This window comes from Myotis daubentonii, chromosome 2 (assembly GCF_963259705.1).
Source record: "Myotis daubentonii chromosome 2, mMyoDau2.1, whole genome shotgun sequence".
Lineage (NCBI taxonomy): Eukaryota > Metazoa > Chordata > Mammalia > Chiroptera > Vespertilionidae > Myotis > Myotis daubentonii.
Window position 1 is genome coordinate 173,545,307 of NC_081841.1, and position 72,089 is coordinate 173,617,395.

At 39.2% G+C, this 72,089-nt stretch overlaps 1 pseudogene; it reads right to left on the reverse strand.

The window, feature by feature from the left end:
- Nucleotides 1-5,866: 5,866 nt before the first annotated feature.
- On the reverse strand, nt 5,867-51,804 carry LOC132226765 (solute carrier family 25 member 16-like; annotated as a pseudogene).
- Between the last annotated feature and the right edge of the window lie 20,285 nt (nt 51,805-72,089).

Below are 72,089 nucleotides of genomic sequence, written 5' to 3' on the forward strand. Positions count from 1 at the left end.
CTATTCATAACAGTAGCAACATTACAGTTATGAAGTAGCAACGAAAATAATTTTATTGTTGGGTCACAACATGAGGAACTGTATTTAAAGGGCCAGAAGGTTGAGAACCACTGCCACTATATCACTGTAAATAGCTCATTCTATGTGATCAAAGTTCCACTGTGAGAATAATTACTACCATAATTTAGAGTATATATTTTTTTCTCTCTTCTTCTATTAGAAGTTGTTTAGACTTTGAAGAAATCATTGTTTGTATTTGATGAAAAATTCTCTAGTTCTTATATTTCTTGGCTTACTGATGCATTGCTTTACTGCTAAGGAAATTAGTTAATAGGTATTGTTATCATATGAAAGTAGTAATGCTAGACATTGTGAAACTAAATAATTAAAGTGATAAATGAAGCAGAATCCCTGCTTAAGGAGCTCATAACTTAATAAGGCTGTATTCCCCTGAGGCTTCTAAATATATCGTGTAAGAAGTGATCTTTAAAATGGCTGTCCTATGTAATGACTAGCATCAAACAAGTGTATACTGATGATTTTCAAAGGCTAAACTGAATCCTATTAATTTGTCCTACCTTCTACTGCCTTTCCTAATTCCTTTCTGATATCTTTAACATCCAATTTCTTTCTATAGTCACCTCTGAAAAAATAACACACATTTGACCCATGCTTAGTGCAGCTCCCCTTCCTTTTATTTTTACTGAGCAGCCAGATGGTGTCAGGTCCCCAATTGTTCATAATGTCCACGTAAGCATCACCCCTGGTCCTAAGCCTAATCCTACCTTTTGATTGACATTCTAAAAAAGGATCATAGTGATGGAGCAAAAGAGAATAGGACACTTACAATTCATATTATTAATAAACACTCTTCCCTAATGATTTACATTAGTTTTCAGAAACCCTATGAAAACTATAAAATATTTGTACTTGAAAGAATGTTTTAATTAAAATTTTGTTTTCCCCAAATTCATCAATTCAATGTATTGTATTTCTTTTATATTTCAATCTATTTTATTTAATGCATATACAAAAAATCTTGACTGAATTACACAATTTGTGTCCACGTATTTGATAGGAGTCCATTTTCAAGGTGAACCTGGAAGACTAGAGTCAGGATATCATCAATGAAGGTCAGGCTATTCTTGTGAGTATTTAAAAATAAGTAATAGCTGAGCAACCAGAGTTTATTGTTAATTTATTGTCTAAAGTAATTAAATCTTTTTTGAAGAAATGTGGGATATCATCGTCATGATGTAGCCTCTGCGTATTTTTTCAGCTTCTTATTTTGCTGCCTTTTACTGCCTTTTACTTATCCTTACACATACATTTGCTTTCTTGGGTTATCAGCTTATTAATACCTCCCCAAAGGCATAATGAAATTTCATAACTCACTATATGTATTTTTATTTTGCCACATAACCAGGAGCTCTTCTTATTCTTTTCAGCTTAAGGTCATTCTCTTTAGACTATAAACATAGCTCATTAAGTCATCTTTATGCATCTTTGTTGTTATAGTTCCCACCTTAGTGCACACCTATTATAGTGATTACATATAAATTTAATTAATTTGTCTGGCTCTTATGCTATGTTGGAGCTCCTTGAAGGCTGAAATTCATTCAATTCTCAATTAACAGAAGTTGCCATTTCTATTCAACATAGTACTAAAAATTCTAAACAGAGCAATTAGGAGACAAAAAAAAATAAAGGCATCTAAATCAGAAAGTGAGATGTAAAACTCTCTATCATAGATGACATGATATTATATGTACTAATTCTTAAAGACTTGGGGAAAAATTGTTAGAACTTATATTCAGTGCAGTTCATTTAACAAATTAAAATTAGTTGCATTTGCATACACTAACAATGAACTACCCCCTCAAAAAATTAGAAAATAATGCTATTTACAATGGCATCAAACATAATAAAATATGTAAAAATAAGGTTTACCAAATAAATGAAAAGTGTGTATACTGAAAACTACAATATATTGATGGAAGAAATAAAAGAAGACAATTGAAAAGACACCCCATGTTCATATATCAAAAAACACCTTACTATTTTTTAAATGTTCATACCACCCAAAACTATCTTTAGAGTCAATGTTATCCCTATTAAAATCCCAATGACATTTTGTAAAGAAAGAAAGAAAAATCTTAAAATTTATATTAGGCCACAAAAGACCCAGAATGGCCAAACTGATCTTGAGAAAGCACAACAAAGCTGAACGCATCATACTCTCATAATTCAAGATGCTACAAAGCTATGGTAATCACAACACTTTGACCCTGGCATAAAGACAGACATAGAGACTAATGAAACAGAATACAAAAATATGTCCAAGCTTGGATGGTTAACTGATCTTTGACAATGATATCAAGAATACACAATGAAGAAAGGAAAGTCTATTCAACAAATGATGTCAGAAAAACTGGATTTCCAGGTGCAAAAATATGAAATTGTACCCCTGTCTTACACCTTATATAAAAATCAATTCAAGATGGATTAAAAACTCAAACTACAAAAATACTAGAAAAAACATAGAATAAAATATTGATATTGTTCTTATCAATTATACCTTGGCTATGACACCAAAACACAGAAAATGAAAGCAAAAATAGACAAGTGGGATTATCTACATACTAGAGGCCTGATGCACAAAATTTGTGCAAGAGTAGCCCTTCCTTCCCCCAGCTGCCGGCACCAGCTTACCTCCGGCGCCTGGGACCGGGGCTTCCTTCGCAGCCCCAGCTTCGTCCGGAAGGTCGTCTGGAAGGACATCCATTCTAATTAGCATATTATGCTTTTTATTATTATAGATATAAAATGCTAATATGCTAAGTGTCCATCCGATCAGTTGCTATGAAGTGCACTGACCACCAGTGGCAGATGCTCAACACAGGAGCTGCCATAATGCGTGCTGGCCATTTACAAACGCACCACGGAACGGATGTCCACAAAGCAACACTCAGCTTCCTTCAAGTGGGACACAGGCCCCACCACCACCCCAGAGTGACAGCCCACCAAATCACAGCTGACACTGCCGAGAACCCATGGAGCAAAAAGTAGACCACAGCCCAGACCAGCCCAGAAATGGTGGCTGTGGGCACTGGGTAACGACGACCCGTAGCAATGCCTGGCTTCCTCTCCCAAGCGACTACCCTCCTTGGACTTTCTTCAGCCAAGGAACACGACTTGCTTTATAGCCAGGTGCAAACATTTTACACTTTAATCAAATGTCTGTGTAGCGTTTTCCCATGCCTCATCTCATTTGATCCTCACAGAAATCCTGGAGTAGGTAGATAGGAGACTTGTTGGAATCCTATTTTCTTTTCATTAGTCAGAAAATGGAGATTTAGAAAGTTTAGAAACTTGAACTGACTGAAAAGAAGTAAGAAACGGTGAACCTTGAAAAAGATTTCAGGTTTTCTCACTGCTGCAGTTAAATGTTTTACCCTTTGTTCTCCCTGCGTAATCTACAATAATCATCTGCTTCGTGTTGATATTCACTTCTGTGTTGCTGACAATTACCTGAAAGAGAAGTTGGGGTGCTTCACTGGGCTGGAAAAAGTTTAGCTAAATCAGAAAGCAGGTCTAATTAAGCAAGTTTATTTTATATCTGTAAAAGGCTAAGCTGACTCGCACAATCACAGTACATATAGAGCTCTTGCTGGCACCAGTCACACACATGTGTTTTGATCTGTCATTGTTGATCTTGAATTTGGTTGACACTTCTATCATAGAGAAAGGGTGAATAGTGATATTAAAATATTTCTTTTAATTAATTTCCTTTAAATGTTCATGAATTTGTGCACTGGGCCACTAGTAAAAAACTGAAAAGCTTCTTTCTGCAGAGGAAAAGAAACAATAATTTCTCTCAATTTAAATACTTCATTTTGAATTGTTATCCTTTTGACCTCAATATTCCAGTATAACTCAGCTTGCAAGTTTCACTTTATCTTTATAAGTGTGAAAACTAATTCCTGTTAGCCCTATGCCATCAAAAGACTCCATCAGTGCTGAACCAGTATCTCCACAGTTATCACAAAAGAGATGGAGAGAACACCGACACATTTAGGTCCATGCAAAAATTTGGAGTTACAAGAACAATTTTATTTTTAAAATTCAGGAGATTTTCTTACTATCATTTTAGGTAACATCAAATTTCAGAATAATTCCTTTATGAAGAGTTACACAAAATATTCTCTATGTTGGGTAACATTGTAAATTAATTTTTATGTACTTCTACCTAATTTGCTCCATATCTGATAAACTTCTGATGTTTTTGCTCGTAAGTTAGTAAAATGTCAACTGTTAACTAGTTGACATGATATATCATTTGGACAAAGATACCATAATATTGCTTTAAATGAAATACAGTCATAATGATATTTAGCCTTGAAAACTATTTTTGAGCACTTTCCTACTGGGTTCATTGAATATCAGAATTGATATTGGCAATGTTACTCTAAGCTAAAAAGTAAAGTGGACTTCATAAAGTTATTTCTTGTAGCAAGTTACATCAAGGAACTAAGAAAATGGCCTCAAATTACATCTTTAAAAAACATTTGCAGTCCTTTTATTGATAAAATATAACTGAGATACTTATTTTATACATTTAAATTATCTTGAGATTTGACAATAATATTTAGCTATTGTGTAATCCAGAAATGAAACTATACAAAATAGTTTTAGAAACACATGTATTTCTATCTGCACATACACTTACAAATCATGCAAAGATACATATTTATTTTAAAATAAAGGCTTTGAAAAATGAAACCATTTCACCTAATTACCAAGGTGGGACAAGAAACCTTTCATACAAAAATAAAAATTAAAGTAGAAATACCACTTTCAACTTAGTTTTCTAATGTCTTCAAAATCACATCAATTTTAAAAATGACTACTTTTGAGAACAAAACTATAACTATTCCCCTCCCATTTCTGTTATGCTTATACTAAAACATAAAAAGTACTCTAAAAACAATAAATGCAATTCTTACATTTTAAGCCATTTTAATATAAAGGATAGCAATTCATCATTTTTACATTTCTACTTAAGTTTATATTGTACTGGAATTATTTTACTTGGAAGGATTAGTATCATGACAATACTTTAGGAGCAGTCTTAGACAGACATCCACATCTACATTAATGGACATTTCACAGTTTACTTAAATAAATTTTCTAGTATGCACCAAATTACCTAACACAACAAATCTATAATGCTAATCTGTTTTGAGAGCAGATAGTATTTACTATACTGCCTTTTGAAAATATATTGACTTTTTTAAATACTTAAATTAGTCATATTACTTGGTAATAACATTTGAGGAATACATGAAAATTCTTCATTGACTATTGAGTCTCTACATGACTACTTTTTAAACACTTTTTTTTTTTAATAAAGAAAAAAAGTGTTTGTATTTTTAGCCAGTGGAGCAGAATTTTAAGATGAGAAGTAACAAGGATAATATGTCAATGCTGGTTTCTAAGCTACAAATCTTGTTTGTTATAATAATAATAACCAATGTTAGAGTCTTTGAAAATCATGATTACAATTAAAAGCTTGGAACAGCATGATCAAGCTAATGGCAACCTCTTGAATCCCATTTTAAGTTAGTTCTGCTTCCAAATAACACTTTTAAATGGTTTCAAATAACATAGCTGATTAGCCAGCATCGGTTTAGGAATTTTTTTCAATGTTCCGCTGTGTAACTTTTGGCATCAAAAAGGATAGTGAGCACTTTTGCTTTGTGATGAATAAAAAAAAAAAAAATCAAGCACTAAAATACGAGTGGTTTCTATAACAGGGTAAATATCCTTATTTAAGTAATGTTCTCCCCAAAATTAAAGTAACATTTTACTTCTCCCTCTGAGAGTTTATTATGGAAAGGAAATCAGAATTTTTTTTCAGTTGAGGTGAAAAAAACTGCTTCATAAGTTTATATGTTGTAAGCCACTGCTTGAGAGGGAATGCAGTAAACGTAGTTCAGAGATAAACCACTATATTATACTTTTCCAATCCCATGGTGTCCATAGACATACTTCATAATCTCCCTCATGGTAAGGCACTTTTCAAATTCTGGAAGAACAGTTCCTAATTGCATTAGCCTAGGAGCTACATCAAATGGGTAGGATATTGTCTGTGTTATTACTCCAGCAACACCACCACAAAGTAAGCTTATGTGAATTTTCAAAACTAAGACATTAGGATTGTCTGGTGAAGGTCTGCCAAGAAGGATGGGCACATGGGAAAGCCCAACACTCTTTAAGGTACCAAAAGTGAAAAATGAAACACCTATCTTAGCGTAGCAGGCTTCAGGCCTCTGTAAAATCCAAGGAACCACCTTTCTTTACATAAATTGTTTTTAAATGCTTGAATAATTTCTGTGTGTTCCCTTTTCACCCAGAACGTTAGGTGTGCTCTGACCATGTCAAGAGGGTAAATACAGTCAACTGCTATTATACCTGCCATGATCCAGCTATTAATCTGTGCATATGACCAGAAATTCCCAGCTTTGTAGTTATTAACGTTTTATAATGCTCAAACACCATAAACTGGATTGCACCATCAACAAATGAATCATGAGATCACAGTTAGATTCCCTCTCAGGGCATATGCCCAGCTTGCAGTCTCAGTCCCCATTATGGGGTGTGCAGGAGGCAGCCAATCAATGATTCTCTCTTATCATTGATGTCTCTCTCTCTCTCTTTCTCTCTCACTCCTGCTCTGAAATCAATAAAAATGTATTTGAAAAAATTTGAATCATCATTGCACCCTTACCTTTATACAATCCAAGGTATCCCTCCTTTTGGGGAACATCATGCAATACAGAAAATACTCCTAAATGTTTATAATGATGATTGTGAGCTTATAATAAAACTTCTACTCAATCCAAAGAAGCAACTGTTGTTTTAGCACAGCATCTCACAATACCTCTGGCCAGAAGGAGCCAAGCCAGTGTAAGTCTCTTCCTGCGGTGGGCCCTCTGGCTTCTGCCTCCTGCAGCATCACTGGAGGGCATCCCAAGAAGGGGTCAGCAGCTGCCAGGGCCACCACCATCAGGGCCAGGTCAGAGTCTGGCATTTTAGTCACCAATTTACAATCAAGGGCTGGGACCATGCCATTGCTGGCACTGACACGCACGGACAGCCCCGTGGGTGGGGCAGAGTCTCAAATCATGTCTCAATTAAAACAATTATTTACATCAAAATCATTTGATCAAAGTAAAAAGTTTCTAATTTCATTATTGAATAATGAATCCCAGCTAATCAAGAATGAATATATTCTCTATTCTTTAAATAATTCATAAAGTCCATAATTTTTTTAAAAAATATATATTTTATTGATTTTTTACAAAGAGGAAGGGAGAGCTATAGAGAGTTAGGAACATTGATGAGAGAGAAACATTGATCAGCCGCCTCCTGCACACTCCCTACTGGGTATGTGCCCCAACCAAGGTACATGCCCTTGACCCGAATCGAACCCGGGACCCTTGAGTCCGCAGGCCGACGCTTCATCCACTGAGTCAAACCAGCTAGAGCAAAGTCCATATTCTTATGTGAAAAATCAAAAAGTTCACCTCTTTAACTTAGATAATGATTATTCTATTTTGGTAGCAGAGTTGGGTTCAAATTAACAGTTAATCTTGTAGAAATAAACATTGATATTATTTTTCTATGATTCTGGAAGGCAACAAAATACTCCTATTCTTTCCTATTTCTAGTGATCTAATTTATTTCCTTAAATTAAAAATAAATTAAAAATAAAGTATAAAACTGAACCCTATATTAGGCAGATACATAAATTTAAATAAAAATTGAGTGCTTGCCCTAGCCAGTTTGGCTCAGTGGATAAAGCGTCGGCCTGAGGACTAAAAGGTCCCAGGTTCGATTCCGGTCAAGGGCATGTACTTTGGTTGCAGGCACATCCCCAGTAGGAAGTGTGCAGGAGGCAGCTGATTGATGTTTCTAACTCTCTATCTCTCTCCCTTCCTCTCTGTAAAAAAATCAATAAAACATATTAAAAAATATAATTTAAAAAATTGAGTGCTTAATGTATTTTCTATTGTTCTATTATAAATGCAATTCATTCACTCTTTAGTAGATGCTTTTGGATATTTTAGCTTTGCAGAGTGAAATTATCAATATTTATGTATTTTTCCAAATATTATTCAGCATCATAATGAAAGTAAATGCCTACACCTTTATCTTCATGCATTTTGGGGAAAAGCCACTCATGTTATGAGATGGTATGACATATCTACATAAAAATGTGTGTTTCTTAAAGGTAAAAATGAGTGTCCTTAGCAATTAGTCAGAAGTCTTTGTTAACTTATCCGTACTCTGAAAGAATAAATTGAATATAAAAATCTATTGCTTAAAGCCACTAGCCCTCTTTTTTTTTTTTTTTTCAGCAATCCTGCTAGCTGCTTTTTTCCTCTCAAAAAAAAAAAATAGATTTACTTCTATTGTAGAGCCCACATATCAGGACAAAGCACTGCACACACAGCTACAAATCATTTTAGGGGAAAAAACCTTAAAAAATAAAACTGCAGTTGCTTTCGTTATGCAGTGGCCCCTGAGAAGAACTTCCCCAGGCGGCTGCCCAGCCTCCAGCCTGGGCCTCTGACCAGGCCTCCGTGGTGGAGGCCACCTGGGGACTGTGAGGGTCTCTGCTTTCAGCAGGCCTGGGTGTTGATCCCAACGGGCAAATAGACATTTCTAATGAATCTAGATCAGCAAAACCTTGCAGCCTTCAGGGATCTGAGAAGGACTTCACTTTTTTCCCCTTTTATTATTATTATTATTTTTATATATATATATATTTTATTGATTTTTTACAGAGAGGAAGGGAGAGAGATAGAGAGTTAGAAACATCGATGAGAGAGAAACATCGATCAGCTGCCTCCTGCACATCTCCCACTGGGGATATGCCCGCAACCCAGGTACATGCCCTTGACCGGAATCGAACCTGGGACCTTTCAGTCCGCAGGCCGACGCTCTATCCACTGAGCCAAACCGGTTTCGGCTATTATTATTTTTTTAAAGCCTCTTCCTCAGCTCCCACATCCCTGAGGTGGAGGAGGCACCAACCCAGTCTGCAGACCTGAACTCTGGCGTTGAATATGTGCTCCCGTCAGACAAAGGTTGGCAGGTGCCTTCCTAAGGGGATGACATGGGAAGAAGACCCAAAAAGGTCCAATATAGCAGAAAAGAAAGGAAGAGAAAAAGCCAGGAGAACAAAGGAAAAAACCTCAAGACTATTTCCAGCCCTGGCCTTTGTTACTCAGTGGTTAGAGCATTGGCCCACACACCAAAAGGGTCACAGATTTGATTCTTGGTCAAGGGCACATACCTGGGTCACAGATTTGATCCCAGGCCCCAGTCGGGGCTCGTGTGGGAGGCAACCTAGGGATGTGTCTCTCTCCCATCCATGTCTCTCTCCCAGTCCCTTCCTTCCTTTCACTTTCTCTAAAAAACCCAAAACTATTGCCATAGTTATGGGAAAAAACCCAAAACTGTTGCCATAGTTTAGGAAGAAACATGTCCCTATTTTAGCAAATAAGGCAAAGGAAATTTGTGACTATTTTACCATGTTAGTATAAATTACCAAGGAAAAGCTATAAAATTATTTGTAGATCTCCTGTCCTTCCTAAAATTCTTGTCCTGCATTCCCTGAATTAGCTATTAGATGCATCTGTCCCTGCCCCCAGCCACTCAAAGAGCAACATCAGCACTATGGCCAGGACTGCCTAAGTGGGTGAAGATTTCCACCCTCAGGCAGAGCTCTTTCTGTTCCACATGTGGTTGAGCATTTGGTACATTACAAAGAACACATGAAAATATATTATTGATTTCTATTTCTGGGTATTCTAAAATTTCTAGTTTTTCCTCTGCTGCAGTAAATGAAATACAATCTGCTGTAGAGAAATTGAGGTAGCAGTAATTTTAGGAATCATTAAGATTATTCCAGAAGCATAAAATAAAATGTTTTCCTTATTTTGCTGCTTGACTATCCACACCCCTTCCCCTTAAAGTTCTCCCAAATTTTCTGGAGGTACAGGATGATAAGAAGCTTCCCCCCGCCCCCCCCAAAAAACATTCCTGAACGAAAAGGTAATCTTGTGCAGGATTTTCCTATTTTTGTTCTCATGTATTTTTCATGAGAGATCACAAAATCTGATGTGTCATATTATCTTTTACTCAATTTTTATTTTTAAGTAAGAAAATGTTCTTCTACTGTGAATATCCACAGTAACATGGTCAAACCTATATTATGGTGAATACCATTTAAAAACAGTTTAACGGACCTTATTTTTCAGAGCAGTTTTAGGTTTATAGAAACAATGAGCAAAAAGAATAGGGAGCTCCCATATAACTCCTCTCTCACTCCACACAGTTTCCTCTATCATTAACATCTTGTATTAGTGTGACATACTTGTTAAAATCAATGATATATAATTGATACATTGTTATGAACTAAAGTCCAAAATTGGGGTTTACACTTTGTGTTGTATTCGTTGTATTTTGAAAGAAGCATAGTGTCATGCCTTCACCTTTAAAATATTACTAGAGGCCTGGTGCATGAAATTTGTGAACTGGGGGGGGGGGGGGGATGTCCCTCAGCCCAGCCTGAACCCTCTCTAATCTGGGATCCCTCAGGGGATGTCCGACTGCTAGTTTAGGCCGATCCCTAAGCTGGCAGTCAGACATCCCTCTCACAATCAGGGACTGCTGGCCCCCAATCACTCGCCTGCCTGCTTGCTCTTAACTGATTCTGCCTGCCAGCATGATCACCCCCTAACCACTCCCCTGGCAGCCTGATCAATGCCTAAATGCCCTCCCCTGCTGGCCCATTTGCCCCTAAATGCCCTCCCCTGCAGGCCTGGTCCCCCCAAACTGCTCTCCCCTGCTGGCTTGGTCACCCCTAACTGCCCTCCCCTGCTGGCCTGATCGCCCACAACTCCCTTCCCCTGCTGGCCATCTGTGGCTTTGGGTGCCGCCTTCTTTGAGGGTGTGGCAGTCAATTAGCATATTCCTTCCTTATTGGCTGTGGGTGCCACCATCTTTGTGATGGTGTGAGGGCCAATTAGCATATTCCCTCTTTATTGGATAGGATACAGAACAGTTTCATTACCCTAAATGTGTCCTGTCCTCCAACTGTACATCTCTTCTACTTCCCCTCAAAATTCTGGCAACAAATAATTTTTAAAATTGTCTCTATACATTTCCCTTATCCAGAATGTCATGTAGTTGGAATCAGACAGTAAACAACCTTTTCATATTAGCATTTTTCACTTAGCAATATGCATATAAAGTTCTTCTATGTATTTTTATGTCTTGGTAGCTTAATGCTTTCTATTGCTGAATAAATTACATTATCTGGACCGTATCACAGTTTGTTTATCCACTTACTTATTGGTTGCTTCCAATTGGGGGCAGGTAAGAATAAAGCTGACATAAACATCAATGTGCAAGTTATGTGTGCATATAAGATTTTAATGCATTTGTTAGTGATTCCTAGAAACATCTGAAGTGTGCTTGTTGCATCATTTAGTAAGGCAGTTATTTTGTAAGAAACTACCAGCCTATCTCATAAAGCAACTGTTGCATTCCAGGAGCAATGAATGAGAGTTCCTGTTCCACATCCTTGCTAGCATTTGGTATTATCAGTGGTTTTAGATTGTAGTCATTCTAATAGATGCATAGTGGTATCTCTTTGTTTTAAATTATAAATCACTCAGGACATATAATGTCAAACTTTTTTTACTTACTTATTTGCCATTAATCCATGTTTTTTGGTGAGATGTTTACTCACATGTTATGCCCATTTTTAAGTTGGATTGTTTATTTCCTTATTATGTCTTAAGAATTCTTTTTATACTTTGGATACAAGTCCTCTGTCAGATAGGTGTTTTGAAAATATAGTCTCCCAGTTCGTAACTTACCTTTTAATTATCTTAACAATTTCTTTTTATTTTTCCCAGAGCAGAAGTTTTTTATTTTAATGAAGTGCAGCTTATCAATTTCATCTTTCATTGATCATGCTTTTGGTGTTGTACCGGAAAACAAATCATTGCCAAACCCAAAGTCACCAAGATTATCTTTTATTTTAGCTTCTACAAGTTTTATAGTTTGTATTGTACATTTAGATCTATGATCCATTTTGAGTTAGTTTTATTTTTAGTATAATTTATTCCTGGTTTTCCTGCTATAATATAAACTATAAGAGAACAGCAACTATTCTCTACTTTAAATTATATCCAATACCAACATCAGTAAGTATTTTTAAGGAATAAATGGGAGAAATGATAGCACGAATATGAGTTAATTCTGTAACTATGCTATTTATTCCTAATTATTTAGTTATGTCATTTAATTTTCTTTCTTTGAAGTAACTTGAGTAATAAATCACACTATAAGAAATACATCATAAAGGGAAATATATAAAATGCTATAACTTATTTAGTTCCAAGTATTACAGTGTTTTGTTTTGTTTTCTATGTAATGCTTCTCATTTGAAAATAGGAGGGGAAAAAGAAGTATGCAACTTCTTTTGCAAACAATAATAATTTATAAAGAACAGATATTTACTAGTATAATAATATTTATAATATGAAAATCTCCATAAGCTTTTATCTAAAATATTTATAACCTTTTATTTTTAAATAAAAGTGAAATAAAATACAAGCAAAATGCATGTTTGAATAGAAGATAACACAATTATCTGGATATTTTAGATATATGTTGCTTACATTGAACAATTAATGATTTGTGCCAAATGTTGTACATAAATTATACTCAAACAAGTTCAACCACAATTCTTACAAATTATCCAGGTATACCTATCTTTGGACATGACAAATTAAGTTACACATTTAAGGGAATGGCATTTTTCTATATAAAATTTTTGTATATCAACATGCTTGCTCAGTATTTTAATACACCAATATAGAATTTAAACTGATCTAGTGGAAATGCCTTACACTTTAACAATATCATAAAATTGGGTCCAGAAAGCACTTTAGAATGTTCTGAGTAATTGAAACAGGGCTTATATAATTTAAAATGCCCCTGAATGAGACAATAGAGACCACTTAGAGAACAATTCAGCAGTATATGGCAGCTAGGGGATTGTAGAGTAAACCTGTTTGGAATTGACTTGTAGTAAAATCTGTATGGAATATAACATAAGAGAACACTTTATTTTGATATCTAAAAGCAACTAATAATGTAATAAAAATAAATAAGAACTATAGAATGAAAGATACTCTAAAAAGATAATATTTAAACATTGATTCAAAATCCTACTATTAATTTGTATATTAAATATATACTAAGGAGAAAAATATTTATTCAGTGCTATGTTTTATTTTAAATTGAAACACCCAATGTGTTCATGGTCAATCTAATCCTATATAATAAACAGGTAATATGCAAATTGACCATCACTCTAACACACAAGATGGCCGCTCCCATGTGGTCAAAGATGGCCACCACAAGATGGCCGGCAGGGGAGGGCAGTTGGGGGTGACCAGGCCTAAATGGATCAGGCCTAAATGGACAGTGGAAAATCCCTCTCACAATCCAGGACTGCTGGCTCCCAACCGCTTGCCTGCCTGCCTTCTTGTTTGCCCCTAACCACTCCCCTGCCAGCCTGATCGACGCCTAACTGCTCCCCTGCCAGCCTGATCGATGCCTAACTGCTCCCCTGCCAGCCTGATTGCCCCCAACTGCCCTCCCTCTGCTGGCCTGCCCCCCCCACAACTGCTCTCCTCTGCTGGCCATCTTGTGTCCACATGGGGGTGGCCACGTTGTGTGTTGGAGTGATAGTCAATTTGCAGATTGCCTCTTTATTATATCTACACTAATAAAAGAGAAAAATGGTAATTGGCGTACGATGATACCCTTTTCATTGGCTAATCAGGGCTATATGCAAATTAACTGCTAACTATGATTGGCAGTTAACTGCCAACTATGATTGGCAGTTAACTGCCAACTAAGATTGGCAGTTAACTGCCAACAAGATGGCGGTTAATTTGCATATGTAGGCACAATGCAGGGAGGCAAAAGGGAAAGCAGGAAGAAGCCCCCTGCCACTGACAGTGATCAGAAACCCAGGGGGGAGCTAAGAGCTGGGGGGCAGGGCAAAGGCGGCTCTGGGGCCACCTTTGCCCTGCCCCCCAGCCATGATCAGAGAATCAGGTGCCTTTGCTGCCCTGGCCAGTGATAACAGGAAGTAGGGGTGGAGCCAGTGATGGGAGCTGGGCACGGTGGAAGCTGGCAGTCCCGGGAGCTAGGGGTCCCTTGCCTGGGCCTAAAGCGGAGCCCACGATCGCGGGGCTGCTGCAGCTGCAGGTCCCCGCTGCCCGGGCCGGACGCCTAGGCCAGAGGCGTTAGGCCTGGGCAGGGGCGGAGCCTGCAACCACGGGGAGCTGGGGGTCCCCTGCCCAGGCCTGACACCTCTGCCAGAGGCCTCAGGCCTGGTCAAGGGGCCGATCTGGTGATTGGTGATCGGAGGGTGATGAGGGTCAAATCCTCTGGCCGAGGCATCAGGCCTGGGTGGGGGGTGGAGCCGGGGATTAGGGGGATATGATGGTCCCCTTGCCCAGGCCTGAAGCCTGGGTCAGAGGCGTCAGGCTTGCGCGGGGGGTGGAGCAAGCGATCAGAGGGAGATGGGGGTCCCCTGCCCAGGCATGATTCCTGGGCCAGAGGCCTCAGGCCTGGGTGGTGGCCAGAGCCAGTGATCAGGGGGAGATGGGGGTCCCCTGTCCAAGCCTGACACCTCTGGCGGAGGCATCAGGCCTGGGCAAGGGGCCGATCCTGCGATTGGAGGGTGATGGGGGTCAACGCCTGAGGGCTCCCAGTATGTGAGAGGGGGCAGGCTGGGCTGAGGGACACTCCCCCCCCACCCAGTGCACGAATTTCGTGCACCGGGCCCCTAGTAGGATTATGTTTCTCTTTTATAATAGAAGATTGCATACAAACACATGCACATTTCTATCTATCTATATAAAGAGGAAATATGCAAATTAGGCCTGGGCACCTTAATGGGTCACGACCACAGGAGGAGGGTGCACGTGCAGGTGAGGCCCTGAGTGGAGATGGACAGGGACAGGGAAGGGGGGCTGACCTGCAGCCTCCGCAGCCGAGCACAGGCCTGGAGAGGAGATGGCGGGCCTGCCTTCCGTGGAAGCAGTGCGGCTCCCTACAGCATGCTGCAGTTCCCACTAGCTCCCATGGAAGCAGCAGGCAGCCTACTGCACACAATATCACAGGATGGACTACTAGTCCTATCTAATAAAACAGAAATATGCAAATTGACCAGCACTCCAACACACAAGATGGCCAGCAGGTGAGGGCAGTTATGAGTGATCAGTCCTGAAAGGGAGGGCAATAGGGGACGATCAGGTCTGCAGGGGAGGGCAGGGGGCGACTGGGCCTTCAGAGAAGGACAGTTGGGGGGGGGACCCAGGCCTGCAGGGGAGGGCAGTTGGGGTTGATCTGCCCTGTGGGGGAGGGCGGTTGGGATTGATCAGCCCTGCAGGGGAGGGCAGTTGGGGGGGACCCAGACCTGTGGGGGAGGGCAGTTGGTGTTGACCTGCCCTGTGGGGGAGGGCAGTTGGGGTTGAGCAGCCCTGCAGGGGAGGGCAGCTGGGGGGGACCCAGACCTGTGGGGGAGGGCAGTTGGTGTTGACCTGCCCTGTGGGGGAGGGCAGTTGGGGTTGATCAGCCCTGCAGGGGAGGGCAGTTGGGGGGGACCCAGACCTGTGGGGGAGGGCAGTTGGTGTTGACCTGCCCTGTGGGGGAGGGCAGTTGGGGTTGAGCAGCCCTGCAGGGGAGGGCAGCGGGGGGGGACCCAGCCCTGCAGGGGAGGGCAGTTGGGGGAACCAGGCCTGTGGGGGAGTGGCTAGGGGGTGATCAGGCTGGCAGGCAAAAGCAGTTAGGGGCAATCAGGCAGGCAGGCAGGCAGGTGAGAGGTTGGGAGCCAGTAGACCTGGATTGTTAGAGGGATGTCCAACTGCCCAGTGGGATCGGGCCTAAACGGGCAGTCGGACATCCCTCGAGGGGTCCCAGATTGGAGAGGGTGCAGGCTGGGGTGAGGGACACACACCCCTGTGCCCGAATTTCATGCACCTGGCCTCTAGTATATAAATAAATGTATAAAATACTAAAAATGAATATTTAGGCATCAAATAATGTCAAATTTTCCTTTTTAGTTTTTGCTGATAATTGCCACCTGAGGGTATTTTCCCATTGATTTTTGGAAAGGGGGCCAGGGGTCCTGCAACCCAGATATATGCCCCTGACTGGGAATTGAATCAGCGATGCTTCTGTGTGCAGCCAATGCTTTATCCACTGAGCCACACCAGCCAGGGATGAAGTTTTACTTTTGAGAATCAATTGTGTACTTTGCAAATATTGAAATTTTTTGTTTAAATTTCTCCTCTTATTGTTAATTATCAGAAGGAAAAATTTATTAAAGAAGAACAAACTTTGCCCAGCTGATATTGCTCAGTGGTTGAGGGTCAACCCATGAACCAGGAGGTCTCAGTTTGATTCCCCATCAGGGAACATGCTGGAGTTGAGGGCTCCGTCCCCAGCAGGAGGTGTGCAGGAGGCAGCTGATCAATGATACCCTTTCAGCATGGATGTTTCTATCTCTCTCTCCCTCCCCCTTCCTCTCTCTGAAATCAATAAAAAATATTTTTTAAAAATAAAAAAAAAACAAGTAACAGATTTTTAGAAGTAAAATGTATCATATATAACTCTAGCCCAAGAATCATCTATATTTTGTCATATCAATGACACCAATCATATAATCACTGCTTTGCAAGAACAAATTCCATATGAGAATAGTTCTAAGATAAACATGGCTCAAGTCTTCCAGATATTTGTACCAATTGGTCTCAGTTAGCTCTTCTGTATTGTAAGACATTTACTCCTTCTTTTAAATAGAAATCATTCAAATATCTGAAGAGAGCAGAAATTCTCAATCTCTTTCCAGCTCATTCATTTACTGCTAACCCCCTTTCTGACCCCACCCAATGCACAAACACATTGCCTACTCTTCAGGTAGAACAGAGGTTCTGCATTCATTTCTCTTCAAATGTGTTTTGAGTCCCTAGTTTATAATGACTGCTCCACTTTCCAGTACTCAATTGTTTCTTAATGTGTCTCTGCGAAAAACAACAAACCTCTGTCCAGGTAGCATCTGTCTAAATTAGTCTGAGGTGGCATCCTGATCTCTCTCTAGCTGACCTTACTATCACCAAGGGAAATAAAACCGCAAACTGCTGGATTATTGTGATTTTACATCAACTAACAACTCTATGTATAACTGATGCTCTTAGCCATGACCTTCCTATCCTAGCTTCAACATTTGGTTTTAATTTTGGACTTTACAGTGTTCCTACCTAATATGGACTTGATTGATGTGGTTTCATTGAGCCCTTAGGAACTGTGATTCTGAACAATCCTCATATCTTCATTTCCAGAAATTTTATTATCAAGTTATTGTATTTCATCTTTATTCACATAATTTACAAAAAATATTGAAAAATACAGATCCTTAAATATTACACAGGGGCATTGCAATCCTTTTCCACATTATTGTTTTATAATAACCTGTATTTGCCCTGGTTGGTTTGGCTCAGGGGATAGAGCATCAGCCTGCAGACTGAAGAATCCTGGGTTCGATTATGTCAAGGACATGTGCTCGGGTTATAGGCTCAATCCCCAGTGGGGGGTATGCAGAAGGCAGCCAATCAATGATCCTCTCTCATTGATGTTTCTATATCTCTTTCTACCTTCCTCTCTGAAATCAATAAAAATATATTTAAATATAATAGTCTGTATTAATTCAATCTGTTATAATTAATTTATATTTTCGGTAGGCTCTTTTGTTTGCAAAAAACAAATTGCAGTCATAATAATGTTTTTGTGATTAGAGAAATGGTATAGGGCCTGAGCTGTGCTAGCCACAAGCCACATTAAATACTGAGCACTTCAATTACAGCTAGTTTGGATTGAGCTGTGCTGTAAGTTAATACACACTTGATTTTTCAAAAAACAAAGAAATGTAAAATATTTCTATACATTTTATGTTAATTGCATATTGAAGTGATAATATTTTGGATAAATAGGTTAAGTAAAATATATTATTAGAGTAAATTGTATTTGTTTTCATTTATTTTATTTAACATGACTAGAAAAGTTGAAATTATATATGTAACATTTTTTACATTTCTATTTCAAAGTTTTGTTGGAGGATAACATTTTCAAAGTCCATAGTCAGTATATGCAAGTCATGGGCCCTGGAAGATTTAAGGCAGTTCTAGACCAATAAATAACTGCAACACTTAACAAATCTTTCTACTAATGTCGCATGATAGCTTTCTGTCTATTTATTTTTGTTGTGCTGCTATAGAATCTCCTACATCTTCAAAGTTTTTCTTTCCCTCCTGGCTTTATACATTCACATAGTATTTATTCCTGCTGTTATAGTTTATGCATAATAATGGAAAAATCATAATCTCTCTGCTTTAACATCTGACCTCATTGACATTTTGAAACACTTGATTTTTTTTTTTATTTCAAGTTTTCAAGAAAAGAAACTTGAAACAGATTGCTATAACAATGTCTTTTAATAAGGGGGACATTAAAAGTTCTTGTATACTCTAAACATTAAGATATCATGAGAAATGTGCTAACCCTGTTTGTCTCAATTACAGTTAGTGGCATTGCACTTTTCATATTTTTACATAAAACTTAAGAAATTTAGGTGCATAACATTTGTATATACTATATTATTTCAATACAGTATATTAAATCTAAAATCTTACACATACACACTAATGCTGTGTAACAAATTAATTAAGGGCAATAACAAAAAGAAACAGTAAAATATATAGAGATAGATACAGAGATAGAGAAAGAGGGTGTGTGAAAATATACCTGTTTATTTTTCAAATATGAAACATCTAACTGGACAGTACATAATAAAAAATACAGAAATACTATGGATTTTTTTTTTATTTACAAAGAAGGAAAATGTGTAAATGTGATATTCAAAGCTGATAGAAATGAAGTATTCTAGTTTCTTTTATATGCTATCTAGCTGATGTATTACCTATGAAAAAGTCTAACTATTCATGTGTTTCACTAAGGAACATAGTCAAATCAGTTAAATATGTGTAAATCTGAACCACTGTCAATAGACCCAAAGCAGAATTTAACTATAAAACAATTTTTCATGCACCATACCACCATAGCATGTAGACTTTCTAATTTAACCAGAGATTTATTTTAAAGATAATAAGAAGTGAAATGATTGGTCTTATACTTACGATATATATTAATAAAAATATATTAAATTTTAATTATAATTATTGGACATCTTCAGTTGACTGGATATTTGTTGATTTTTATTTCAAATTGCTAATTTCTTCAAATTCCTTTAATCCAGTAATTTTTTCAATTTCACTGTATTAAGTTTAGTGTTTGAAGGTTATATTATTAGCCTTTTTTTCAGAAGTATTCTGATTCTTATTTTATTTTAAACCAGGATGATTAAAGAAAACAAAAAAATATACTTTTATTGACCTTTTAAAACTTTATTTAACCTACTATAAATCATTTATTCATTTACCTTTTAAAATTCAAGAATATAGTATGTTTTAGCAGTGTCAGATGTTATATTCTAAGCAAAGATTGTGTTTTTAAAGTGTTGTTTTAATTAATTTCCTGAAAAAGTAAATAAATAAAAGAATCTATATATCCCCTAGTAGATTTTAAAGAAAAATAATAAAAGCTCATCACTGGTTAAGTTCAGAAATTTCTTGTATGTAATATGGAGCCCTAGTAATATGAATCTCAATGGTTCATCAGAATCTTTCATAGCTATACCAAATTCACATTCAAGCACTATATTTCTCCAAATATGTAAAAAGGCATTTGATTTTTATTTTGATAGAAGTTAAGGTTCATTCTTGAACCTAAAATACATTTTATAAAACTGTTTTCAGAGAAATTTAAAATTATTCCTTAAGATAAATTTTAGTCCATGGTTGTTGATATCCAAGTTTCAGTCTCAAATATAATTTTTACACAAAACATAATTGTCATTAATATCGATTAGGTTATACCAATATATCATTACAGAATTATTTTTTGCATATCTTATTCTCTCTTGGCTTTCATTAAATAGTAATATATTCAAAACTTCTGAACTAATAAATCATCATTTTATAATGGAGGGTGAGTATAACTCTTCTAGGAATTACTAGTATCTATTCTACTTATATTAAATATTTCTATCCTCTTCAATGACATTATACCCTGCCTCTTACCTCAACACTGGACAACAAATGGGTTATACAGTTATATAACAACTAGAGACCTGGTGCACAAAATTTGTGCACTCAGGGGAGGTCCCTCAGCCCACAGGGAGCGGGGATAAGCCAGCAGGTAGACATCCTTAGAGCTGCCACAGAGGTGGGAGAGGCTCCCGCCGACACCACTGTGCTTACCAGCTGTAAGCTTGGCTTATGGCTGAGCGGCGTTCCCCCTGTGAGAGTGCATTGACCACCAGGGGGCAGCTCCTGCGTTGAGTATCTGCCCCCGGTGGTCAGTGTGCATCATAGCAGCCCGTTGTTCCACCATTCAGTCCATTTGCATATTAGGCTTTTATTATATAGTACTAGAGGCTCGGTGCACAAAAATTTGTGCACTCGGGGTGGAGGGGGTCCCTCAGCCCGGCCTGTGCCCTCTCACAGTCTGGGACCCCTCGGGAGATAACGACCTGCTGGCTTAGGCCTGCTCCCGTATGGCAGAGGGCAGGCCCAATCCCTAGGTGCAGCCCCTGGTCGGGCTCAGAGCAGGGCTGATTGGGGAGTTGGGGCGCTGCCCCCTGTCATTCACAGAGCAGGGCAGATCGGGAGGTTGCAATGCCATCCTCAGTCACAATCAGGGTAGGGCCGATTTGGGGGTTGGGGCAACGCCCCCTGTCACACTCAACGCAGGGTCGATGGGGAGGTTGCGGCGCCACCCCCTGTCAAACACAGAGTAGGGCCAATCAGGGGGTTGGGGCACTGCCCCCTGTCACGCACAGAGCAGGGTCGATCAAGGAGTTGGGAAGCTCCCCCTGTCACGCACAGAGCAGGGCCGATAGGGGAGTTGGGGTGCCACCACTCTCACACTCAGGGCAGGGCCGATGGGGAGGTTATGGCTCTACCCTGTCACACACAGAACAGGGGCGATCAGGGGGTTGGGGCACCGCACCCTGTCACACACAGAGCCGCAGGGTGATCAGGGGGTTGGGGTGCCTTCCCCTGTCATGAACAGAGCAGGGCGGGTAGGGAGGTTGTGGCCCCATCCCCTGTCACACACAGAGCCGCAGGCCGATCAGGGGGTTTGGGCGCTGCCCCCTGTCACACTGATCCCAGTGCCAGGAGGCCTCTCGGCTGCGCTGATCCCGGTGCTGGGAGGCATATCAGCCTTTTACTATATAGGATAGAGGCCTGGTGCATGTGTGGGGCTGGCTGGTTTGCCCTGAAGGGTGTCCTGGACCAGGGTGGGGGTCCCCACTGGGATGCCTGTCCATCCTGGGTGAGGGGATGATGGCTGTTTGCAGCTGGTCACACACCCTTCAGGGTGGGGGTCCCCACTGGGGTGCCTGGCCAGTCTGGGTGAGGGGCTAAGGGCTGTTTTCAGGCTCACGGGTGACTTAAGCTCCCAACTGCTCCTTTTTTTCTTTTTCTTTTTTATTCTGGGCCAGCTTTAGCTCTGGCTCCAGCTCTGAGGCCTCTGCTGCTGAAAGAAGGTATCTGGTTTGTTTGGGTTCTATAATCGAAACAATGTATCACTCCAGCTCTGAGATCCCCGCTCACTGAAAGCAGGTTTCTGGGGTTTTGTTTAGCTTCTATATTTGTATCTTGCCAGGGTCCAACCCCAGCGGGTCCAGGGGTTCCCAAAGGCGTAGACGGAGTCGGCGAAGAAGGAATGACACGGAGACAGCGTTCAGTTGATCAGCAGCCTTGCCAGGATCTCCAGCCAAGTTCTGGTCTGGATCTCCAAAGAGGTTCTGCTTAGGATCTCCAGCCAGGTTCTGTCCAGGTTCTCCAGCCAGGTCCAGTCACCAGGTTCTAGTCAGGTTCTCTTGCCATGTTCTATAGTCAGGTTCAGTCCAGGATCTATTGCCATGTTCTCTCCAGCGAAGTTCTTCTGTCTCCAGGCTCCGTGTAGGTTCTGTCTTCTGAATTCTGTTCTAAGCTCTGTCTCTTTCTGTCTTGTTACATCTGTATTTACACCAGTTGATTCAATCCCATCAATCTCTATTCCAAAGGTTAGGGCGTTTCTTATCTCCATTCCAGGGAGTAAAGATTATGTAGCTTAAGCATGATTGTTCGTAGTTAAAGTGATTAATTACCCGCCTGGCACTTAGTTAAGGGGTTTTATTCCCTCCCTAACTTCAGAAGAAAATCCCTACCTGGGGAAACAACCTTTCTCAGAGGTGACCTTGGTTAAAACACATAGTGCCAAGAAGATGAGCAAACATATTAAGAAAAGTATGCCATATATGCCAGGTCCCTTGAAACAGCAAGCATGGACCGGCTCCCGGCAGTATCTATGTTTCAAACTGCCGGCTCAGAGGCTAGCAAGGCAGGCGGGGAATGTTGGTTTCCTCCGTCACTGAAGCAAGCAAGCCTCATGTTAGTTTCAAGCTGCCTGGCTGCCAGCCGCCATCTTGGCTGGCAGTTAATTTGCATATCTCCCTGATTAGCCAATGGGAAGGGTAGCGGTCGTACGCTAATTACCATGTTTTTCTTTTATTAGATTAGATGCCAGATACTGAATCAAAGACACTCCAAAAAATTTTGGGCTTAAGTTTTCATAGTACTCCCCAAACTTAATTATGAGTTACAAAATGATGCTTTATGTTTTATGAGGAGAATAGACAATGTTGGTACTATTTGACCATGGCACTCTAGATTTCAATGAATCAAGTGGTTTATTACCCATATAGTAATTTTTAATTTCTATACTAAGTGGCCTAAAAAAACACCATTTCATTTTCTAATAGTTCTTTAGATCAGATTTCTGTTGGGTTTAGCTGAGTACTTTTCTTAGGAGATCACAGGCTTAAAGCCAAAGGGTTGCTGTCAATTATACTTCAATAATGCTGGAAAAATTAAAGAATAGATTTTGTCCAGCTGAATTTCAAAATTGCTCAGGAGTGGTGACTCATTTGTCTTTACATTTTCTCATTTTTTTTTAGCCCTTACCTGAGCATATGTTTTAATTGATTTTTAGAGAGAGAGGAAGGGAAAGAAAGAGAAAAAAACATTGATGTGAAGGAAAAAGATCAATCAGTTGCCTCTGGTACATACCCAGGCCAGAGATCAAATGCTCCAACCAACTGGGCCACCTGGCCAGGCCATTTTCTCTATTTTTAATGGGTCTTTCCATAATTATCACACTATGTTCCACTGTATTGAAGCACCCATCCTATGTAAAAACTGCTGTTTGATATTTTAACCCTGCTATTTGGTTTCTGTAAATGCTTGTTTGCTTAAGTAATAAGGAAATAAGACTACTCCCATCCCAAAGAAGGCCAGAAACCCGGGACGAAGTTACCAGTGCCGGCATCAGGCCAAGCTTTTGGTTGAGGTCTCAAAGCCCTAGCACACAGGGCTCTTGAAGAATTTGCAAAGGGGACTGGAAAAATCCCATATTTGGAAGACCAAGAAGGTAAAAAGATATAAAGAGGAAAAGTTCCTCCATTCTTGGGGCCCAGAATTTGAAATACAGTTTTCTCTCAGCCCGTACGTAATAATAATAAAGTATAACTCCATGTCTCTAAGCGTTGCTTGATTTAATTCGGTTCTCTGTAACATTAAATTCAGTTAATGACTTGTTTTCTAGGTTAACAGGTCAACAGATCAACTGACCACCAGGTCAACTGACCAACAGGGGGCAGCTCCTGCATTGAGTATCTGCCCCCTGGAGGTCAGTGTGCGTCATAGCGACCAGTCGTTCCACCATTCAGTCCTTTTGCATATTAGCCTTTCATTATATAGTATGCCAGATACTGAATCAAAGACACTGAAAATTTAGCCTCCAGATGGATTATATAAAGGACTTTCTCCAAACACAAATTATGTGTTTAGGTGATAAAATTTGGAACTTTTGAACTGATAAAAAATTTAAATGAGATTCGGGACATTGATAGCATAATGGGGCTGAGACTTGAGGGATTTGGGCATAGGGTGAATGTACTTTGTATGTGGGATAGATGTGAATCTTTAGGGACGGGAAAGTAGATTGTTTGTAGGCTGCATAACACCCCCAGACACAAAATATATCCATGTTTTAATCTCTGGAAATGAATATGTTACACAAGGGAAAATGGACAATGCAGATTCAATTAAGTTAAGTGCTTTTGAATGGGTGATTATTCTGGATAAACCTTATGGACCCAATGTAATCACCAGAGTCCATACCAAAGGGCACAGGAGGGTCAGAGTTCAGAGAGAGAGCAATGTGACATCAGAAGCAGAGGTCAGAGAGAGTGTGTCATTAAACGTGTTACACCGCTGGCTCTGAAGATAGAAGTTGAACTCTGGTTCATGGAATGCTGGTGGCTTCTAGACTGAAAAAGCAAGGAATCATATAAACCTCTGGAACAGACACACTCCTTTCTACACCTTGATTGTAGGGCTTTGATATCCAAATAGCAAGGTAAAATTTTTCTGTTGTTTTAAAGCCATGAAATTTGAGGTAATTTGTTTGTAGTAGGAATAACAATGTATACTGTTTGCATCCTGCCAATAGAGTCTAGGGGTGGGAGTTTGAATGTTTCTTTTATTTTATACTCACTCTGACCTTTTCGGACCAAGTTAGCTTATAGTGAGACAATGTTCACAAGGATCTTGTCAGGTGTGCATAGATTTCATGTGGGTTTGAACCAATCAGAAAAAAAAAAATCTTACCTAAAGATATTTCTAAAATAATACCTTCTCTATGTTTGGCTTCTGCTATATGCAAAAAACAAACAAACAAAAAAACAGACAAACAAACAAAAAAAAAACCACCTTTCAGCTTCTTAGAAGTCCTCTAGTTTGAGTGAGAAGATCTGAGGAACATCCTTCATCTCTTGTGAATGGACTGTGATTTTTTTTTTTTTTTTTTTTTTACCTTTCAGTAGTTTCAGTTTGTACAGGAACACACTTGATTTTTTCTATACCTCACTTTTGGAAAAAATGTCTTAATTTTATCACATTTTGCCATCTGGGTAGGTTTGGAATTTCTCTGTTTAATTTGTTTTGTTTGTTTTTTAGCTCAACAGTTATTCTCTCAATTTATCTCCCTCCTCCCATATCCTATATAATAAAAGCCTAATATGCAAATTGCAACTGGGAGTTCTACCGGGAGTTCAACCACTTGCTATGATGTGCACTGAACACCAGGGGGGCAGAGCAGAATATGGTGGGAGTTGGTGATGCAGCGCTGGCAGTGGGCGGCAGTGGAGGCGCTGCAGGCCCTGATGGGCCCTGACCAGAGCATGACTGGGGCAGGATGGTGGAGCAGGTGAGTGGGTGGTGCCAGGCCAAGGCAGGTGTGAGCCACTGGTTGCCGGGTGGGGGACCATGGCCCCGCCAATCCGATTGCAGGGCAAAAAGCAGAGGCAGTGGGGGGCGGGGCTGCTGCTCAGCTCCCTCAGCTCCTGGGAGCCTGGCAGTGGCAGCAGTGGCGGTGGAGCGATTGGCGGGGTGATAAGGCCCCACAGGCAGTGACCAGCCGTAGTGGCAGAGGCGGGGGCAGGCAGCCGAGGGAGGGAGGGAATACCTGGTGGACAGCTGGCAGCCGGCAGCCGCTAGGGATCCTACCAGTGCACGATTCTTGTGCTGTAGGCTTCTAGTTTTACTATAAGCAGCAAGAAGAAACCAGGCCACATCTATAACACTTTGCTTGGAAATCTCCCCAGTTAAATATAAGTTAATTGTTATAAATTGTGATTTCTATGTAAATGGATGAGACAGATGTTCTAAGCTTTCTTCCACTACTTAACAAGGACTGTTCTTCCTCCAATTTCCAGTAAATTACTATTTATTTCCTTCTGAGTCTTCAACAATGACTCTAATGATTATATTTCTCCTAACAGTTTGTTCAAGGAAATCTAAGTTATTTATCATGCAGCTTAAATTATCCCGGTCTCCACCCATTGACCACTTACAAAGAAACTACCATATATTGAAGATATTCTTTAAGACAATACTTATTTCAGGCATCAACATTTGAGTTAATTTTCCAGAGTGTGCAGCAAGTTCCCACAAACTTAGTAGCTTGCAGCTATACTGATTTATTATCTTACCGTTCTGTCGCTCATAAGTCTGATGGAGTTGGTGGGGTTCTCTGCTTACCAGTCACAGAAAGCTAAAGTCAAATTATCATCTGGGCTAGGCTCTTATCTGGACACTATGGGGAAGAAGCATCACCCAAGCTCATTAAGACTGCTGGAATAATCCAGTTCCTTGTGGCTGTAGGTATGAAATATGATTTCTTTGCTGGCTCCCACTTATGGTTTGGTCTGCATCTGTGAGCTGTCTGCATTTGTTCTTGTGAAACTACCTTCTCTTCAGAATAGCAAGATGCAGTGAATCCTTTGCACACTTCTAACATCTCTGGCTTCTGTCACCAGCCAGAGAAAACTCACTACTTCTGATGGAATCATGTAATTGGATTAGACTCACTGACGAATCTGTGTTTTTCCATTTAATACAATATAAGCACAGGGCTAATACCACAGGGCAAAAACCACAGGGCCATCTTAAAACTTTACCTGTCACATACACTAATTTTTAATTCAATTATTTGTTTAGTGACTACCTCTTGGAAAGCATGATTTTAAACATATTAAAGTTAAAATGTTAGGACAGTTGATTTTCATGGTGGTTGCCTGATTAGATACCTAAAAGAAAATCTTCATAATCAATTGGTTCAAACTCATTGGTTTTCAGCTTCTCCAATATAAATGAGCTTTACTGAGTATTATAGATTATACACTTCTCTACCCCAATGACTCAGTCTTCCCATAAAAGGACAAATAGCCTTAAAACACAGGCTACAGAAAGCATTTTATTCTATTTTTTTATTTCATAGAGAAAGGGAGAGGGAGATAGAAATATCAATGATGAGAGAGAACCATTGATTGTCTGCCTCCTGCAAGCCTCCTACTGGGAGTTGAGTCCGAAACCTGGGCATGTGCCCTTGACCGGAATCAAACCTAGGACCCTTCAGTACACAGGCTCACCCTTTATCCATTGAGCCAAACTGGCTCAGGTCAGAAAGTATTTTAAAAGAAAATTCATATATCCACAAAAAACTTGCCCACAGATGTTTATGGTAGCTTTATTACAATTTCTAAAAGTTGGAAACAACCAAAATCTCCTTCAGTAGGTTAATGGATAAATCAACTGTAGTACATCCAAATCGAGAAATATTATTCAGCACTAAAGTGAAATGAGCTAGCAAGCCAATAATATATAAGGAGTAACCTTAAATGTACATTACTAAGTGAAAGAAGCCAGGCTGAAAAGGCTCCATACTGTAGTATTCCAGTTGTACGACATTTTGGAAACAACAAAATGTCATACAACCTGAATGAACAGAGAAAAACCCATGGTTGTTGGAGTGAGGGAGATAAAGAGGCAAGTCAGAAGATTTTTAAGGCAGTGAAATTACTCTGTATGATATAATGAAGATGGATATGTGTTATTATATATTTGATAAAATTCACAGAATGTACAACACTAAGAATGAATGGTAACGTAAACAATGAACTTTGCTATGATGTGTCAGTTATAACAAACTATAGGCTCGGTGCACAAAAATTTGTGCACTTGGGGGGGGGGGGCGTCCCTTAGCCCAGCCTGTGCCCTGTCACAGTCTAGGACCCCTCAGGGGATGTCCACCTGCTGGCTTAGGCCTGCTCCCTGGGGGATCGGGCCTAAGTTGGCAGTCAGACATCCCTCTGGCAGCCCAGGAGCCCTCGGGGGATGCCCACTTGCCAGCGGGGACCAGGCCTAAGCTGTAGTCGGACATCCTTAGCGCTGCTGAGGAGGCGGGAGAGGCTCCCGCCATCACTGCTGTGCTGGCAGCCATCAGCCTGGCTTGTGTGCTGAGCAGAGCTCCCCCTGTGGGAGCGCACTGACCACCCGGGGGCAGCTCCTGCATTAAGTGTCTGCCCCCGGGTGGTCAGTGTATGTCATAGTGACCAGTCATTCCCAGTGGTTCTGCTGTTAGGGTCAGTTTGCATATTACCCTTTTATTATATGCCTGGTGCATGGGTGGGGGCTGGCTGATTTGCCCTGAAGGGTGTCCTGGATCAGGGTGGTGGTCCCGCTGGGGTGCCTGGCCAGCCTGGGTGAGGGGCTGAGGGCCGTTTTTGACTTGTCACACCCCCTTCAGGGTGGGGGTACCTGCTGGAGTGTCTGGCCAGCCTGGGTGAGGGGCTGAGGGCCGTTTTCAGGTTGGCCACACCCCCTTCAGGAAGGGGGGTCCTGCTGGGATGCCTGGCCAGTCTGGGTGAGGAGCTGATGGCTGTTTGCAGGCTGTCAAGCCCCGCAGAGGGGACCCTCACCCCATGAGGGTGTGGCCAGCCTGGGTGAGGGGCTGAGGGCTGTTTCCAGGCTGGCCACAGCCCCTTCAGAGTGGGGGTCCCCTCTGGGGTGCCTGGACAGGCTGGGTGAGGGGCTGATGGCTGTTTGCAAGCTGGCGATGGCCCCCAACCACCCAAGCTCCCAGTGGAAGCTGGCTGGAAGCAGGTATCTGTGATTTATTTATCTTCTATAATTGAAACTTTGTTGCCTTTAGCAGAGGCCACAGCCGGCCAGGGAAGGCGGAAAACTTGGCTTCCTCCATCGTCGGGGCAACCAAGCCTCCTGCTTGCTTCAGCTCCGTGGCTGCTGGCTGCCATCTTGGTTGGGTTAATTTGCATATAGTCTCTCTGATTGGCTGGTGGCCATGGCTTGGGGCATAGCAAAGGTACAGTCAATTTGCATGTTTCTCTTTTATTAGATTAGATATACCATTCTGTTGGAGAGTATGGATAATGGTGGATATTATGCTTGTGTGGGGGTAATGACTTTATAGGAAATATTTGCACCTTCCTTCTTTTAATTTTGCTGTAAACTTAAAACCACTCTAAAAAATAAATAAATAAATAGATATGCATGACCTACTTCTACCCTGTCCTACTACTAAGTATATTCTTAAGCTAACTGATATAATTTTGACATTATTTACTTCCCAAATAGTATTGTATTCTGTAAAGAAAAACTCTTATTTTCTTGTATATCTTCCAGCAATGGTATCTAGAAACATCCAATATGAGTTATGGTGAGCATCAACTAATCCTCTACAGAATTCCTAAATATCTCACAAACTGGTCAAACACCATCAAATTCAGGATCACTTATAAAGGCCTATATGCATGTGTTGTATCAGTTATTATACAAATCTGTGTTCCTCGTCCTATTTTTTGCTTAATATTGTATATCTTCATTGGTTCAGAGAGGAAGGGAGAGGAGAGAGAGAGAGAGAGAGAGAGAGAGAGAGAGAGAGAGAGAGAGAAACATCAATGAGAGAGAGTCATCGATCGGCTGCCTCCTGCACACTCCCACACTCCTCACCAAGGACCAGGCCCACAACCCTGGGCATGTGTCCTGACTAGGAACTGAACCATAACATCCTGGTTCATAGGTCCATGCTCAACCACTGAGCCACACCAATTGGCTATACGGTATACTGCAATGATATTCTTCTCCCTCTCATAATCTATTTTAAACTGTGATTGATTTACCATTTAAGAAATTGAGAACCCTGGAAAAAAATGCAATAATTATGTCATGAGTGATAGTTGCTTTGTATTGCATTTCTGTTTCTTATATCCTGATTCATGATTCTAGTTAATTGATGGTATAATATTGACTTTCTGTGACTGAATTGGCATAAAATCTTTCCTAAGAGAAAACTCTATAAGGTATTCTGATTACCTGATGACACCCTAAAAAACTTGCAAAATACTGTGTCAATTCTGTTGTGAGAAGACAGCCTTAGAATTAACGAACACACATACATACACATTCATATACATATATATTTTCACAATATTAAATTTTAAAATGTAAAATAATAAACTTAGGAAAAGCATAAAATACATGTTATTAGAACCTGAACTAGAGTGAATTAAGAGATAAAGAATTTGCTTATCACTTGTCTTCTGCTGAGAAAAGAATAAAATATATTTTACAATACAACTACAGATATTTTTAACCTATAAGAAAACAGAAAGTCTCAACTCCTCAAAAGTAATCTGAAACGGGATATGTTTGAAAAATATCAGAAGGAAGTGTTAGAGATCTTGAAAGTAGTGGAAATTGGTGTGGTCTAGTCTCCTGTGAAATTGAGCAATGCATATTCCTCAGCTTACAAAGATGAAGAAAATAGATCAATACCAGTTTGAACCCAAAGTCAGCAGTGTTATCAGGCTAGGAGCGTAAACACAATATATTATGCTGTTTCAATGTGAACAAACTCCTCTTAGTTATGAGGAGTTTTTGATAAAATTTCAACTAGAAATAATAAATGAACAACTGTAATTCAAGGTATAAGAGAATTACAAGATATAGGTATTCATTTGAAGGAACGTCTTTTCAATTTGGATTTTATAAAAATTTTGCAACTTAAAACCTTGAGACTTCTGAGAAACTGTAAAGAGACTAAACCACTTTAGGCAGTTTGTAGATGATTTTCTTGTGTAAAAAAAGAAAAATCAAAATTAGAATACTTAGTAGGCAAGTCATTCATGAAAACTGCTCTTCAGAAACCACATTTATATTCTCACTAGAATAATAACATGTAACTCCACGTGTTGTTTGTCAGAGTTCCTTTCTTCAAAAGATGCAAGTAAGAAAATGCAAATGCAAGCCCCAAAATGTGTGATAATATTTGTAAAACATATAACTGATAAAAGTCTAATATTCAAAATAAAGATAATGACAGTGTGCAAATCAAGAAAGGCAGACATCTGATAATGATAGTGTGCAAATCAAGAAAGGAAGACACCTGATTAAAAAATAAGCAAGAGCCCTGGCCGGTTTGGCCCAGTGGATAGAGAGTCGGCCTGTGGACTGAAGGGTCCCAGGTTCGATTCCGGCCATGGGCATGTACCTTGGTTGTGGGCACATCCCCAGTGAGGGGTGTGCAGGAGGCAGCTGACCAATGTTACTCTCTCATCTATGTTTTTAACTCTCTATCCCTCTCCCTTTTTCTCTGTAAAAAAATGAATAAAATATATTTTTAAAAAAATAAGCAAGAGACTAGAAGACTAAGCCAAAGAGTAAATGAAAAGGTACTCAACTACATTAACAACATGTGAATGCACACTCAGAAACAATGAGACACAGCTGCACATTAACTTGAATAGTTAGAGCAGTGATTCTCAGATTATTATGAACACCTGACGTTTGTAGGCAAATTAGCCATACACTGCATCATATGGGATATGGAAGCCGAAGGCCTGTTCGAACACCTTTGCTGTCTTCAGTTACCAAGATAAAATGACTCCAGTTCAAACAGGAACACAAGGATTGGACAATTGAACACTGGAAAAAAGTCATGTGGTCTGATGAATCAAGTTTCCAGTTGCATCATGCAGATGGCAGAGTGAGAATTTGGCGGGAAACAGCATGAAAGCATGTACCCCACATGCATAAGTACAACCCTTCAAGCTGGTGGGGATAGTGTTATGGTTTGGGGCATGTTTTCCCGGCATGATTTGGGCCCTTTAATTCGTGTGGAACAATGTCTGAATAGCACAACATACCTAAGTATCATTGCTGATCAAGTTCATCCTATGATGTTGATGGCATATCCCAAAGGAGATGGCTTCTTCCAACAAGACAATGCGCCATGCCACAGTGATCGTATTGTGCAGGAGTGCTTTCAAGAACATGAGAGACACTTTAACTTCCTTAGGTGGCCCCCACAATCACCAGATATCAATCTAATTGAGCATTTGTGGGATGAAGTTAAAAGAGCCATCAGGCAGCTGGTTCCACAACCATCAAATCTCACAGAACTGGACAGTGCTATTCATCAGGCATGGTGTCAGATTCCTCGCATCACCTTTCAACATCTCAATGCCAAGAAGAACCGCCGCAGTATTGAAGGCAAAAGGTGGCCCAACGAAGTACTGATGGGGTGGTCATAATAATTTGGCCACTCAGTATATATATATAGATATATATATCCTATCTAATAAAAGACAAAAAGGGTAATTGACTGTGCCTTCACTATGCTTCCCATTGGCTAATCAGGGAGATATGCAAATTAACTGCCAACAAAGATGGCGGCCAGCAGCCACACAGCTGAAGCGAGCAGGAGGCTTGCTTGCTCCAGTGATGGAGGAAGCCAAGGTTCCCTGCCTGCCACGGCCCGGCTCTGAGCTCCAAAAGCAACAAAGTTTCAATTATAGAAGCTAAACAAACCCCAGATACCTGCTTTCAGCCAGCCATGGCCTCAGAGCTGGAGCCGGCTCTCAGCTCCAGTGACGGCAACAAAGTTTCAATTATAGAAGGTACATAAATCCCAGAATAAAAAGAAAAAAAGGAGAGGCTGGGAGCTTCAGTCGCTGGCCAGCCTGAAAATGGCCCTTAGCCCCTCACCTAGACTGGCCAGGCACCCCAGTGGGGACCCCCACCCTGATCCGGGACACCCTTCAGGGAAAACCAGCCGGCCCCCACCCGTGCACCAGGCCTCTATCCTATATAGTAAAAGGGTAATATGCAAACTGACCCTAACAGCAGAAAGACTGAGAATGACTGGTCATTATGACACACACTGACCACCAGGGGGCAGATGCTCACTGCAGGAGCTGCCCTCTGGTGGTTAGTGCGCTCCCACATGGGGGCGCTCTGCTCAGCCACAAGCCAGGCTGATGGCTGCCAGTACAGCGGTGGTGGTGGGAGCCTCTCCTGCCTCCTCAGCAGCGCTAAGGATGTCCGACTGCAGCTTAGGTCTGCTCCCCGCTGGCAAATGGACATCCCCTGAGGGCTGCCAGCGGGGAGCAGGCCTAAGCCAGCAGGTGGTCATCCCCTGAGGGGTCCCAGACTGCGAGAGGGCACACACCAGGCTGAAGGACCCCCCCACCCCCGAGTGCGCAAAGTTTTGTGCACCAGGCCTCTAGTATATATATATAATCTCCCACGTTCAAAGGCTGTTAAATCACATTGTTTACCCATATCTTCAGAAAAAATCACTTCTACTATTAAGTAAGCAACCTGCTTTCCTATTTATAATGGTCTGGTCTGAAATTATAGCTAATATGCCTAGAAATGTCAGGTGGTCATAATAATCTGGACATTCCGTGTATAAGCATAGGGAAAATGAATATGAGAAGAATGATGGCGGAAGGTTTTTGCTCATTTAACTACAGTTTAGTGACAAGATAAAGAAATAAGGGCAGTTAGCTACCCATAATTTTTCCCTTGCTCTGTGGGTCTCAGATTCACATTCATCCTTCTATTGCTGTTAGTTTTGAGTTAAGTTCTGCCCATGGGAGACATTCCTGTGTGATTGAAAGAGGGAGAAAGAGAGAAATCATGGGTTTTGTCTCTTGCTTTTTTGCTCTGTCAGGGACTGTGTTTATAAAATGGAGGAACTGAAAGCACATATAAATGATCTCACACAAATTTATGAACATATCTCACACAGGATATTTAATAACATAAATATCTCATAGTACAAAATAAATAAATTACTACTAAATTAAACATGACAAAAAATTAATAAAATCTGATAATGTATGATTTATGCTAAAAATCTGGTCATGTTACAATAATGTAGTCTGTTGTTTTTAATATAACTATTAAAATATAATTTGGAGACATATTTATTATGTTAACAGGTGACACTAAATTGCTCTTTAAAAAGAAAATTGCAATTAATTACTTGGGATACAAGATGAAACCTCAAGTTTGGGTGTTTGTAGAACTACAAGGTACCAGAAAAGGAAGACAATTTTTAAAGGTTGCTTAGCCTGCGTGGGGATTTCAATTCAGAAAGACTTGCTTCAGAGTCAGATAAAATAGACAGAAGCCCCTCAGGAAGTTTTCAAAACTCTGGACCCTCTGATACTGTGGTATTGTATGGTATTAACATCAATTTTACTTTGTGTTTCTGGGCCAAGTTTATATATAGACTATAAATCCCCTTGGTGGTCCCTGAATCAGTTGAACAAAGGTGCAATTACCACCCATATATCAAATTAAATCAAAACCCTAGAACTCATGGACACAGAGGCTGATGATAAATTGATTTGAATTATCTTAAGTCTGAAGACATTTTTCTAAAAATATATTTTATTGATTTTTTACAGAGAGGAAGGGAGAGGGATAGAGAGTTAGAAACATCAATGAGAGAGAAACATCGATCATCTGCCTCCTGCACACCCCCCACTGGGGATGTGGCCGCAACCAAGGTACATGCCCTTGACTGGAATCGAACCTGGGACCTTTCAGTCTGCAGGCCGACGCTCTATCCATTGAGCCAAACCAGTTAGGGCTGAAGACATTTTTACAATCTGCTTTTGGATTAGTTTAATTGGCTTAGGGTTAAATGATCTTACATGTATACATTTCATATAAACCTGTCAGTATACAAATCTGTGGACTATGCACAGTTGGAGAGTTCATTTTAGACAAAAATTATGCTTAATATAGAAGGATTTTTTTAAATTAATATTCAAATATGTATCAAAGTGTACATTTTCAACATTTTATTGAGGCACAAATGAAGTTCATATCAGATAAGCATGGGCTGGTTTGAATATCCTACTTGCTTCAAGTGCCAAGATAAAATTGCCTGGAGATCTGGACCCCACTCTGTGAGTGGTGATTACACGAACACTGCTTCATCTCTAGGGGCTACAAAATGTCAGAACTAGCAATATTCTTGGATAGTGCAATGTCAGGGAATAGGAGGAGAGTTTTAAATCTCGTTCAACATGCACCAGCCGAGGAGTTTCACTCCTGGAGGCAATATCGTGGAAGAAAGAGATTGATAAAGAGTTTCTGGTCTTGCTACTGGTAGTTAAATGTTGTTGTATCAAGGTTGTCAATGGCTCAGAACTCTGGCAGATTTCCCCATAAAAATAAAGGAGTCTTCTCTACTATGGAAAGGAGTGTCAATTTTTTGACCATAAAACTACACTTAGGAGTAGTTTATATCTGGATATATGAGATTAGACATAATTTTACAACCAACAACAAATAAAATTATTTTAAATATAGTATGGTAAAACAGACTGGCTATGAATAATTGAATACTGGAGCAATTTGAACTGGACTTTATAACAGAAACTCGGTTTTCCTGAAAGAACTGATAAGCCCTTAACTTCTCAGTGTTATCAAAATCATATTAGCACTAGAAAAAGGTAAGTCTTTTTGCAGTGAACCCATGGACTCCCTTACATTTCAGTTCTGAGGAAATGGCAGTGCATTTGAGATGGCAGAAGAGAAGTAGCTGTCCTGAGATGAGAAGTAGAAAAACTTAATCATAAAGTCATAGGTGAAACAAAGTGGAATATTTGAGTTTCTGGAAGATCACAAGTATGCCCGATGCTTGGTGAGCAAGAAGAGGTACGGAATAAAGTTGAAAAGTAGGCTGGGGGCTGATCCTGCCAGCAGTTAGGTTTAGCATTTAATGAAAGCCACTGAAGGATTTTAAGTAGGAAAGCTGACATCATCAATACTTGAAGTTGGGGGTTAGGAAGGAAGAACTCACTAGATGGAATAGTGATGATGAGAAGACTTACAAAGCAGGCGGTACTTGTCTCAGAGAAGCTGGCATACTTATAGAAGAGAGGTAACTGGAGTGCCAACATCCCACAACTTCAGAGCTTTAAGTGTTGAAGAGTTGGGGATCTCTTATAGAGCAGACAGCAGGGAAGTAATATGTCTTCAGGAAACAAGCAGTTTTAAACTGAGATAAAGTGGTAAAGGGATAGGGAAGTTTTCAGATAACATAGTGTCATACTACCAAAAATCATAGTTGCCTTATTTGAAAAGTAAAAATGTCAAAATCACAATTCAGGTAAAATAACAAGGAATAAAACACTGTTCCCAGTATACCATAGAGATGTTACACAATAACTTCCTCTCTTCAACTCATTCTGTTGAGTGTTTGCATATGTCATATTCACCTGGTTATTGCAACAGAGTCAATGCAAAAAAGACCTACACTCTGTCAATACTATAAGATAAGGATGCTTAGCAGATGTGTATAGTGCTGGTACCTGAACTAGGAAAGAATCTGATCATTTAATCTTGAAATTTTATACCTAACTAGAGGCCTGGTGCATGAAATTCATGCACGGGGGGGGGGGGGCGTGGAGGGTACTTCAGCCTGGCCTGCACCCTCTTGCAGTCCAGGACTCCACAGGGGATGTCCGCCTGCCGGCTTAGGCCCGCTCCCTACAGAATGGGCCCTTTTGCAGTCTGGTACCCCTCACTCCTTATTGCCCACCTGCTCACTGCTCCTTACCACTCGACTCACTGCTCCTTAGCACTACTTTGGAGGAGGGAGAGGCTCCTCTGCTGTGCTTGCCCGCCATGAGCTGGGCTTCTGGATGAGTGGTGCACCCCCTGTGGGAGTGCACCGACCACCAGGGGGAAGCTCCTGCATTGAGCATCTGCCCCCTGGTGGTCAGGGTACATCATAGTGACTGGTCGTTCTGGTCGTTCCACCATAACTGTTGCTTAGGCTTTTATTATATAGATTTTCAGAAAGATAAGATGAAAAGTCACACACAGCATTCCTGTTGGCGTTCTTTTTATCCTTTTCACAGCCATGGAATAAAAAAAAAATGTAAATAGATGTCTTAGGGCTTCTGGGAGACTTCAGAGAAACCAGTATAATTAAGCAGTGGATAGAGTAAAACGTAGGTACATTTAAGTCTGCTTCCATTTTATTCTCTTCTACTAATTTTGCAAATCTGTTATCTGAATTTGTTTTGAATCGATTATAATTTTCAAATTTCTTATTTAGAATTTCATGATGGTGTCTCTGTTTAACCCAATTCCAAGTAGAGGGAGCAGTACTTCTGCTAAGTGGCATATGACCCTTGAGAGCATAAATTGTCTTTGAGCCATTTTCCCCCTAAAAACATGAAATACAATTTTTAAGTAATATAACGAATACTTCTTAATTTGAGAGAAATTAATTTTAGTATGTTATTCTGAAATAAGCTTGGAAATTATCTTTGTTGACATGGCACTGGCTAAACAACATGTATCCTCAGAAATAAATGTGCAATTTAAACAGAATAATTATAACATAACTAATTTCCAGTGGAGACTACAGCAATGCCACACTAGGGAAACATGCTTAGATATATTAATCATGTAACAATGCCAACCAACAAAATTGCAATTTCAAAAGTTGCAGCACATTTAAAGTAGCTTCATTTTAGTTATGGAACTAAATTTTTCTTGTTAAAATCTGTCCCATCTTACTTGATGAACTTATCCCCTCTCTCAATGTAAATAGCCCCCCGGTTTACAAATGAGATATTGATTTATGTTTAATCAAGGATTAATGATTGCTTCAGTTAAAATGCTTTAATTAACATAATTAATTGAGAATTTTATGGTCTACTAAAAATCCCCAAGATTCAAATTCTGTGCTGCCAAAATGTAATAGAAATGATTTTTTTGTGAAGGGCCTGCGCCTGAGGATTCCATTAATTCTTTAAGGTCCATATCTGTCCCAAACCATTCTACCTAAGGGTGTGATAAAGACTCCATTGCATGCTTTGATTTATTCCTCTGGTGTGTTTTATTTCTTTAGCATCAATTTTAGTATTGCAATTGGTAGAAGTACTCTGAGATCTCTGATGAGATGGTATATAAATTAAAACAGATGATCAAGCATACTACAGCATCTATTTGTAAGCATACCTTTAGAAATTTTTATATATTGAATAAATTAAAGCAGATCCTTGTCAGATTACCCTTTATAATAAAAGGTTAATATGCAAATAGACCCATTGGTGGTACAACCGAACAATCAGTCTTATGATGTGCTCTAACGACCAGGGGGCGTGTGTAGAACATGGTGGGTGTTGGCCGTGGCGGGGTGGTGGAGCAGGTGAGTGGGGCACCAGACCAAAGCGGGGTGCCGGTCACTGTCATCGGGGCGAGCCTCTGGTGGTTACTAAAAATTCTTTGCTCCTGCATGCCGCAGTCCTGCCTGGCACATTCACCTGCTGCTGGCCCTGGCCCTGCTCTCACCCACTGCCAGTGCCAGCCCCGCTCACACCTGCAGCTGGCACTGGAGCCACCACTTGCACCCAGTGCCGGTGTCCGGCACCAGTCCCAATCACTCAGCACCATCAGCAGGTGCAAGCTGCGGCTGTAGGCCCTGATCACCAATGAGGGTTTCTCCACTTCCCCCCATTTCTGCTGGCCCCACTCGCACCCACTGCTGGCACTGGCCCCAATCACTCTGTGCCGTCAGTGGGTGCAAGCGGGGTCAGCGCCATCAGCAAGTGGGAGCGGCAGTGGTGGGAGCAGGGCTGCTGGCAGACAAGGGTCAGGGGGTTGTGGTGGGAGGGGCTGGGTTGGGTGCCGGAGGATGGGCCAAGACCCGCCCCTGTGCCCACTGCAGCATCACTGCCCACAGTTCCTTTCAAGGTGTATGAATTTGTGCACTGAGCCCATAGTTATGCATAATAATTTCCTTGTTCTATCTCTCTGAAAATTTCTAGTAAAAATAAATGATTGGTACATAGAATTTCTGAGTAATATTATGTTGCTGTGCTTTATTGTTGTGGCATGTCCAGTTTATGAAAGAAGTTTTTAAAATCATTATCTCACAAATTATTTTTAACAGCTGCTTTCGTGCAGTTTTTAAAAACCAACACACACACACACACACACACACACACACACACACACATATACACACACTCATCTAAATAGATAGCAATAGACCTAACTGGTTTGGCTCAGTGGATAGAGCGTCGGCCTGTGGACTGAAAGGCCCCAGGTTCGATTCCGGTCAAGGGCATGTACCTTGGTTGCGGGCACATGCCCAGTAGGGGGTGTGCAGGAGGCAGCTGATTGATGTTTCTCTTTCATTGATGTTTCTAACTCTCTATCCCTCTCCCTTCCTCTCTGTAAAAAATCAATAAAATATATTTTAAAAAAATAAATAAATAGATAGCAATAATATCATCCCTGTTTCTCATTGATAATTTCCAAATCATTAATTCCTGCTTTTTGAAAAATTACTTCTTTATAATAACATCTGCTCCACCTGAAAAATGCCACTACTCCATCTTATCCACCCTTTACTTGCTGCCCTATGTTGAATTTGTGTTGATTTACTCTCCTTGAATGATAAATTTTGTTCTTGACTCAAATCATTTTCTCTTTTCTCTAATTAGGCATTACTATTAGTGATTTCATACACTAAGTAAAATGAACATGATAAATCATCCAAAATCCTGAATTCTGTTTCTTTGCTCATCACTGCTACCTACTCTCTGATTACTGTTTTCTGTGATTGTGCATTCATTCAGTCCCCCTCCTTTCTACAAACCATCAACCGGTTTAGTTCTAAACCATTTGATGTCACCTCTGTGAGCACTATTCATCAACCCTTTCTAGCTTCAGCATTTCTTGTCGAGACTTGATTGATTGCTCATCATAAAACTCACTCTCCAGCCAGTGTTTTCAAATCACTTGTGTATCCTACACTCCGTTTTACTCCACTAGAAAAAAAATTCTGGATGAGTCAGAACAAATGCCTCTATTCTGCATGCAAGCTTTTGAATATTGGATAGGAAAACCAACACAATAGGTCAGGCTGTTTTCTCTTTCATTTCATGAGAGACTCAATTACTTTTCCTTTTTGGCTATGTTTTCCAGTTTTTTATATGAAAATTTTTTTGGATTGCTCTTCTGTCCTCTTATCTCCCATTCTCTCTCCTCTATTTCATCTCAGAAGATACCATCTTCTCTAGGAAACAAGTGCTTAGTTTTGGTTTACTTACCTTCTCACAATCAAACCTAGTTTTCTGTAGCAACAAATTACCACTCTGTGGCTTAAAACAACACAAGATTATATTCCTGGGGTTCTGGAAGCTAGAATTACGAAAGTGTGGCTTAAGGGAATAAAACTAAGATATCAAGAAGGCTGCACTCTTTCTCAAGACTGTAGGGGAGATTCTGTTTTCTTGTCTTTTTCGCTACTAGGGGCTTCCTGCATTCCTTGGTTCATGGGCTCCTGCCAGCATTGGCGTTACTGGGATCTCGGCTTCCACTTTCCTATTTCCTTCTTTATCCTGACCATCCTGCCTCCTTTTAAATGCCCTCAGATCACATTTTAGCCCACCAGGATAAACCAGGTTAGCGCCCCATTTCAGGGATCTGAATATAATCACACCTCCAAAGACCCTTTTTATATGTAAAGTAACAGTCACAAATTGGAGGGATTAGAAGAAGGAGATTTAGGGAGGGAAGGCATTATACAGCCTCTGTATCTTGCACACCTGCGTGTCCACCACTGCTCCTTCTTCCCTTCTACTTTAATAGGAAGGAAAAAGGCCCTTTACTTTTTTAAAAAAACAACTGTTCCTCTTGTCTCTTATGCTCTGTTCCTTGAATCATATTACCTCCAGCTTTCAGAATAATGTTGCTCCCTATTCACTCTCATTTTTCTTATAACACTAATCATTGTTTTATTCTGATTAGTCCACCTCTTACAAAATTGAATATAAAAATAACTCCCTCCCCCAAAATGCCAACACCAACAACAAAACTCACCCACACACTGCATATCAGCTACTGCTGCTTTAAGCTTTGCAAGGGCTATCTGTACATGCTCTTTCTCTTCTTCATTGCTCACTCACTCTAACTCACCTCAGGCTAACTTATGTTCCCCACTTTTCTGTTGATGCTGTTCATGTTAGTCAACAAAGTTCACCAATTATTTCATGATATTAAACTAAATTAGACTAAATTCAGTCATCTTTCTTTGATTTTAAGCTAGTATTTCCTACTTGTTTCTTTTTGAACTCACTGCTCACTCTATCTTCACTTCCTTTACCACCCCTTCCTTTTCTGCTTGATACTAAATATCAGCATCCTCTGACGTCTTGCCTGTGGCTCTATCCTATCCCTGCCATCCCTGCTGCCCCTGCACGCCTTCTCCAGGCATATCATCCATACCCAGGGCAGAGGTCTTTCCAATTATAATCTCTGTCCTTATCAAGATTTTTATGTTAGAGTTCTCCAGACTTTAATATTAAATTCTTACTTGGCATCTCTATTTACTTTTCATCAATGTTCAAAATAAAAACACCAGAAAAACTTGTAGAGATTCTTTCAAAACAGTTGCAAATTTCGAACAGCTCCACCACCGATTTTCATTCATGCAGACATATTTTGTCTCCCAGACAGTTAGTTAGCCTCTTATCTGACCTTCCTTTTTATACTTCCATGCCTTCTTTAGTACGACTTCTACCAACAGTCAGCAGAGAGATTCTTTCTAGATGTAAGCCATGGTATGACTCTTCTCTGATTGAAATTATCCAATGTGTTCCTATATCAGTACCCACTATGGCCTGTAAGACCAGACCATATATTATCATGGGCTTCATCTGATCAGTTTCTACACCTATCACCATCCGAGTCTTAATGCTGGCCTCTTGGCCTGCTAGCTTTTTCTTGAACACACTTGCTAATTTCTCTGCATGAAATGTCCCTACTTTGGGTATCTTATTCCTTTAATTCCTTACCCTATGTTTACCCATTGTTTTTCTTCCAGCTATCTACCCCACTGGATATATTAACTATGTATCAGTTTACTCTATGGTTCCAACTATCTTATATAATAAAAGGCTAATATGCAAATTGACTGATCGCTATGACGCACACTGACCACCAGGGGGAAGACGCTCAATGCAGGAGCTGCCCCCCGGTGGTCAATGCGCTCCCTCAGGGGGAGTGCTGCTCAGCCAGAAGCCGGGCTTAAGGCTGGTGAGCACAGTGGCGGTGGTGGGAGCCTCTCCCACTTCCACAGCAGCACTAAGGATGTCTGACTGCTGGCTTAGGCCCACTCCCCATGGGAAGAAGACCTAAGCTGGAAGCCAGACATCCCCCGAGGGCTCCCGGACTGTGAGAGCACAGGCTGGGCTGAGCGACCTCCCCCCACCAGTGCATGAATTTCATGCACTGGGCCTCTAGTAGTATATATAATCAATGATGGTAGGACTTTGTATCCTCTGTGTCCTGGCACCTGCTTAATTCATTTGTTGAATATATAAATAAATTCAAATCCCAAATCTCTGGTGCTTACTAGCTATATTGTCAGATTAAACAGTTAGTTGGTTATTAATGAAAAAGATGAGAGCAAACTAAGTCTTATTAAGTGGGAAAACAGCAGTTTCACAGTCACCCCAGAGAGTACACTACCTCTTCCTGGACATCATCCTGCCTAGGCAAGAAAGACAGCCTTTCAGTCACTTTGGAGGCAACTGACACAGCTCTGCTGTATTAGGAAGGGGAGGGAGAAAACGGCAAGCTGGAATTCCTTTCACTGAGTACATGCACAATAAAAGACAAATGAGAAGCAGAGCGCGAGGCATGTGCGTTAAGAACCAAAATGATGTCATAAAAGGGGAGGAGATTAGCCTGAGAAAATCTTGGAAAAGGATTGGGTTGGAGAAGGGCACAAGCCCCTGAAAAATCCAGAAAAAGATTGGATAGTTTAAAAGAAAGCCTAGTCTTTTCTGAACCCAAGGAAATATATGGAGGCTTAGCAAGGACTTCAGGACAGCTGCTACCCGACAGCCCACCCACTCTCTTTGCATCTCCAATAGTATACTGTCACTTGACACTCTAATAGATATTGTCACTCTTGCTAAATTTCTCCTTTGAAAGTATCCCTCCAGTAACAATATGACTGTTTATATAGTATTTACCATGCATAGCCCCAGTAATATTACTTCTGAAATTTAAATAATGCTAGAGTCTAGTAATACAGCATTGAAAAGGAATTATATAAGACTAGAGGCCCGGTGCATGACATACATACACTGGGGCGGTGGGGTGATCCCTCAGCCCGGCCTGCACCCTCTTGCAGTCCAGGAGCCCTCTGTGGATGTCTGACTGATGGCTTAGGCCCTCTCCCCATGCCTAAGCCGTCAGTCGGACATCCTTAACCCCGCCACTGCCACTGCATGTGGCTGAGCAGCGCTCCCCCTGTGTGAGTCCAATGACCACCAGGGGGCAGCTCCAGTGTTTTGCATCTGCCCCCTGGTGGTCAGTGCGCATCATAGTGACCAGTCATTCCTCCATTTGGTTGATTTGCATACTGCCCTTTTATTATATAGGATAAACCATATAAAACATTTAACCCAGTTAATAAATGTTAGCCTGAATTACTTTAGCCCATCTTTCTGGTCCCCAAATCCAAACATGCACAATATTGTCCTTACCTATCACTTACAGAGAAACAAATATCATGCTTCCTTGTGTGCATTTCTTCTACCCACATCAATTCATTTAGGTTTATTAATCTAGTGGGGAATTGTAAACCACCCCATCATTATTTTCAAATTGTTTCTGTAAGTGCTGACTCTGACTATTATGTGGCTTGTAGATAAACAGTGTGTTTGTATGAGAATCCTGGGAACTAACTTTAGAAGATACAGAGTCTGACCATCAGGCATTCCTGCTCCAGTTGATTTTCTGACTTTCAAACAAAAATCAGGATGATACACACCATCACTTGACCAGTTTCAAGGTCCTTATCAGAATAGACTGTGTTGGCCTACATGTAGAGAACTTTTCAACCCCCTCCCCCTTGATTTCTTTATTCTTATTTCCCTCTCCCTCCTTATAAAAACCTATGCCTGCTTTGAGGTGGGGAGATGGGCTTAGGGACAAAAGTCCTCCATCTTCTCAGGTGGCTGACACTTAAATAAACCTCTTTCCTTTCTCACCACCACCTGTATCATGAGTTTGGCTTTCATTGGGGCAGGCAGCTGAACCTGGGTTTTAGTTAAATAGTCTCAAGGAATTTAGAATAGTCATTGAGGATAATATACATGGTTAAAACTCAAATACTTCATCCTTATTTTCTCTCTATCATCCATTCTCTTTATCCTTGACGTGCATATAAAGCCTGTAAAACATATGTCTGCTTGTCCAAAACATATAAAAACCTTTAGAAAGGAAATTCTTATTCTAATAATCTTTAGAGTTCTATGTTAACTTAAAGTAACTAAGCATTTTTATTTTTACCTTAAATGTTTAAATTATTTCTCTCAAAATGACTTGTCACCTGAAACTAGCAGATGTCTGACATCTGCTTATGTCTTTTTAAAAGACTGTTTGAAAATGATAAATAAGCAGAAACTAAGGTAACTCTCCTATTATAATGTGCATATTGCACAATCAAGCATTTGAACTGATATTCTTCTCACTTCACAACTGATGTAATTCATGGCAGCATGATGGAGGGTAAAGATTGATTGCTTATATCACAAATTTATGAGAAAGAAAAATATATAGTCAAATTAAACTTTTCATAACAGAACTATAAACTAAAGTAAATTGATAAAGATAACTAGAGATTCGTGAAAGGCCAAATAAAAAAGTATACCTCAAACTATTAATTTAAAGTGAAATCAATAATTAAAATAATGTATACAACTATCTCTATCACTATCAGAAGAAAATTTTATAATAATTAGAGCTGATGAAAAATTAGCCTTTTATTATTAAACTATGGCCCAGTGCACAAATTCATGCACATTGAAAGGAAATTAATTAAAAAATATTTTAATATCGCTATTTGCCCTTTCTCTATAATAGAAGTGTCAACCAAATTCAAGATCAACAATGACAGATTGAAACATACATGTGCGATTGGTGCCAGCAAGAGCTTTATATGTATTGTGCATGTGCCAGTCAACTTAGCCTTTTATAGCTATAGAATAAACGTGCTTAATGATTTAGACAAACTTTTCCCAGCCCAGTGAAGCCCCCCAACTTCCCTTTCAGGTAATTGTCAGAAACACAGCAGTAAATATCAACACGAAGAAGATTATTATTTTAGATCATGCAGGGAGAACAAAGGGTGAAATATTTCACTGCAGCAGTGTTTGGCTATATTCTGCCCAGTGAGAAAACCTGAAGTCATTTTCAAGGTCCACCATTTCTTTTTTTTTTTTTTTAATATATTTTATTGATTTTTTACAGAGAGGAAGGGAGGGGAATAGAGAGTTAGAAATATCAATGAGAGAGAAACATCTATCAGCTGTCTCCTGCACACTCCCTACTGGGGATGTGCCTGCAACCAAGGTACATGCCCTTGACCGGAATCGAACTTGGGACTCTTCAGTCCCCAGGCCGACGCTCTATCCAGTGAGCCAATCTGGCCAGGGCAGCCATTTCTTATTTCTTTTTAGTTAGGTGATGTTTCTAAGCTTTCTTAATCCTGTTTTCTGGATAATGAAAATAGGATTCCACACAGTCTCTTATCAACCTACTCTGGGACTTCTGTGAGGATCAAATGAGATGAGGCACGGGAAAACACTTCACAGACATTTGGTTAAAGTGTAAAATGTTCGCACCTTGCTTTAAAGCAAGCTGTGTCCCTGGGCTGAATAAACTCCAAGGAGGCTAGTCACTAGGGAGAGGAAGCCGGGTGTTGCTACATGACATCATTACCCAGCACCCACAGCCACCATTTCCGGGCTGGGCTGGGCTGTGGGCTGCATTTTGTGCCATGGGGTCTCAGCAGTGTCGACTGCGATTTGGTGGGGTGTTGCTCTGGGGTGGTGGCAGGGCCTGTGTCCCACTTGGGGGAACCATATTCTTAATTTATTCCTACACACATAAAATTCAACATGCAATTGGAGTCAATTAAAATATACTTACGATAGGTTGATACAAGCAAGATAAATGGTTGATTAGTAAAACAGAATTTCTGTATCGTCTTAGTCAAACGTGTCTATTCTTGAGAGCCCAGATGAAGGTTTCACTTCAACCTAATGTATAACAAGAAACTTTGTTCAGGTTTCAAGGTTGAAGACCCACTCTATAAGCTATATTTTAAATGTCATTTTCCATATTCCTACTGTCCATGTAATTGTTCTTTTAGGTGTACAATTATGAAATTATTAGCAAATTATTCAATAACACAAAGGTAATGTTGCCAGTTTAGTAACAGAGGAAAACTGCAGGTATTTGGTATCACTAGTTCCATATTTCATATAAGTGAAAATTTCAGATAGCAAGTGCTTCCTGTTTTAAACAAAATAATTACTTGTCTTGAAGGCATTTACATAAAAATATTTCCCAAATGTAAATCATTCTGCTAAGTTTTTTAAATGGGGTAAATTTTGACTTTTATGATAATTTTATCTTTCCTATGTTCTAGAGTTTGTTTTGTTAATCCACAGTCTTTGTATATATTATAAAAATTTTATAGGGTTTATGCATGATTACTCAAATTTTTCATATGACTTGAGGAAGTTGATTCTTTGGAATTTAAACCTTGGCCCCAGGAAGATTATCAGGCTCTTAGTTTCTACATGTCACAACTCCTTCTGCATTGCCACTTTCTTCTTATAATCTTGTACATCTCAATCTCTGTGATTAAGGAAAATCAAATCACGAAGAATGATTAAAGAAGGATCAATATGTTATTCTATGAATAAAGAATGCAAAATTGACTACATATATATCTTATTTCTTTATTTGTTTCCTCTATGTACATATTTTTGTTCATTTCTAGGTAGTTAGCATCTAGTTGGTGACAGCTAGTTATGTGAGGTGGCCCTTTTATATAATAACTAGAGGCCCGGTGTATGAAATTCATGCACGGAAGGGGGATGTCCCTCACCCTGGCCTGCATCCTCTTGCAATCCGGGGCCCCTCAGGTAGGGTCCCTAGGCCTGGCTAGCTATCAGGGCCTGTTGGGGCTTCCCATCCCCCTGGATGCTGACAGCTAGCCCCACCCCCACCACTGCCTTTGCTTGCCATCTGTGCAGTGCTAACCCCCCTCCCCTGACACTGGTCGCATCCCTCTGCAGGCGACAGGAATGGAGTGTGATAGCTTGGTTGGCCTGGGCCTCCCTTTGTGGGGCAATTCCTGGCTGGCCCCGCACACCCACCACAGTGTCACTGGCCAGTAGCTGGGACTCCCTCTGTGGGGCGATCAATCACAAGGCCCCCAGATCAATCGCCCAGCAGAGGGAGGCCCTGCCCCCTGGCCGGGGCTCTACCATTGATGGCCACGCAGAGGGTGGTCTGGGCCTCCCTCTGCAAGCGATCGTAGGGCGATGGTGAGGTTCCCCAACCAATTGTTTTGCACCTGCCTTGGCTGGCCTGGCACCAGTGCATGTCATAGTGTGGTTGTCTGGACGGTTGTTTTGCTATTTGGTGGTTTGGTCGATTTGCATATTACACTTTTATTATTATAGATTTTATGTAATAATTTAAAAGGAAGGCTAGGTAGGACATTAATGGGGATCAAAAGATGTCTGCACCCTAATCCCACAAATTTGTGACTATGTAATTTTTCACAGTAATGGGGTTTATCAGATGAAATTGGGTTAATGATTTTGAGATGAGGAGAGTATCTAGGATTATCTATGAGGGTCAAATATAATCACAAGGATCCTTATAAAAGGAGATAGTCAGGAGGGTGAGAATTAAAAAAAAAAAAGATGTGATGGTAGAAGTAAGGGGGGTGTTGGGTACAAAGAGAGAAAGCTTCCAAAATAAATGCATCCCTGTTGACTAACTGATTTTAGGACTTTAGAACTCCAGAAGAGTAAAATAAGATCTTTGTGTTATTTTAAATCACTAAGTTTGTGGTAATTTGTTTTAGCAGCAATGGAAAACTAATACACAAGTTATGGGTGAAGTAAAAATGAAATGAATTATAATATATAAACATATTACAAAATTATTTCATTTTTAATCATACCTTTTGATAATAACAAATAAGTAATTAAATTAACAGTTTAATTAATTTATTTTCATCACTAATATTATGAGAAGAAATTAGCAGGGAAGTCAAACATCATAGAAGGAAATAAAAGAGAAATACAGTACTTTAGGTCTGTTTTCAAGAAAAGAAAATGGTTTCAAATGGTATTTTGATAAAGTAGGAAAAGGGCCACTAACAAGCCTAAACCTTGGGTTTTCTGGAAAAATTGTTTATGCATTTTATTCTGGGTATGAGAGAAGAAGAATCATGATGCAGTGAAAGTAGCATCATACACAGAAAATACATATATTAACATGGTTACATATATTTATTTCTTTAAGTAAAATCTCAACTCAGAGTAAAATACAATATGTGTTTCATAATACCTTGAGCAATCTTACTTTCTGGATTCACAAAAGTACCTAGTATATATATATAATACCCTGTTTCAAATAAAATAATTTTCTGTTGAATCTAGAGAATAACTTGGGAGATAATACTTATGACACTAGCTTATGGTGAGTAAAAAAATTCATAATAAAAATTTATAGGTAATTTATATAAACAAATTAAGCAATTTATAACCTCTTTTCATATTTTTATAAATAAAACAACTTATATAAAGTTGACTTTTGATAATTCGGGACCTGATTATTTGTTTTTCAAGGTATCACAGCTGTTCTGAAAATTTTTGGCATCAGAAATTTTGAGTCAGTTTTGGCTCTGGTCCTTGTGCCTTAGGGTGATAGACTGTGGGTGACCATCCAACTGCATCGGCAACATCTGGAATCCCAAGTTCCTACGGAGAAAAATCAGCAGGGCAGGGCCAGCAGAAATGATGCCAGATGTGCTATAATTATTTTATTTGAAAAAGAAGTTGCTTTCATGTACTTCATCACTTTTAATACTTTTTTAAAATCTGGTAAATATTTGATGCTTTATTCAATGTCTTTGGCAGAATTAAAAATCAAAAAGAATTCACAGGTCATAAGAAAAGAACTTTGCTATCAGTGGCTACATTTGTAAGGAAAGCTTGACAAATAAAAAGATTGTTAGATACTGTTTAGCTCAACAAACGATTCAGAACTGCTAAGAAGGACTGATGGTATGGTTTCTTTCTTCCTTTGTTCTAAATCAATCATTGTTAGTGCCAAGGGGAAACGGGTGGGCCATTTTTAAGGTAAAGCACAGAAAAGATGATCCAATTTAATTCTATTTCAAACTATTTGACAGTACTTGGCACAGTAATAGGAAGATAAATTAAAGTGCCAAAGTCCTCACAGAGGCCAGGAGCTGGGAATATGAGTAAAGTATAGAAGACACCACTGTGGCACAGCCTATTGTCCAGCCAAATGGGTTTATAATGGGTTTCTCCCTTGGCTTTGTTCAAGGAGAAGGAATGTCTAGTTTCCGCCAGCAAAACTTAAGTGCAAGTCTACTAGGAAACTTTTGGCAAAACTTTTACTGCTTTACAAAGGTGGAAAAGAATGTCTTTATCTTGCTACCCTTACCTGAAATATAGATTTGATGTTAAAGATGTGGTAGTCCTACTGCAATCACAAGGGACAAAAGAAGGACGAAACAGCAAAGGCTATGGTTGTAGATGAGAATAAAAGAAAAAAAAAACAGATCCGGATGATTTTGTTGAGCAAATTGATGCCAGCAACCACTCCCTTCTTACTTCTTGGTAAGTGGGGTAATAAATCTCTGCATAATTAAGCTCCTATTCATTAGATTTTTGTTACTTATAGCTGATAGATTTTAAAGTTGAAAAACAAAATATAAATAGCTTGTCGTAAAAAAGGGGCCTGACATAATTTATTTAATTAATAAGTATTAGTAAGGATTATATAAATTGATTAAATAACCTGAAATATATGCATGTTCACATATATGTAAATTTTTCACACATGTAAATGTTAGGATGTGATAAGTATTAGGAAGAATATTTAACCATATACAAATAAAGAATGACAAGAAATGCCACTTTAGATGGGGAGTTAGTAAAAATTTTTGTAGAGGAGATCATGTTATAGTTACGTGGATGAACAGGATATTTATGTTGTTTTTAAATTAATTTTATTGTTCTTCATTTAAACTAAAGATGAGGGAATGAATCATGTGACAGAGAGGAAATGAAATCATTTTTTTAAGAAAAGGAAAGAAAGAAGAAAATGTAGAGAAAATGAAAAAAAAGCAACATGATATAAAAACTATTGAGTAAAGACATAGTGATAAAATTGAATAAAAAGAAAGAATCCTGGTATCTTTTAAAGAATTTATTGAAAATAAAATTTAATGTTACACTGATTACTTTGCATTACAATGGGCATTTTTTAGGAGCAGAGTGTCCCCACAGGAGTTCGACTGTGAGACCAGTTCTATCACCTGCCATTATGTGTGATGACCACCAGGGGGTGGCGCAAAATAAAGGAGGAAGGCCCCACTGGCAGCTGGAATGCCCTGATCGGCCCTGATTGCTGGCCAGGCCTAGGGACCCTACTGGTGCATGAATTATGAGCACCGGGCCTCTAGTATCTTATAAAAATATTTACATATATTAGATTTTATTGATTTTTTACAGAGAGGAAGGGAGAGGGATAGTTAGAAACATCAATGTGAGAGAAACATTGATCAGCTGCCTCCTGCACACCCCTTACTGGGGTTGTGCCCACAACCCAGGTACATGCCCTTGACCAGAATCGAACCTGGGACTCTTCAGTCTGCAGGCCGGCGCTCTATCCACTGAGGCAAACCAGTTAGGGCTAAAATATTAATAGTAATAATAATCTGGATACAAATATAGACATACATATAAGTAAAAATTTAAATGTGAATATATGTATTTCTGGATAATCTGAGCCCAATTACACTTTATATTTGTGTTTTGCAAAACAAATGTTTGCATTCAGTTATCACTACATAAATTGTCTTCTAAATTTTGTTTTGTATGTATTAAACTATTTATTACCAGGACACAATTGAACAATATATATATTATAGTCTCTACACTTTTCTTTAATCAGGTAAAAAGAGAGAAATATTATAATTTTCCTACTTCTTGAGTATATAATAATCTTATTTTTCATCGAATGCTGATATTTCTGTAGATAGATTCACATGTATTTATAAACACTTTTTTAAATGAAGTGATTCAAATATATTACTTGTCAGTAATTCTACAACTAATAATATAATTACTTATCAAAACAGAGCTTTGTCACATGAATAATAACTCAATGATATTTTATAATAGAGACCTTTTAACAATCATTCAAGAATTACTATGATCTCCAGTAAAACTAATTATAAAATATTAATACATGGCATATAGTTCTAATCTAAACACTATTTCTTTCTTAGTTTTTTATTTTTACAATACATTTTTATTTATTTCAAAGAGGAAGGGAAACAGAGGGAGAGATAGAAACATCTATGATGAGAGAGAATCATTGACTGGCACTGGCTGCCTCCTACATGCCTGCTACTGGGGAGTGAGCCCACAACCTGGGCATGTGCCCTGACCAGGAATCTAACCCTGACCTGAGTTCATGGGCCCATGCTCAAACACTGAGCAATGCCAGCATGGCTTCTTCTTAGTTTTTATTTACTTTCATTGAATCTGCCACTGGAGATATGTGCCTGCTCCTATCTTGGGCTAAACTGCCAGGCTCTGAGTTTGTTCCTCTTACCTGTTTTTGTAGCATCTTTGTGCTTCATGACTGGGTCTCCTTTAAGGTATTTAAAAAACAAGCCACTGCTCAAGGTCATTTTCTTCTGTTGTTTTTTGTTGTTGTTGTTTGTTTGTTTGTTTTCTTCCATCCTTATAGCAAAGCTTCTCCCCTTCACTACCTTAGTTCCTTGCATTTTGCTAGGAAACCAATGAACAAAAATGATTTTTAGAATCTTTATCTATTACATAGAACAGATTACAATTGTATTTTCAGAGGTTTTGGAGAGAATATATATATATATATATATATATATATATATATATATATATATATATACTTAAAGAGTGGAAGAAATACTAGGATTGTGGCAAACCAAATGCAGAATATTTATTATGGAAAAATATAAACATACTTAAATGTACCTCATGTGAAGGAAACATCTTCTAGAAATGGCAAATAAAGAAACAACAATGAAAAGTGTTATCTGAACCCTCCTTTGCCTGCATCATGGTTGGTGATTACACATTGACCTCCATTTAGTGATACATTTGCAATGTGGTATGCTTTAAAATAAGCATGGGCTATGCTAATAGTAATGATATCATACCGTTTTGTGGGCTTTATACAAATTTGGCATCATGTTAAATGCCCTACGTGAATTATGTCATTGACTTTTAAAATGCACTCTACTCAATAGATGGTATCTATATTTTCAAAGTGAGAAAACTGAGGTAGTTAGAAAGTAAGTGGCTGATATAAGTTTAAAACATACTCAACTGTGATTCCAAAGGTCATACTCTTAACCTACATAATGCATCTACATTTAGGTCATAAACCGTTGCCATAGGCTTCGGCACAGTGCTACATATGGAGAACTCAACATTCAGAAAGATGTGCATGGGGATAATGAAAGAGGGCAGTGGTTCTGTTAACTTACAACAACACCTACAAACTCAATGATGTTTTAGTGTTATTAGAAATTGTCAAACAAATAAAAATATGATAAAGTACGTGAACAATGAGGTTATATAAGCAATTAAAAGAAGATGCCAAATTAGGACCATCAAATTCACTTATGTTTGCTATTTGCTAACTAGGATCCCAGATTGCTTGGGTTGGGTTGGAAGGTTGGGGGGTGGGGGTATAGCAACTAGAAGTAACTAGAAGAGTAGAATAGAAACAGAATCGCTTGATTTTGTCTGGGGTATCATGGAGGTTTTATTTTTCATAAGAAAGTATATTATTCATATTATGGCTTATTTCCAGTTTTCAGTGTCTGGTTTTATTAGCATTACTGTATGACCATGCCCCTAGCTAAGTGTGAATGGACATTTATATTGCTCTTTCCCTTTCCTTGTTATATACTCTGAACTCAATATACTGATGGATTGGCTGAGTGATATTATCTACTTTGGGGCATAGAATGAGGCACATTTTACTCAGAACTCAGGAAGAAAATTTAAAATGATTACAAGAACTATTCCCCAGTGAATGAGGTTATGTTCTCCTATGAAAGCAGGTAAATGGCCAAATTATTCCATTGGTTGAAGAAAGGGAGTACAATTTTCTTTCTTCATTTTTCTCTTTTCAAGATGAAAACAAAATTGGTCAGTGGACTCCTCATAACACAAAAATTCAGATGCTCTGAGTCTAGATTTACATGATAGATATGCTCACATATGAGCAGAGGATAAAATTGACAAATAGTTCTTATATACCCACACTATATGTAAGGGCAGAAAAACAAGAATGTCCTGTACTCACTAGCTAAATTTTGGGGGTCAGGGAAAAAGTAGGCTAGCAAGGAATCACCAGAATTCCAGAAATATGTATCTGAAATCCATAAAAAAATACTTGAACAACATATTTTAATTCCTAAAGTCTGGTCTCAATGGCCCATCAGTAAACACACACAAACACACCCCACATACAACAAAACATTATATTGGCCATAGTACTGAGTTCCTTCCTTATTTTAGTTTTGCTGTTCATTCATTACTCATTGCTTGCTTTACCAAGACTGCAATAATTAGACTTGCATACATTCTTTATAAGTGTTATTACCTTTCCAAACATATGTGGTATAGGACAGATTGCTAAGTCATTTTTAGAACTGTTTTACTATAATCCAATAAAGTTTTCTTATTACAACAAATACCATTTTAGAATATTACTCTTCTTCTGTCGCTTATGTTTTAAAAAGTTTTAGTAGCTTCCAATCATCTAGAATGATCAATGATTTGCAACTGGTGTGCTGCAAGAATTTTTTAAACATGCAATACCTGACCTATTTTCCCTAGATTGTCAAATGAAAAAGTGACAACAGCCAACACAACAATAGCCATTCCCTGTGAATTAATCAAATGTATATCAATATTTTTTGTCAGATAGGCAAAAATATATTTTTTGGTGCACTGCACAGAATTTTAGTAATTAGTTTATATATGCCATGATATAAATAAGGTTGAAAAGCACTGCTCTGAAATACTAACAGACTCTTCAAGTTCCTATGGTAACCTGAACTTAAACACCATTTCCAGCCTCTTCTCCAATAAAAAATAAAATGACCTCATATCTTTAATGGCTTTCAATATATCATTGTTGCCCTAGACAGTTTGATTCAGTGGTTAGAGTGTCAGCCCATAGATCAAAGGGTCATGGGTCTAATTCCCAGTCAAGGGCATTTATCTCAGTTGCAGGCTCAATCCCTGGCCTGGGTCAAGGTGCATCTGGGTCTGGGAGTCAACCGTCAATGGTCAATGTGTCTCTCTTACATTGATGTTTCTCTCTCTCTCTCCCCTCACCTCCTGTGTCCCTTTCACTCTCTCTAAAAATCAGTGGACTTATCATTGCTTCTCTGTCTCTGGATATGTTTTTGTTCATCAGTTATATTGTTCATTATATTCCACAAATGAGTGAGATCATGTGATATTTATCTTTGTCTGACTGGCTTATTTCACTTAGCTGCAAATGGCAAGAATTCCTTCTTTTTTACCGCAGCGTAGTATTCCATTGTGTAGATGTATCATAGGTTTTTTAATCCACTCATCTACTGATGGGCACTTAGGCTGTTTCCAAGTCTTAGCTATGGTGAATTGTGCTTCTATGAACATAGGGGTGCATATATCCTTTCTGATTCGTGTTTCTAGTTTCTTGGGATATATTCCTAGAAGTGGGATCACTAGGTCAAATGGGAGTTCCACTTTTAGTTTTTTTTTAGGAAACTCCATACAGACAGTCCTCAGGTTACGTCAGACTCGACATACATCATTTTGTGGTTATGTCGCCATCTCCCATTTATTTATAAAAAAAAGTTTCATCATTTCGATGTATGTACATATGTGCTTTATGTTTTTTATTATTTATTTACCACAAATAAAGGTCAGAAATTATCTTTTTTTTAAAAAATATATTTTATTGATTTTTTACAGAGAGGAAGGGAGAGAGATAGAGAGTTAGAAACATCGATGAGAGAGAAACATCGACCAGCTGCCTCCTGCACATCTCCTATTGGGGATGTGCCCACAACCTAAGTACATGCCCTTGACCGGAATCAAACCTGGGACCTTTCAGTCCGCAGGCTGACGCTCTATCCACTGAGCCAAACCGGTTTCGGCAGAAATTATCTTTTTTTTTAAATTTGTTTTTACTGTTTCACTTCATTACTGCTCTGTATGTGCTCCATGTGAGTGACATAGGTGCTTATGTAGGTGGTTCCGACTTATGGCGAAAATCGCGTTACATCCCACCCCACCGTAGGAACGGATCTCCAACGTAACCCGAGGACCTATTGTACTGTTCTCCTCAGTGGCTGTACCAGCCTGCATTCCCACCAGCAGTGCACGAGGGTTCCTTTTTCTCCGCATTCTCCCCAGCACTTGTCCTTTGTTGATTTATTGATGACAGCCAATCAGAGAGAAGGCAGGGGAGGGTGAGGGTAAGGGAGAGAGATCAACCAAAGGACTGTATGCATGCATATAAGCCTAACCAATGGACATAAACACCAAGGGGCTGAGGGCACGAGTGGGAGAGTGAGGGGGGGGGTTGCAATGGGACAATAAGGACACATATGTAATACCTTAATAAAGAAAAAAATAAAGTTAATTTAAAAAAATAAAATAAAAATAGTCATTACATGTCAACATTAATAACACATTTTATAAAAATTATTTCTATTTTCCAAAATAAACAACAACAAAACAAAACAAAAAAATTAAAAATAAATAAAAATCAGTTGAAAAATATCCTCAGGTGAGGATTAAATATATATATATATATATATATATATATATATATATATATATATATATATATATATATGTATATATATATATATATATTCATTGTTTTCTAATTAATTCTCATTCACTTACTCCTTCATTTATTCATTCAATACATATTCATTGAACCATATTGAACCATATGTATACGTTCTTGTCACAGGAAAAAACACACAATATAAACAAAACTAAACAAACACTTTCTTTTTTGGAGCTTACATTGCTATCAGAGAAAATAGGAAGTAAATATTATAAACCAGCAAAATATTAATATACTGTACTAAAAGAAAGATAAAGGTGGATAAGAAAGATAAAAACTGAGTAAGAGGAATTCTAAGAATGTGGGGAAACATAATTTAGCTAATAATAGTTTAGTCCAGCAGGTAGAATTAATGAGTTTATCCTTTCCACAACAAGGAGACTCCACTTTTCATGCCTTTATTTTCTTCTGCAATACACATGCTGAAAACTGTGTTTCTGCCTACAATCTGTGTTTCCAAGTCTGAACACCTTGCCTCCCTAAGGCTACTGTTTTGGCATTTAAGCATTGATATTTCATGGCAGCTGCTCAGGCTCTCTTGTATTGTCTTCTACTTTTGTTTTGTGGAAATCATTTATCCCCAGAGTGTCAGTGATTCTTATTGGTGGATGACACCCACAGTTATTTGCCAATACCTCTTCCTGGCTATCAGCCAAATACCTACCTAGCTTCCAGATATACCATCTGAATGCCTCAATAATACCTGAAAGGATTTCTAAATCTAAATTCCAGTCATTGCTACGAAAGTACTCAGACACACACACACACACACACACACACACACACACACACACACACACACACACAAGAACTGTTGTTATTCATCCTGAAGCACAAGACAGGCAATTTGGTCTATTCATCCATTCCTCTTCCTCACAAACCATAGTCAATATACAAAGTACAAAATCTTAGATTTACTTTACCCTTTCTATGGCTCACCTCTCTGTGCTCCTTTTGCTGGTCTCTGAATCTACTCTGGTCTTCTCCAAACCATTCTCTACACAAAGGCCCAAAGCAATGTAAGCTGATGATTTCACTCCCCTGTTTAACATTTCTATTGGCTTTTCTTTGCTGTTGGGATAAAGAATTTATTTCTAAAAATGGTTTGAAGGCCCAGTAGTTACCTCTTTATCATGATCTGCAACGAATCTGCTCAAATCATACTGATTTTGTTTCATGTCCCATGTTTTCTTTGAACATTGTTTCCCTTCTTTCGGTATTACTTCTTCCTTTTACAGCCAATTCTCTGATAACCAACATTACACTTTCTAACTGTACACAAGAATGAGAAATTAGAGCAACTATAGATTTGCCTAAGATGCTTTTCTTTATACCCCATTCAAAATCAGGATTTTTTAAAAACTTCTTTTTCAGCACATCTCTGGCTGTATATTTGTTATTTATTTTTCCTAGTGCTGGTGTATCCATTAGACCAAAAGTTCCCTAGCAGCAAGACTGTGTATTTCCTTTTGCTCACCATTTAATTCTCAGCACCTCCCAGCATTCCTGATACATAGTAGGAAATCATGTAATATTTGTTAAATGCATGAGCAAATAGATGAGTCTGATTCTGCAAATTTTATAAAAACAATTAAAAACATTTGAAAAAAATGTTCTTAACTTCTTATTGACAACCTGGCTTAATTAGGAAGATAATTGTTTCTATAAAATTAAGATAATCGAAAGATAGCCTGTCTCCTTCTCTGGCCTTGCCCATTTACTGGTTCCCCCCACCTTTATCAGGTAGCTGTGCTGGAGAGGATGTACACACTCCTCAAATGTTTCTGCAGCTTTCACCACCTGTTTATAGTCCAAACGCTGACATAGGTTGGACAAAAATGTATGGTGATTATTCAAATCCCAGCTTGGTTCAGAATTTTGTTTGTAAACATTCAATAAAATGTGGCTTTGAAACAAGCAGTGAGGACTTTCAAGATGGTGGTGGAGTAAGTAGAAGCTACACTCACTTCCTCCCAGGACCAAACTGGAGTTAAAACTAAATTAAAGAAGAATTATCCTGAATAATGAATTGAAGACTGGCTGGAGAGGAGTCTTATAACCAAGGATTTACAGAAGAAGCCACATCAAGACTGGTAGGAAGGGCAGAGACATGAATAGGGCCTACACCATTCCCACAGGCAGCTGAGATTCCAGAGGGAATTTCAGCTGCAGGGGATTCCCCCTGAGGAAGGTGAGGCCTAACCCCCTGGCCAGGATCTGCAGCCCAGAACACCAGAGCTGGTAAGAGGTGCCCACATAACATCTGGCTGTGAAAAGCAGCAGGTTTTCTGTCCACTAAGGAGAGATGGAATATGCTGGAGACACAGGAACCCTCTTAAAGGGCAAATGCCCAAGATTGTGTTCACAGCCATTCAGCCTGGGCTCCAGCAAAAGGAGCCTGGAGCAGACTAGAGTAGCCTGAGGAGAGTCTAGGGTTGGTGACACTAAGGAGGAGGCTGCCTGAACAGCTGCCAGGGTCATTCCCTGTGCAGAGTCATTCTCCAAACCACAGTCACCATCTCTCCTGGGTGGAGCACTACCCTCTGAACAGCATCAGCCTGGGAGAAAGCAATTACCCTAGACCAGGGGTCCTCAAACTACGACCCGCGGGCCACATGCAAATACAAATATTGTATTTGTTCCCGTTATGTTTTTTTACTTCAAAATAAAATATGTGCATTGTGCATAGGAATTTGTTCATAGTTTTTTTTTTTAAACTATAGTCCGGCCCTCCAACGGTCTGAGGGACAGTGAACTGGCCCCCTGTTTAAAAAGTTTGAGGACCCCTGCCCTAGACTCTGGATTCACTCTTGCCCTATACTGTTGTGCTTGAGCACTACTGAAATATCAGCTCATTGGCCAGGGTGTAGAAGTCTGGGCAGACTAAAGAGGTGTGAGAAATGGAGTTTTCTGGTTTTGGGGTGAGATCATTCTCCCCACTTTTCCAGGAACATGACTGGTGATTCCCTTTCATGGGAGATCTGATAGAATAGCCCGCCCAGCTTCTGGCAGACCCATCCTATGGGGTCTGCCTTTCTGAGGTCAGGAAAAAATCCCACAGACTCAGTAGTGTGTCGAGGGCAGGTCCACACCCCACATCTTCCCTGAAGCCTAGAAATTATCTTGCCATCACAAGAGATCTACTAGCCTCATCCTCATGGCCCTGCCAGAGGCTCTTTCAGTGACAGACTAAGAGGCAGCCAGTAGACAGCGAAGGTGGAGGAGGAACTTGGGACGCATGGGGATTTTTGCAGACCTACCCCTGGAGCCAAGTGCTGTTAAAAGCCAGCTTTGGAGCACTGCTTAGTCCTTCATGTGAGCAAGCAAGCCCGGCAGATTCAGCCACAATCTGTGGAGCACTTGTAGATTCAAACAGAATGGGCCAGCATCTGACATTGGCCTGCACCAAAGTCCCTACCAAGATGCACAGAACCAACACAGCAGGTGGTCAGCTTTAGAAAACATCAGAGCAGGATCCAATAAAATTCATAAACAGCAGCATATCCTCATTAACAAAATAAAGAATAAAAATCACATGATCATATATAAATAGATTCAGAAAAAGCATTTGATATAATCAAGTACCCATTTATGATAAAAACTTTCAGCAAAGTGGAAAAAGAGGGAACATACCTCACCATAATTAAGGCCATAGATGACAAACAACAGCCAACATCATACTCAATGGTCAAAAACTAAAAGCATTTACCTTAAGATCGGAAAAAAAGACAGGGATGTCTTTTGAACACAGTACTGGAAGTCCTAGCCACAGCAATCAAACAAGAAGAAATAAAAAGCAACCAAACTGGAAAGGAAGAAGTAAAACTGTCATTTTTTGCAGACATGATATTGTACATAGAAATCCTAAAGACTCCACCAGAAAGCTACCAGAACTAATAAATGAACTCAGCAAAGTAGTAGGATACAAAATTAATATCCATATATCAGTGACATTTTATGCACCAACAATGAACTACCAGAAAGAGAAGCTAAGAAAAGAATCCCATTTAGTAGTGTATCAAAATAACTTTAACCTAGAAAGTAAAAAACTTATACTCAAATACTATAGGATATTGAAGAAAGAAAGAGAAGAAGTGGAAACACATACTGTATTCTTCGATTGGAAGAACTAACATTATTAAAACATCCATATTACCCAAAGTAATGTATAGAGTCAATACAATTACTATTAAAACACTAATGGCATATTACACAAATCTAGAACAAATATTCAAAAGGTTATATAGAACCAAAAAAGTCTCTAGATAGCTTCAGCAATCTTGAGAAAGAACACAGTTTGAGGTATCACAATAACTGATGTAAAAGGATACTACAAAACCATTGCAATCAAAACAGCCTGGTGGTGGCATAAGAATAAGCACATAGACCAGTGGTTCTCAACCTTGGCTGCACATTAGAATCACCTGGGAATCTTTTTAAAATCATGATTTCTGGGCCTCATTCTCCGGAAATTCTGTTTCTTTGTTATTAATGTTGTGGCCTCACCCCATAACAAAGAAACAGAATTTCCGGAGGATGAGGCCCAGAAATCAGAATTTTAAGAAGATTTCCAGGTGATTCTAATGTGCAGCCAAGGTTGAGAACCACTGACATAGATCAATGGAACAAAACAGAGAGCCCAAAAATAAATCCATGCCTTTATGATCAATTAATATTTGACAAAGGAGGTAAGAGCATACAATGGAGTAAAGACAATCTCTTCAATAAATGGTGTTGGGAAAATTGGACAGGTACATGCAAATAAAAAATGAAACTAAATCAACTTACAACACTCACCAGAATAAACTCAAAATAGATAAAAGACTTATATGTAAGTCACAAAACCATTAAAATCCTAAAAGAAAACATAGGCAATAAAATCTCAGACATCTTTTATAGCAATATTTTTGCCACTATATCTCCTAAGGTAAGAGAAATAAAGGAAAAACTAAACAATTAGGACTAAATCAAACAAAAAATTTCCACACAGTAAAAGAAACCATCAACAAAATGAAAAGGGAACCTACTGTATAGGAGAATATATTTGCCAAAGATACATTTGAAAACAGGTTATTTTCCAAAATATATAAAGAACTTATACAACTCAACACCAGGAAGACAAATAATCCAATTTTAAAAATGGGCAAAGGATGTGAAGACACTTCTTCTAAAAGAACATACAGATAGCCAATTTGGCATTTGAAGAAATTCTCAATGTCACTTATCATCAGAGAGATGCAAATTAAAGCTACAATGAAAAAAAGAAAAAGAAAAGACAATGAGGTATTACCTCACACCTTCTGCAATGGTCATCAATAAATCAACAAACAACTAGTGCTGGAGAGCATTTGGAAAAAGGGGAACAGTTATGCACTGTTGATGGGAATGCAGACTGGTACAGCCACTGTGGGAAACAGTATGGAGTTTCTTCAAAAATTAAAAATGGAACAGCCTTTTGACCCAGCAATCCTATTTGAATATATGCACCCCTATATATTCATAGCAGTGTTATTTACAATAGCTAAGATTTGGAAAAACCTCAAGTGCCCATCAGTAGGTTAGTGGATAAAAAAGCTATGGCATATTTACACAATGAAATACTATGAGGCTATTAAAAAAGAAGAAAATTTTACATTTTGTGACAGCATGGATAGACCTGGAGATTATTGTGCTAAATGAAGTAAGTCAGTCAGAGAAAGACAAATGTGAGATGCTCTCATTTATGTGTGGAATCTAAATGAACAAAATGAACTGATGGGAAAAATGGAAACAGAGGCATGGATACATAGAGCAGACTGACAGCTGTTACAAAGGAAGGAAAAGAGGGAGACTGGATGAAAGAAGGTGAAGGGATTAGCCAAAGAGGATCCTATATAATAAAAGCCTAATATGCAAATTGTCCCCTGGACTAGGAGTTCAACTGGGAGTTCAACTGGGAGTTCGACCCTTTACTATGATGTGCGCTGAACACCAGGGAGCAACATGGAATATGGCTGGTGACACGGTGCTGGCAGCAGGTGGTAGTATAGGTGCTGCCAGCCCTGACGGACTCTGATGAGAGCGGGACTGTGGCAGGATGGTGGAGCAGGTGAGTGGGCAGGTGTGAGCGGGGCCTGATCGCCCTGCTGACCTTTCCATAGATGGTGACCAGTGGCAGCGGCAGGGAGCAGGGCCACCGCTTGGCTCCCAGGCGCTGAGGAAGCCGGGAGGGTGCCTGATGACTCAGGCAGAAGGGGGCGTGTGGGGGCCCAGGGCCCAGAGGTCAGCTGGGATCTGCCCTTCCATGCCAGATGCTCTCACTTCGATCACCAGCCAGGCCTAGGGACTGCATCCGTGAACGAATTTCATGCACCAGGCCTCTAGTCTACACTAATAAAAGAGAAAAATGGTAATTGGCGTACAACGATACCCTTTTCATTGGCTAATCAGGGCTATATGCAAATTAACCGCCAACTAAGATTGGCAGTTAACTGCCAACTAAGATGGCGGTTAATTTGCATATGTAGGCACAATGCAGGGAGGTGAAAGGGAAAGCAGGAAGAAGCCCCCTGCCACTGACAGTGATCAGAAACCCAGGGGGGAGCTAAGAGCTGGGGGGCAGGGCAAAGGCGGCCCTGAGGCCGCCTTTGCCCTGCCCCCCAGCCATGATCAGAGAATCAGGTGCCTTTTCCGCCCTGGCCAGTGATAGCAGGAAGTAGGGGTAGAGCCAGCGATGGGAGCTGGGCACGGTAGAAACTGGCAGTCCCAGGAGCTAGGGGCCCCTTGCCTGGGCCTAAAGCGGAGCCCATGATCGCGGGGCCACTTCAGCTGTGGGTCCCCACTGCCCGGGCCAGACGCCTCAGCCAGAGGCATCCTGCAGAGGCAGGGGTGGAGCCCACGCGATCGCGGCCCCCCCCCTCCACCCCCCGCTGCCACTGCAGGTCCCCGCTGCCCTGGCCGGACACCTAGGCCAGAGGCGTCAGGCCTGGGCAAGGGGCCGATCCTGCGATTGGAGGGTGATGGGGGTCAACGCCTGAGGGCTCCCAGTATGTGAGAGGGGGCAGGCTGGGCTGAGGGACACTCCCCCCTCCCACACACCCAGTGCACGAATTTCGTGCACCGGGCCCCTAGTATATACATAAGCCACAGACACAGACAACAGTATGGTGATAGCCAGAAGGAAGAGGGGATGGGTGGAACTTGGGTGGAGGGGAAAAATGGGGACATCTGTAATAGTGTAAACAATAAAAGTAAAGCTTAAAAGAGTAATTGAATTGTCAAAATCAAAATAAATAAAAAGATTAATTCTCTATGGATTTTGTGGGCAGCATTAAAATATTGTGGTTTCTAAATACAGGGTAATCCTTAAATATTATAGTAAATACAGGAATAATTTTCAGATTATTCATGTTTTTACAACTTGACCTACAATTATGCTTTGAAAAACATGTTAAAATTAACAGAACTTCATTGGTTTAAATTATTATTTATTGCATCATTCTGTGCATAGGACTTTTTTACATTGGTCTGTATTACCAATGAGTCTTCCTTTAGTAATATTATCACAAATATGTGTTTTTAAAGTAGAGTCTATGAAGCGTCTAACACTCTTAGAACCTTTGTGATTTTTCTTCAGAGTACCTTCTGAAGTCAAAGGTCTCTAAAAGCAAAGATAGAAGCTATAGATAGACTCAGTAGGGAACCAACTACACAGAATGAGTTGAATTATACCATAGAAACCAGCTTTGAAGATAGTCTCTTTGGGTCAGGTTGGAGTACAGTGTTAATGTCAAACCACCATCCATACAAACCAAGTTCCCCTGTAACTTCAGCAGTGATTCATGTTCCCATTAAAGTAGTCAATCATGAGTTCTTCATATTGATTGACTTCATTGATATAGTTTCCAATCTATTCCAAAAGAAAGTACACTGGTTATGATGGACTTATAACCTTTGCAAGGGATCACACTATGCTTTTTATCATTCTGTACTGCCCATTTCCACATGTTGCTGCAGGAAAGGTAATTGCCTACAAAAGAACCATGACTGTGAATAAAAAATAAAAAATAAAAGGTGTTTAATGGCCTGTCTGAATCTAGAAACAAGGCTTGTATTTTCGTTATAATAAAATATGCTGTTTTTATAAGTGTAATGAATCAAACAAGTTATTTTTACGTAAGGCATCCCAAATAACAAAAGCAGATTTTATCACAATATCAGATTTCCAATCCCAATAAAGATTTAGTTTCCAAAAATCACAGGGAAGTTCAATTAGATAATGACTAAATTTTTCCGAGTTCTGAAAGCGTTCAATATAAATGGAAAGAGCTATGGTTTTTATAAGCTAGAAAACTCATATTAAGAAAATAATTTTCCGAAACCGGTTTGGCTCAGTGGATAGAGCGTCGGCCTGCGGACTGAAGGGTCCCGGGTTCAATTCTGGTCAGGGGCAGGTACCTGGGTTGTGGGCACATCCCCAGTGGGAGATGTGCAGGAGGCAGCTGATCGATGTTTCTCTCTCATCGATGTTTCTAGCTCTCTATCTCTTTCCCTTCCTCTGTGTAAAAAATCAATAAAATATATTTAAAAAAAAAGAAAGAAAATAATTTATATGAATCAAAGAATATTTTATGACTTTTAAAATTACAGTGGTGATAGTAATACATAATTTCAGAATAGTTAGAAAAGGGAGAAAATGTTAATTATGTTTATTAGAAAAGAGAGATAATGGTTTTAGCTTAAGAGAAACAATGTAGTATAGAAATGTCATAAAAGCAAAAGAAAATAGTTCAATGCACCTACATTGTTATTCTATCTCTGTGTTCCATAATCGTTAAGTTTAGTTGGCCAGTGTCAATGATCCATCATGTAAATTGACTTGGAATATAATTGATGTTCTCCTGATATCAGAAAACTGCAATTTATATTTTAGCTATTAAAATTACATATATAGAATCTTGCACTAATTAGATACTATAGTAGATATGATTTTACTGAAAAAAATCAATGCAAATATTTTCAAAAAATGTAATATATTTAGTATATCTGAATTTTGTTTTAAAGATCATTTGAACATCTAAGAAAAACCCAAAAAGCAAAAATGCAGCCTAAAAACATGTCCATGAATTTTTCCTTAAGTGTTTTTAGTAAATCATCTTTTAGAAATAAATGCTTTATCCTCTTTGGGAGCCTTGCTATTGTGACTGAGAATTTCTTTGTGATGCTTGGGAAGTCTTTTCCAAGTAAATGAGTTTATATTCTACTTACATCATCGAAGTATTTAAATATGCCCATCCCTATTTCAAATCACCATCATCCTATCTAATAAAAGACAAAAAGGGTAATTGACCATACCTTCGCTACGCTTCCCATCGGCTAATCAGGGTGATATGCAAATTAACTGCCAAGAAAGATGGTGGTTAATTTGCATACATAGGCGCCATGATGGGAGGTGAAAGGGATAGGATGGGAGAATGGTGATTGGAAACCCAGGCGGCAGGCATGAGCCAGGTGGCAGGGCAAAGGCGGCCCTGGGGGCCACTTTTGCCCTGCCCCCCAGCCCTGGATCAGAGAACCAGGGCCGCCTTTGCCTGCCCCCCAGCTGGTGATCATCATCAGAAAGCCAGCCGCAAGTGAGGCGGCACCCCCGGGAGAGCCGCCTCGCCTGCAGCCCCGCGCTTGTCATTGCGATGGGAGAGAGAGCCAGGGCGCAGGCGAGGTGGCACCCCAGCACCCCAGCACCTGACATGCAAAGGTTGGGGATGAAATGACTTTTCCCAACCACATCTGCAAATATCCTGGGGAAGGCATCGCTGAAGAGTTCACAACAACTGTCTTACTTGGCAAGGAAGAAAACAGTTGGCAACAGAAACAATCCCTTACATCAAAGTTAAAGTCCCTCTGAGTAAAAAAGAATATTTCCAATGTAAAGGAGGGAGCAGGCAAAAATAATAGGTTCTCATGACTTCCACTGAAGTTTGAGCATATGACAGAGTCAAAACGAACATACAAATTAAAACAGACAGTAGACATTCAAATGAACCAAATCAACTGTCACTGTTTGTCCAAATATTAGCAATGCTTATGTGATACTATAGTTTAACAAACATACAAAACAAGTCACATGATAAGAGAGATGCAGCTTCTAAAGTAAACTGAATATGTTCTTTAAAAATTCTCATGTCCTCCCCTCTGACTATAATTCTTAATTTTCCAATCAGAAAATTACCCCAGGTGATCCAGTAACATGTAGAACTCCAGTAACCTAACTTATTTAAAAAAAAAAAAAAACCATCCCAACCATTTTTAAAATATTTAAATTGATATGTTACAGTTAAAATTATAGAAGATATTTAGATCCAAATATATTTTCTAAATAGAAAATATTTCAGGTTTTGATTTAAAAAAAATAAACATAAAAAAATATATAGGTGACACATTTTCCCAAGGAACTCTGAATTAGTACCTTTCCCTCTAACTTTCTTCAAATTAAGAGAATCTATGGAGTTCCCTATACTGCACAAGTTTTAATGAAAGAAAATAAGACTTTCTAAGAGCATCAAATACGTGTTTTCTTATTTACAAACATATATACTCTTCTCTCTCTCTCTCTAAAATATATTCTTTCTGATTCAGAGAGGAAGGGAGAGGGAGAGAGATAGAAACATCAATGATGAGAGAGAATCATTGATCGGCTGCCTCCTACACGCCTCGTACTGGGGATCAAGCCCACAACCCAGGCATGTGGCCTGACCTGGAATCAAACTGTGACTTCCTGGTTCATAGGTCGATGCTAAACCACTTAGTCACACCGGCCGGGCTCAATTCTTATTTATAAATTCATTCCAAGGACATATACAGCTTGAAAAGCTTTGGAAGCAGTTTCAAAAAAAAAACTAGCTTTTAAGTAACAAGAAAACAGTTATAGGAGAAAGTTTAAATTAAAAGAAAAAAATTGTTTTAATTTATTCAAGAGTGGGAACATCCTCCATGAAAATGTGTACCTTGACTGTGGATGGCTGGGTGGCCTTATCACACCTTAGGAATTCAAATGCTTTTTACAATGACAAGAAAGAGAGTTTCATCTCATTTCTCTCCCAGGGCAGTCCCAGATTGCGAGAGGGATGTCTGACTGCTGGTTTAGGCCCGATCCCTGTAAACTGGCAATAGGACATCCTTCAAGGGGTCCCAAATTGGAGAGGGTGCAGGCCAGGCTGAGGAACACACCCTCCCCAGTGCACAAATTTCGTGCACCGGGCCATTAGTAAGTACATAGTGTAAATGATTTGTTAGGCTCCAGGTTTACAATCCTGTCATCTCCTTCCATCTGTCTATATCCAAAAAAGGATCCTCAATGAGTTCAGAATAAACTGCAAATTCCTTATACTTGGTTCTGTTTCCCTGGAGAATCTGACTGATACAATAACCTAATGTGCTCTCTTTAATCTCATTGTCCACCACCTGCTCCCATACAGAGTCTACCTTTGGTACAACTGACTTGGATTTAACATTCTTGAATTAGAACTGGTTGTATTTTTTCTCCTCCATTGTTCAGATTCCTAATATGATCATTATTGTACTGTATTGTTCTATCTCTTTTAGAATTCTATTTTTATTTTGCCCTGAAAACTAACTGCCAGTTAAAAATTTTATTGCAAGTAGGATTTACTTTGAGAGAGAGTTAGGAGTTTCAGATTTTCCCCTTTCTTTCTATTAATAATTCTCCATGTCCTTTAGACATTTTAGTGTTTTCTTTTAAATTTTTTTGAGAATATATTTACATAGATAATTAAAGGAATAAAATTTTAGAAGAAATTTGCATTTTGAAACAACTTCTTAAAAAATATTATGTATGACATCAATTGACTCCCCTACTTTTTGTGTGTCTATCTATTTATCTATCTATTTATCATCTATCTTCTACCTATCCTGTTTTTGGCAACATTATTTGGAAAACAATAATAATGTAAGTTAAGAAAGAAATATTTTCACAGCCTAGGTCTTGATTCTAGTCACTCCTTGTTTATCTGGTTTATATTATGAAATGGGTGAGGTATATATCTAAAGAAACATGATAGTTAATTTGCTTTCTATGTATTTTAGCAGAGTTTTCACTTAAGTTATTAAGTATGTTTAGTCATTAAAAATTAATGTTATATATATATATATATATATATATATATATATATGCTTAATATTTTTCAAGCTTGATAAGCAATGTTATCTTTCTTTGATCTTTATTTTTGCCATTCTGAAAACATTTGATTCTTTTTCCCAAGAGAAAGGATGATACATCAAAATTATAGTGTTCTACCTTTCTAATATCAGTGGATTATTTCTTGATAAAATCTAACAACAATATAAAAATTCATACATATTTACAAGTGGTTCTTTCTTTTCTCTCTTGTTTCCATTTATTTCTAATTGCAAACCGTTTTTTTCTCTAGAAATAGGATATTTGCTCCTTAATAGGCTTTCTCCTCCTGATGTTTATTCTTTAGCTAAAGTCACAATCCCACATTTGTGACATTATAATCATCTCTACAGTCACTAATTGTTCTAAAATGCTACTTTAGTTGAAGATAACAGCAGGGAGTCAGTGAACCACCAAAAAACAAGAATTCTATTTTTGTTTCTGCAGATTTTTTTGTGTGAGGAAGAGGACAATTCTCAAGTAGAGACTGATTACCCACAATTAGTTATGTTGCTTAAGTTAAATAATAGGTCATGATTCTTAACTTAATTTTTAGTGCTTATTATAATAGATTTTTGATCATTTTATGTGCTGTAGAATAAAATCATTGTTTTTGCTGGCCCAAAAGTAAAAAATTCCCAGTTATATTATATATAACTAGTGGCCTGGTGCATGAAATTTGTTCACATTAAAAGGGAATTAATTAGAGGAAAGATTTTCATATTGCTATTTTGTTTCCATGTCTCCATCCCAGTCTCTCGCAGTCTCTGTCTCTCTTTGTTTTTCTCAGCAGTCCTCCAGGCCTCCCTGCTTCCCTCTCTCCCTCTACCTCTTTCCTGGCTGGGAGCAGGTGGAGCCAGTGGGGGCAATTCCACCCTCTGTCTGCCCTGGGGCCTCATTCTGAGAGAGACTTCAAGAGCAAGCTGGGAGGGAGGAAAAGAAAGGGAGAAAAGGCTGTGAACTTGTGGACACTGTGTGTTTCATTGGGTGTGTAGTTGTGAGTGAGTGTGAGTGCCAGCCCTGCCTCCCCCGGGCCCATCCCCACTGCCAAAAGTCCTCACCCACCAGGGACTGCTGTGTACGCAGCCTGGGCATTAGGTCGAGCCTTCGGTTGTTTTGGATGTGACAGACCCTGGCTCTTTATATATAGAAAGAGAGTATTTGGGACAATTTTGTGTGGGAACATCCAGATGAAAATATATTATAGGATAAATATTATGGGGAAAATTTGGATATTATAATTAGCATGATATTTAAAGAAAATCACTTATAAAATGTTGGATTCCTCTTTGGTAGAGACTATGCATGTTCTAAAATCATATAAATTCATATACATTTAATATAATGTAATATAAGCACAATCTTACTACAGAGACAATGAATAATGATATATTTCTTAAGAATTAAGTCTTCCCTAAATGGGATTCTAATGGATTTTTATTGAGCACATTTCTCAGAAAGCTCCAAACTATCTTGACTCTCTCCCAAATCCCACAATTATGAATTCAACTTGATCTCTTGATCTCTCCTATTCCTGTAATTCCTTCAGTAACACCTCTCTTTCCTTCACCATTTCCTTTAGCTTCGCATATCATAATGACTGTCCAAATATTGGAATTCAATTTGTCCCTGCTTACTGTCTTATCTAAATTACCCCCTAAAGCAATTTTTCTCCCATCATCCCATTTTCATATATATATACACACTTGGATTTTATTGACTTTATTACTTTCTGTATAAAAAACATTCATGGACCATTTCTGACAGATAAAAGTCCTGCTTATATTAATAGAATAATAATTCCTTCCGTAGTACATGGTTAAAATAAACAATGGACAATCCTATCAATGTCATACTTTGAGTAGGATATAATTAAATGTTTATCCAAGCAGTTATTTCATTTATCAACTTAAGAATAACTGCAAACCTAAACTTAACATTACCTTTCTAAAAACAGTAACAAAATAATCTAGAAATATTATATCACAAGCTGCTGAGGCATGTTGACCCTTGGCTAAATCCTTAAATAATAATGTTTTCTCCATTTGCAATTACTTTCTTTTCCATAAATAAAAATTTCTACTTATTTAATGAAGAAATTAACTTTCGATTTTATCATATTTATATTTAGGTTTGTGAACCTCCAATGAATTTATTCATCCGGGGTTAAGTGTAAATTCCTAATCTACCAGAATTTACATTAAGGAATCTCCTACTGGGTCTTTATGCAAGTCATCTGCATTGCTGCCTTCAGTTTAATCATCTGTTTTATGAGGGCATATGATTAGAATGTTATAATTCTATTATAAATCTATAGCAACTTAAAAATAATATATGAGAAGGCCAAGAATAAGACAAGGAGATTAAAGGAATTTTATAGACTCTTAATATTTTAGGATTAGAAAAGACCTGCATGGATCAATCATCCATTATGCTTGTATTATCTCAACAAATGACCATGTAGCCTCTGAGTGTTTCCACTAATAAGAGACCCAAAAACTTCTGAGCTGGGCAATTTCAATTATGGACAACTAACAGTCCTTTCATGTGATGGATTCATTTCTATCTTCTTATGACTTCATTTATGATTATTAATTCCTCTCACTGAGGAACATGGTCTAATTTTTCAAGGAAATATAATCAAACACTTCAGTATAATTATTACAGTTCCTATAGTATTTCTCTTTTCCAAATTAAACCCTGCCATTTTTTTCAATTATTCCTGAAAACACATGATTAACTTTCTTAACACATTCCTCCGGATATACCCAAATTTGTCAGTGTTCCTCTAGAATGTGGTGCCCATAAATAAACTCACAACTCAGCTGTGAGAATTTAATCCTGGGTCAGGGAGGATCTTATATTTTCTGAATGGACAGGATCTTTTAATTAACTTTGCTCAAGGTGAAAACACATTTTTATAATAACCCAAGAACAAGTTTAGTTTTAATAAGGCAATGCTAAGCTTTGCATATTCTTTGGAAATAGAACCATTGCTTAAATCTTCTGTATTTTGTTATTTAGGAATACATATCTGATAATTGCTGGACATTTTTACAAAATGTTCGTTTCATATGCACGTTGAATGGAATTGATCAAATTCTGAGGAGACATGTATTGAGAGAAATTTGAAAAAAGGAGACAATCCTATATAATAAAAGTTTATTATGCTAAGTGGCTGACCGTTTGTTTGACCATTCTGCCGGTCTCTATGATGCACACTAACCACCAAGAGGCAGATGCTCTGACTAGTAGGTTAGCTTGCTGCTGGGGTCCAACTGATCAGGACTGGATGAGAGGGGCTGGACATACCCTTAAGCCCTTCCGTGTTCCCTCCCCAGCTGGACAACCTCCCTTGGTCCCTCCTCAGCCTCAATTGTGCACTGGTGGGGTCCCTCGGCCTGGACTTTCATAATCTGGGATCCCTTGGGGCATGTCAGAGAGCCAGTTTCGGCCCCATCCCCACAGGCCACGCCAAGAGACCCCACAAGTGAATATATAATGCAGCGGTTCTCAACCTGTGGGTCGCGACTCCTTTGGGGGTCAAAGGACCTTTTCACAGGGGTTGCTTAAGACCATGGGAAAACACATATATAATTACATATTGTTTTTGTGATTAATCACTATGCTTTAATTATGTTCAATTTGTAACAATGGAAATACATCCTGCATATCAGGTATTTACATTACGATTCATAACAGTAGCAAAATTACAGTTATGAAGTAGCAACGAAAATAATTTTATGGTTGGCGGTCACCACAACATGAGGAACTGTATTAGAGGGTCGCGGCATTAGGAAGGTTGAGAACCACTGATATAATGAGTCCACAGAATCCAA